The sequence below is a fragment of the Telopea speciosissima genome, chromosome 1, assembly GCF_018873765.1.
Source record: "Telopea speciosissima isolate NSW1024214 ecotype Mountain lineage chromosome 1, Tspe_v1, whole genome shotgun sequence".
NCBI classification, from domain to species: domain Eukaryota; kingdom Viridiplantae; phylum Streptophyta; class Magnoliopsida; order Proteales; family Proteaceae; genus Telopea; species Telopea speciosissima.
In genome coordinates, this window is record NC_057916.1 from 7,035,975 (window position 1) to 7,097,013 (window position 61,039).

At 38.2% G+C, this 61,039-nt stretch overlaps 6 protein-coding genes across 10 annotated transcripts; all 6 read left to right on the forward strand.

Moving 5' to 3' along the window:
* Positions 1-814: 814 nt before the first annotated feature.
* LOC122645111 (tRNA (carboxymethyluridine(34)-5-O)-methyltransferase-like) lies at positions 815-7,623 on the forward strand. Its single transcript, XM_043838460.1, has 3 exons — positions 815-932; positions 3,954-5,053; positions 7,493-7,623. The coding sequence occupies exons 2-3, from the start codon at positions 3,981-3,983 to the stop codon at positions 7,575-7,577; spliced, it is 1,158 nt and encodes a 385-aa protein (XP_043694395.1). The 5' UTR covers positions 815-932; positions 3,954-3,980; the 3' UTR covers positions 7,578-7,623.
* A 3,191-nt stretch (positions 7,624-10,814) lies between these two features.
* Positions 10,815-13,324, forward strand: LOC122648661 (pentatricopeptide repeat-containing protein At2g22070). The gene has a single exon (XM_043841879.1). It carries the CDS (start codon positions 10,815-10,817, stop codon positions 13,191-13,193), a length of 2,379 nt encoding a protein of 792 aa, XP_043697814.1. The 3' UTR covers positions 13,194-13,324.
* A 1,280-nt stretch (positions 13,325-14,604) lies between these two features.
* LOC122667405 (protein ACTIVITY OF BC1 COMPLEX KINASE 8, chloroplastic-like) lies at positions 14,605-15,830 on the forward strand. The gene is made up of 5 exons (XM_043863675.1): positions 14,605-14,753; positions 14,873-14,997; positions 15,398-15,478; positions 15,568-15,628; positions 15,737-15,830. Exons 1-5 carry the CDS (start codon positions 14,677-14,679, stop codon positions 15,813-15,815), a joined length of 423 nt encoding a protein of 140 aa, XP_043719610.1. The 5' UTR covers positions 14,605-14,676; the 3' UTR covers positions 15,816-15,830.
* A 7,618-nt stretch (positions 15,831-23,448) lies between these two features.
* Positions 23,449-23,994, forward strand: LOC122667396 (E3 ubiquitin-protein ligase RNF181 homolog). Its single transcript, XM_043863664.1, has one exon. It carries the CDS (start codon positions 23,498-23,500, stop codon positions 23,990-23,992), a length of 495 nt encoding a protein of 164 aa, XP_043719599.1. The 5' UTR covers positions 23,449-23,497; the 3' UTR covers positions 23,993-23,994.
* A 10,139-nt stretch (positions 23,995-34,133) lies between these two features.
* LOC122667387 (uncharacterized protein At4g37920) lies at positions 34,134-45,978 on the forward strand. The gene is made up of 6 exons (XM_043863653.1): positions 34,134-34,357; positions 37,368-37,783; positions 38,441-38,609; positions 39,966-40,210; positions 45,090-45,277; positions 45,767-45,978. The coding sequence occupies exons 1-6, from the start codon at positions 34,210-34,212 to the stop codon at positions 45,924-45,926; spliced, it is 1,326 nt and encodes a 441-aa protein (XP_043719588.1). The 5' UTR covers positions 34,134-34,209; the 3' UTR covers positions 45,927-45,978.
* Positions 45,979-48,183: 2,205 nt separating this feature from the next.
* Positions 48,184-60,740, forward strand: LOC122665522. Of its 5 annotated transcripts, none has more exons than XM_043861681.1 (14): positions 48,184-48,256; positions 51,882-52,002; positions 52,369-52,456; positions 52,623-52,722; positions 52,818-52,891; positions 53,015-53,086; positions 53,255-53,332; positions 54,701-54,825; positions 56,162-56,234; positions 56,394-56,455; positions 56,541-56,921; positions 58,835-58,937; positions 59,384-59,608; positions 60,578-60,740. In XM_043861681.1, exons 2-13 carry the CDS (start codon positions 51,923-51,925, stop codon positions 59,582-59,584), a joined length of 1,437 nt encoding a protein of 478 aa, XP_043717616.1. In that variant the 5' UTR covers positions 48,184-48,256; positions 51,882-51,922; the 3' UTR covers positions 59,585-59,608; positions 60,578-60,740. The 5 variants fall into 5 exon arrangements, with proteins under 5 accessions (XP_043717616.1, XP_043717633.1, XP_043717610.1 ...); XM_043861675.1 differs by lacking the exon at positions 48,184-48,256 and adding an exon at positions 51,690-51,831 and having other exon boundaries at positions 51,920-52,002; XM_043861691.1 differs by lacking the exon at positions 48,184-48,256 and adding an exon at positions 51,690-51,787 and having other exon boundaries at positions 51,917-52,002.
* Positions 60,741-61,039: the final 299 nt, after the last annotated feature.

Sequence of the window (61,039 nt, forward strand, 5' to 3'; positions counted from 1 at the left end):
ATTTACAAATTACAATTAATTCGTGGAATCCAAAATTTTAATACAATTCTGGGAAAAATTGCATGTTCGAGAGCGTGGTTCTTGTGCTCAGACACAAGATGGAACAAAATGAACACCCCATGAAAGGGAAAATCTCATTCTTGATGATGCTTCTGCCTTTTATGCATGCTTCCATTGGCCCAATGCTCCAGTAGAGGCCACACTCTCTGACAAATAATGTTTTCAAATAAAATTGCATTTTATATTACAAAGGGCGAGAGAATGCTATCTGGCTGCATGTGGTGTGCAACTCCAGCGCCTAGAAACAGGGCTGCACAAAATGATCATTGTGCCCTCAAGTATTTCTATCTTTCAATGAGGGCATGACGTTCATTTTGCACAGCCTTGTGTCTAGGCATAGGAGCCGTACACCACATGCGATTAGGTAGCATTCTTTTCCGCTATTATTATTATTATCTGATGGAAGACAGAATGCCACCCAGTCGTGCATTGTGGCAGGTAGGCACACCCCTACTTTTCTATGGGGTGAGTGGTCATTTCGTGTCCGGTTATGTTTAGGCACAGGTACATGCCACACGCGGGACTGGGTGGCATTCATTTTCCTTTATTTTAATAAACTAAATGACAAAAAAATCCCTGCCAAGTCGCGTGACCTGGCAGCAAAAATTAGAACGCTACCTGACCGTGTTCCCTGTACAGGTGAAATGACTGCCCAACCCTCATTGCCCTAGCGTTGGTGCAGAGCCTCCCGACCGGGCAGCAAACAATTCCCCATTAATTAAACACTTTTATTCCTTAGCGTACGGTGTTAGGGCCGTCGCACTCTTCACCTTCGTAACCACCGGCCGCCGCTGGTAGCGTCTCTTGTCTCCCTCGGCAGTTCAGCGCTCTAGCCGTTCAGAGAAGATTATCTCCGGAGTCTGGCGACTTAAGTAAGTCCCTGCCCCGTATTCTCTCTTTTTATTTCTCGCGGCTTGTCTTGGCAGAGCTCTGCAACTCCCTCTTCCCTGTTCGTAGAGAAGGCAAGGAAAGAGAGGATGGAATTGTTCTTACTAAGACTCGTCTCTGGATTTAGAAGTTTTTTTTTTTTTGTGTGGATGATTAACAAAGATGTTGCCCCCGATGGGGTGAAAAGCAAGAACTATGTTGATAAATCTAAGGAGAACAATGAGTTGAATGCAAATAATGTTGTCGAAAAGTCGGATTTGAACTCGTTGCCACTGGGTTTGTTGGTAAAGATCACAACAATGATGGAAAGCTTAGTTCTGGGGGAGTGTCGATGCAGCTAAAGGTGAATGAATCCCTCTGATATGCTTGATGTGGCGTCTCAGAATCATGATGGTTTCATAGTTAGAAAACCAGAATTTTCAACTCCACTCCTCCTTCTCCAAAACTGGTGAGTCCGCGAGTCAAACCTGGTCTGGGCGAGTCATTTTTTTCAAATATCTTCCTTCCTCTCCGGGTGAGGAAGGACTGAGGGTATGGTTGTAATGTAGTCCTAGGTAGAAGTAGTCCCACTAGGAACCAGGGGAATAGGATCACCAAACAAGGCTGGCCGATTGGGACAGCTTAGGCTAATCAGGGCAGAATTAGGGTTAGGGTTAGGGTTTCGAGCTAGGGTTTTATTTGGTAATGATGTGCAGGTTTTTAGGAGTCTATTGGTGTAGGTTTGGATTGATTTGGATGAAGTTGAAAATCTAGGGTTTCGGGTTAGAGGCCTTGTAAAAATGGAGTGTTTTCAGGATCTAGGGTTTAGGGGTGGATTTTGGGAAAGGGGTTTATAGGGTATTAATGGGCAGGTCTAGGGGGTTATTTTGGTATAAAGAAGTTAGGATTTGGATGAGTTACAAAATTCTGCAATTTAGGGCAGAATTGGATTTAGGGTTTTGATGGACAGTTTGGGTTGCAACTAAGATCGAGTGGAGGGATAAGGCTAGACAGATTTTAGAGCAAGGCTAGGGTTATGGGAATCAATTAGGGTTAAGTGGAGGATTAAGAAGATGAATTAAATTGCAGAATTATAAAACTACTTACTTGAATTAACACTGATCTCCAACAGTAGTAGATTGAAGAAAAGCTAAGAGAGGACCCCCCAATCTACAAGATGCAATGAGTCACTGGGGATTCCAGTCCTTCAACCTTGATATTACTCACAAGGAGGGGTCTTGATATGACACACAAGACAGTCTCTGAAGAGAGAAGCAACAACAGCAAAGACAGCAGCAAAACAATATTTTTTCTTACTCAAATTCGTATGTAATGCTGGCCTCCCATACAAACTTATATAGAAGACTCAAAAATAAACTTAGACACTAAAGAAGAATGGCCTAACCATATCCCTAACCTATTAGGTAACTTAAACTGACTAGGAAACTAGAATACTAAAGGAATAGACTCAAAACATGGCTGGACTTATAGAGTCCTAATCCAGTCCAACTTACATCACATGACCACTTAAGTTGTCACATAACCACTTAACCAAGTCACATGATCACTTAAATTGAATCAATTGAATTCAACCAATTTGAACCGGTTCAATTAAAAAACATAAAAATAAACTAAGTATTGGGCTAATCCCGTATGCAACCTATGTATCCCTAGTTTAGGCTCATTAAAGTGATCTAATACATAGAAAACCCTTGGGAACAAAGGCCCAACATGTATATAACCCAACCCTAGGCCTATTTCTAAAGAAATAAACCAATTTCTATGATGAACCTGCATCAGGTTGCTTCACTGGGAGAAGGAAAAAATAGGCTAATATTGAAGACAAGAAACAAAAATTCAAAGGTTATGTTTAGTTGTAAACCAAACTTATGGTCTATAACCAGTGTCTGGCTCCTCTCTCTCTCTCTCTCTCTCTCTCTCTCTGTGTTGGGTATGATGGATTGATGGTTCTGAATGAAGCTTATTTTTAATATCTTTACCAAAAAAAAAAAAGAATGAAGCTTTTGATGGATAATATAAATACTTACACTTCTGTTATATATATAATTTATGAAACTCAACTCAACTCAACTCAGCCTTATCCCAACTTGCACCACTAACTCATCAAATGTTGCATTTACACTCTCTCCGGTTTCTAGCCTCTCTGACCCCCTCCCTCTCTTGGGGACTCCCATCTCCCCTATCAAGCAAGAAACCCTAGCATTTGTTATTTTATCCTCTCCTGTTACAGCACGGTGCTGTAATGCATCGTGCGGCAGCTGGACAGGCCATGTGCACCATGTGGGGCCCGCTGTGCCACATGGCCTGTGCAGTGCCACACGATGCGTTACAGCACCCTGCTGTAACAGGGGACGATAACGATTCTACTAGTTATTCCCCCCCCCCCCTCTTTTTCCTTTTTTTTACACTCCTTTCTAAACTCTATAATTGTCAGTGAAATCTAGGCATTACGATATGAAGTGAACTTTCCATCAGGCACCAGCCACTGGATCTCTGCTTGTGAACCAATAACTGGGGATATGTGCCTCCCTTCTACAACTTAACAATGGGGAAATTTTATCTGAAAGAAAATTTGAGGGCACACATTCCTTATGTATATATTTTGAAACTCCTTTCAATATTTGATCTCTGATATCCCACATTAGAGTTATTATTCTTTTGAATGCGCCCTGACCAGGTTTTGAGTCTAATGTGTGTTTAGATGTTGCCCATTTTAGACCTCATATGTGATGCCACCTCTCCAAAATCTTACTTTCTCCATTTGTTTAATTGGTACTCAATTTTAAAAAAAAAAAATTTGTTTGTAACAGCCACTCCTGTGCCTGGCAAAATGGTCCTTAAAAATGGTTCATATCAAAACATCCTGGGGAGTTTGATACTTGCATTCTTTCTACCTATGCTGTTACTCTATATGCTTGGGGTGAACATATTCAGTTGTTCAACCCTTCTGTTTCTAAATTTATTATAGATAGATTAACTAATTCATGGATGTGGTACTTTTGCAGCTTAGAATTTATGGTGACTTGTGATTGATGGTCATTAGTGTTGCCAGAGTTCAGAAGTTCTTGAATGTATCTCTGGATTTCATTACTTCTTCTATTGGTATAGTTTGTACGGTTGGCAATCAGAGAGCCTTTAATTCAATGACAGATTCCCAAGTAGATGGTGCGTCCAGTTTGCTTCCTCTTGATGGAGAATTTCGTTTTCAGCATCCTATTGCAGTGAGCGGGGACAAGTCATCAAGTGTTCAATCCACCCCAGATATTGAAAAGAAGTATGTCCATCACGTATATGATGCCATTGCTCCTCATTTCAGCTCCACACGATTTGCAAAGTGGCCAAAAGTTGCTACTTTTCTCAATTCCTTGCCACTGGGATCCCTTATTTTGGATGCAGGCTGTGGAAATGGAAAGTACTTGGGTTTAAATCTTGATTGCTTTTACATAGGCTGTGATATTAGTGCTCCTCTTATCACTATATGTGCAGGAAGAGGGCATGAAGTCATTGTTGCAGATGCTGTAAATCTCCCCTACCGAGCCGAATTTGGTGATGCAGCATTCTCTATTGCTGTATTGCATCACTTAAGCACAGAAAGCAGAAGGAAGAAAGCTATAGCTGAATTAGTTCGAGCTGTTAGGAAGGGTGGCATGGTCCTAATAACAGTTTGGGCAGTAGAACAAGAGGATAGGTCATTGGTTACCAAGTGGACTCCTCTTACCCAGAAGTACACAGAGGAGTGGATAGGTCCTGGTAGTCCTCGTGTCCGTAATTCTTCAATCCTGACACTAGAAAGCATCCCAGAAACTGAGAAAAATGGTGCCCGAGATCAATTAAGAGATTCTGAGCAGTTATCTAAGGACACAACAAGGGAAACTACACATTTATCCTTGAAAAATGATGATAGTTCAGTTGCTCTCCAAAATGGGAAGAATATTGAAAATCAGCAGGAATATTTCATCCCTTGGCACTTGCCTTATCATCGTGCTGAAGTTAGTGGTGCCTCTGCTTGTGCTCTTGCAAATGGACTGGCTAAGAAAGATGATAAAAAAGGTGCTGTAGTGTACAATAGATATTACCATGTCTTCATTGAAGGCGAGCTTGAAAGGTAAGAGCTTATTTATCTCTACGGATTGCATTCCTTTTAAAGTCCTATGCATGTTTTAAATTGATATTCATTCTTCCGACTTCTTTGGGCTCTTATTAGTTATTATTTAATATTCAGCATCCTTTGCTAGAACTTTATCACCAATACCGATACAGCGAGGAGACATCCCAAAACCTATTCTTTGTGACACTCACCAGCTGTGGCATATCTTCTTTTCATTATTTGCAAAGATATGGAGAAAAGGATAAGATGGCTCTAATGATCTGATGGGGTTGGTTTTAAATTATGGCAATAGTGAACTTACATATCCTTCCCCTCCCTACCCTACCTTGCACATTCCCCTGCCCTTTTCCCTTTTGATATTTATTTGTTTTGATTATTTTGTACATTGTGTGGTTTGTTACTTTTTTTAGCTGTAGGTACTACTACAGATTTAAGAAAATATATCTTCTTTGTTATACTTTTATAATTTATGAATATGTCCTCTTTTACTGAACCCTGAATTTCCAAGTATATGCTTGATATTGATGAACATATTAGTATAGCATTCAATAATTATTTGAAAGGTTCGAGTCTGAGCTTTACAAGAACCTCATATTGAGTCTTTGTCGACTCAAAATTACTCGTTTGATAGGAATAGTAACTTCTTTTTGTTTTGGGTGAACAATACAATTTCATTCAGAGTAAATCAGACTTCACAGGAGATTGTTCGCCCACACAAATATGACCAGCCCAATGCCAAACCCAACAAAGACAACAGATTAGATGACATCCTAAATTCAGGATGTCTTTCCACCCTGACTTGGCTGACTCGTCAACCATGATATTAGCAAATTGTTAGAAACACTAAGAGATCTAGCGCTTATAATGAGGTTAATATCTCTCCAAGGTTATCCACTTCTGAACTTCATCTTCGTTGTTGATTGATGCATCATCACCTTCAATGAACAAATCATTGCATTCTTAGTCAAGGATTGAGATCTCGGTTCCGTACCAGGTTTTGGTCAGGCCTGAAACCAAGATGTGCCAGTTCTCGTTTCAAGTTTTCTACTCTAGGTTTCGACCCTGGGCCTCTTTGGGTTGAAACCAAGGGTTGAAACTTGAGTTTTGTTTTGTCCAGGCCCAAAACCGAGATGACTCGGAGTTCGGTCAGTTTTGACCGAGATTTTGTTCCATGTTCTTAGTACTTGGACCTGCAAGCGGCAAGCCCATGATATGGCCTTATCTCTAGAATTACAAATGCCAATTGGACCTGAACACTTAACAGTCCAGTCCTTTCATGATCCAAGAATACCCAGATTGCCCCACTATCAAAGTTGATCTGGATAATCGTGTGTGGAGTAAAAGACAAAAAAAAAAACTGAAAAGCGACAGAATATGTTAGAAGTGCTTTTGAAGTGTGTACAAAACATATAAATACATTGTTCAATGTTCACACAAAAAAAATGTTAAATGCACTTCTAGCTTTCAAAAGGGAAGACTCCCACCATCATGGACTATATCTCTATGAATCCTCTTGACTGAACCTTTTTCCTTCAGGGGTTTGTTGGTTTCTTTCTTTCCAAATACCCCAATATATATCAAAATGGTAAGTAGTTCTAGTTCCGATAGAATTCTCTCTCTCTCTCTCACACACACACACACACACACACACACATGGAAACACATGTTTATGTTGTTCTATTGGGACAATACCCAAGCTAACCTAATCCAACCCTAATAAATAGTATCAGACGTTCTAGCAATAGAGCATGAGATAGAAAAGTGGTTAACCAACTGTTGTTCTCTTCTGCGTATGATGCATTCATTGGCCAAATGAATGATATGGCTTTATTGATAAATCTATGGTAAGGAGCTCTTCAGGTACTAAGAATAGCCAATGAACCTTAAGGCTGTGTAGATAATTTATGGAGTCTCGTCAGGTACTAGGATTATCTGAAAGCAAGAAATAAGAGCCAGCATATGCAAGGAAAAGGTACTTTCTGTACTGGTGTTTCTCTTTTCTGTGAGTGCTCTTGGTTCAGTTTTTTGAGGTTTTAGGTTCAATCTTTGACAACCCATTAAATGGGAAGAAGTTCTTGGAGTGATACTCTGTCAGATTCCCCACTCCAGTACATCCATCTCCACACCCCCCCCCCCAAAAAAAAGAGAGGGGGACAAGCTGTTCAATACAGACAGTCCACCTAATAGTGTTTTTTCAATGAATACTACTTTGATATTTGGAAATAGTGAATCAATTAACAAGTAAGCTTTTGGGTTAGCTGCATTTGCATATTAGATAATCAGCACAAATGAAATTTCTTAGGGCATCACTCTTGTCAAAAAGAAAGAGAGAGGAACACAATCTGTACCCTTAAAATTTCTCCATGCTATTTGTATCTTGTTCTGGTAGTATTTTGTTATCAACACAAGAGGTAACATCTTTAAATCCCTTTGCAGGTTAGTCTCCGGAATAGACAATACTGTCATCATTGATCGATTTTATGACAAGTCCAACTGGTGTATTATTCTCAAGAAGACATAAGCTTGTACATGCCTTGAGTGTATGCAAATTGTAAAAAATTCTCCATACTATTTGTATCTTGTTCTGGTAGTATTTGTTATCAACACAAGAGCTTACATCTTTAAATCCCTTTGCAGGTTAGTTTTCGGAATAGACAATACTGTCATCATTGATCGATTTTATGATAAGTCCAACTGGTGTATTATTCTCAAGAAGACATAAGCTTGTTGTACACGCCTTGAGTGTGTGCAAACAATCAGCAATGAATTTCGTTCACCATTTTGCTGCATCTCATGGAAGAAAATTGAACACTCACACTTGAGTTTCTAGTGGAGATCTCATAGGCAAGTGTGCTCCTCCTCAAACTTCTCCTCTTCCTCCTTTTCTCTGTAACCTTGATTTTATCTATTCTATGTGGTTTTATATAAAAGATCGTGGTTGCCTTTTGCTCTGGCTGATTTCTCCTCCTCCATCTTCTTCTTTCTTCCTCTCTAAACATTGATTTTTCTCTATTCTAGGTAGTTTTATATAAGAGATTGTGGTTGCCCTAATGCTCTGGCTGATTTATGTGAGATGAAGCAATTGCTATTTAAATGTTGCTTTCAAAGAAAATGGGGAGGCATTATTACAACCTTTTCACCAAGAAATTGGACATGGGGAGGTTACAAAAAATAAAAAGAGTTGTACCATTCCATCAGATCTTGGAAGAAGTCGTCTCTCTTGCGACAAGAGGCCTTGGTATTCTCTCATGCTTGCAGCAACTATACACCTAATGGAGCTTCCAATTCCCTTTACCTATGGCATTAACATTTATATACCATTATATGCAGTTATCATCCATATTTCTACATTAACTCTCTCTCTCTCTCTCTCTCAGCCCTCGCTCTCGTAACTTGTTGCCATTGTGTTTCCATCGAAGTTGATGGACTTCCATTCTTGCAATGCGAAAAATTTCAGATTTTTCAGCATGTGTGTGTGTGTGTGTGTGTGTGTGTGTGTGTGTGGAGGGGAGGGATGTCATGGAATGGTTCTGCAACTCCAGTGGAAAGATGCTGTATAGGGGAAATCAATTAAGCAGACCTGATTATTAATTGGTTTTGATTTATGAAATTGAAATTGATTAATCGGTTTATGTTTCGTTACATCTCGAACTGTTGCCAGTACCTAGTAGGAAGTCAAGCTCTCCAATTCATTAGGAAAAGGTTTGTGTTACACATAATTTTTTGGGCAGGAGTTGTCTGTGCGGGCAAGTGTGGCCCTATGCGTATGGGACTAATGGGAGTGCATGTAGCAGCATCAACAGGGCAGGCATAACCACCTTTCGTGGGGGTGTGGTAGTTATTTTGCCCCAATGTTTGTGGATGTAGGGGTATAAAATCAGCCAGATTCTGCCCTATGTTTCTGGGCATGGCGGTCAATCTGTACTACATTTTGAGGGTTAGGGCAAAATCTGGTTGATTTTGGTTGATTCTTAGCTGATTTTGACTGATTGAAATCAGAATTGAATTGGAATCAGCCGAGACCAGACCCAACTCTGGTGCTTGTAGGGTCGATTGAACTGCTCTCTCTAGCGAGGCTTTAATGCTTTATACTTGGATTAATACAGTCGGATCAATTGGAGTGGAAATCCGAAACTCGCCGCACAAGTTCATTGAAGTCTTTATCCTTAGGTACGGAATGAGACATGGGATCAGAATCAGTAAGACTAGTCGCCACCTTAAAAATTGGAATAGAAAAGAAGAAGCAAAATTTTCCCAAAATCTATAATATGTTTGAAGTTTTTGATTCAATAAACTCGGAGATCTTGCTAGAACAGTTAAGTTTAATTGATTTCTAATATTTTACTGATTAAACAGAAGAAAACAATGGCAAAATAAACATCTAACATGAATAATAGGCAAATTCAAAAAGGGATTGCAATGTGATTCTTATCAATTTATCTGACTTGGTTTCAGGAATTAGTTGGAAAACCAGATTTTGATTGAGGTGAGTTTTCCAAGTCCACCAAGTCAAAATTTTGGAAAATTTGATCAAGAGTCACGTAGCGTAGACTAAGTAGGATAAAAAAAATAATGAGATTGGATCATAAATTGTCCGAATCAAATAAGACTCGGTATTGTCACCCGAGTTATGACAAAAACCATAAATTTGATTCACTTCTATGCATTGATACGTGATTCCCTATTTTTTTTCCAGGTTTTCCCCTATTGTTTTCTGTAATTTTCTGACTTTTACTGATTATAAATATTTATTGCAATAAAAAAATTAAAAAAAAATGTGACTCACTTTGACCTTGATAAAGTTGAGTCAACGAATTTTTCTGAAAAACAAGTCAAATCATAAAACCTGATTTTTCAACTATGCCCTGGATTAATCCCGATGACCCGAAATCTATATATTCCAGACATCTAAGGATATTTCGGGGTACAGAATTGATCAGTGATTCCTATTCAAATTAACCGATTCCAATCTCTAAAACCTTGGGTTCAGATTTCAGAAGAAGACGAGATGAATTAAAACTCTCCCATGATGAGTTTATTTCCTATTTTACCTGACCTAAAACCCACGAATCTAAGATTCATTGTTTCACGGGAATATGAATTTGATGCTCCCTGAACCTGTGTTGAGTCTTTCTTGCTCTCTTTTCTCGTCACCCCCGCCTTTCCCTTGGTCCTTTGTCACAGTTCTCCCCTCGCCTACCTTAGTTTATCTTTATAGCTTGAAGCTTGAGACTTGACAGAGAGCCTCCACTGCCAAAATTGGATTTGCAATTCAGATCGTCTGCCGCGCTACTGTCCGTAGCGGCCTATGCGACGCAGACTGAACCGCATGCGTAATGATCACCTTACCCCTGCTTGGGCAAGGCGTTTGGGCAGGGGTAAGGCGAAATGGAAGCGGTAGGGAGCTGAAGTTTACATGCTGACAAAGCAATTTTTCTTTCTCTTTTCTGATTTTCTAGAGCATACCTAATGAAGACAGATAAATTAGTTCTTCAAATGCGACTCAGAAAGCTCTTTCAACTGCAAAAGAAAGCAAAGAGAGTCGAAAGGCGAATAGCGGAATATGTACTTGCTCTTTCCTGCTTGTGAATCACAAATCCGATTTAGATTGCTCTGCGGCTGGTTCTATTCCCTCCAATTCAATTTTTTAAAGTTTCAAGTGGTGCCTGTTTAGTCTCATTTGTTCAAGCTGGGACGAAACAGTTTTATTTGTATCAAAACCCCTTAATGGGTCTTCTTCTGCTTCTTCTTCTTAGAAATGTTTCGCAGGGACCTTTCTCCTTCTCCTCCTTCTCTTCCTCCTCCCCTTTCTCTTGCAGATTTCTACGCCTCTCTCCTCCAGACAAGTCTGAAAAACAAAGACCCTGTTTCTGGAAAATCAGTTCATGCTCTAGTAGTCAAAACTAGTCTTCACCTCGGTGTGTTCTTGATGAACAATCTGATCAATTTCTATGCAAAATCCGGATTAATATCTGATGCCCACCGTCTATTCCATGAAATGCCTGTCAAGAATAACTTTTCATGGAACATTTTACTTTCAGCATATGCGAAACAAGGTAGGATTAACACAGCGCGTCAAGTATTTGAGGAAATGCCTTACCGTGACTCGGTGTCATGGTCTGTGTTGATCGTGGGTCATAATCAAATGGGCTTCTTTGAAGATGCAATTCGGATTTTTCTAGACATGATTTCTTCTAGAGTTACACCCACACAGTTTACATTTACTAATATTCTGGCCTCTTGTGCTGCCATGGAAGCTTTGGATATAGGCAAGAAGGTTCATTCCTTTATTGTTAAACTTGGGTTGAGTAGCTACATTCCAGTGGCGAATTCCCTCCTTAACATGTATGGAAAATCTGGGGATCAAACAATGGCAAAGATTGTTTTTGATAGGATGAGATTGAGGAGCACATCAAGTTGGAATGCTATGATTTCGTTGCACACTCAATCTGACCGTATCGATCTTGCTCTTGCCCTATTTGAGCAAATGACAGAACGAGATATTGTTTCTTGGAACTCGATAATTGCAGGCTACAATCAACACGGATATGATCGGGATGCTTTGACTTTCTTCACAAGAATGCTAAAAGAATACTTTGTAAATCCTGATACCTTCACATTTGTTAGTTCTCTGTCAGCTTGTGGGAATCTGGAGATGTTGAAACATGGGAAACAAATTCATGCTCAAATTATTAGATCTAGAACTGATACTTATGGCCCAGTTGGAAATGCTCTGATTTCAATGTACTCCAAGTCTGGTGGAGTTGAAATTGCCCAGAAGATATTCAGCAGAAGTGCAACTACCGATCTCAATGTAATCTCATTTACAGCTCTAATTGATGGCTACATCAAGCTTGGGGACATCAGCCCTGCCAGACAGATTTTTGACTCGATGAAATATCGTGATGTGGTTGCATGGACTGCCATGATTGTAGGTTATGTGCAAAATGGATTTAATAATGATGCAATTGAGCTCTTTAGATCCATGCTGAAGGAAGGCCCCAAGCCTAACAACTTCACCCTGGCAGCAATGCTAAGTGTTTGTTCTAGTTTGGCTTCTCTGGAACATGGGAAGCAAATTCATGCTAGTGCTATAAGGTCAGGAGAAGAATTATCAGTTTCTGTAGGCAATGCCCTCATTACCATGTATGCCAAAGCTGGGACCATTGAAGGGGCCAGACGTGTGTTTAATCAAGTCCATTGGAACAGAGATACTGTCTCTTGGACCTCTATGATCGTAGCTTTAGCTCAACATGGTCTGGGAGAAGAAGCCATAGCGTTGTTTGAAAAGATGCTTACGTTTGGAGTCCAACCTGATCATATAACATATGTTGGAGTGATCTCTGCATGTACCCATGCAGGGTTGGTAGAAAAAGGTCAGAATTACTTTAATTTAATGCAGAATGTACACATGATTGAACCCACCCAAAGCCATTATGCCTGCATGATTGACTTGTTTGGACGTGCTGGATTATTCCAAGAAGCCCAAGATGTCATAGAGAAGATGCCAATCAAACCAGATGTTATAGGTTGGGGTTCACTTTTAGCATCTTGCAAGGTTCATAAAAATGTGGAGTTGGCAAGAACTGCTGCAGAGAATTTGCTAAGTATTGACCCAGAACACAGTGGGGCCTATTCTGCTCTTGCCAATGTATATTCTGCGTGTGGAAGATGGAACGATGCTGCTAAGATCCGAAAGTTAATGAAGGATAGAGGTGTAAAGAAAGATCAAGGATTTAGTTGGATTCAGATCAAGAATAAAGTTCATGTTTTTGGGGTTGAAGATGGTAGTCACCCACAGAAAGATGCAATCTATCAGGCAATTGCAAAGCTGTGGGAGGAGATTAAAAAGATGGGTTTCATCCCCGACACTGAAGCAGTATTACATGATCTTGAAGAAGAGTTGAAGGAACAGATATTGAGCCATCACAGTGAGAAGCTTGCACTTGCATTTGGGCTTATAAGTACTCCTGAGAAAACAACATTAAGGATCATGAAGAACCTCAGAGTATGTAGTGACTGCCACTTGGCCTTTAAGTTCATCTCTAAGCTTGTGGGAAGAGAAATCATATTGAGGGATGTCACCCGTTTTCACCATTTCAAGGATGGATCATGTTCTTGTCAGGATTATTGGTAAATTCAAGAGTTAATTATCATGTTATGTATGGCAACCTTGACATTATGTATTTAATCCCAGCTTACTGGAATACCCTGGGGGAAAAGTTTCCAAGCACCTATTATTATATTTTTCAAAGATCCTTATCCAGTTACTTAAAGTTTCCTGTTAGTTTGCAATCCAAGCTTTATCTAAAATGTAAGTAGCAGATTGAGAAGGGTTACAAGATCTTGTTAGGATATGGGGTGGCGTTTGGGACTGGTCAATGGTTGCAGAACTAAGTTCCCCTCTCTCTCTCTCTCTCTCCAAGCACCCATAATTATATTTTTCAAAGATCCTTATCCAGTTACTTAAAAGTTTCCTGTTAGTTTGCAAACCAAACTTTATCTAAAATGTAAATACCAGATTAAGAAGGGTTACAAGATCTTGTTAGGATATGAGGTGGCATTTGGGACTGGTCAATGGTTGCAGAACTTAGTTCCTTTCTCTGTGTGTGTGTGTGTGTGTGTGTGTTGACCGTTTGGGACTGATCAATGGTTGCAGAACTATGTTCCTGTGTGTGTGTATGTTGACCATTTGGGACTGGTCAATGGTTGTAAAACTATGTTTGTGTGTGGACCATTTGGGACTGGTCAATGGTAGCAGAACTATCTTCCTTTCTGTGTGTGTGTGCCAGGTCTTTTACTGCAGACAACAAGGAAGTTATTCAAGGGGTTATGCTAAGAGGGGTTTTGGATCCAGACATGACATAACTTCATTCACTTCAATTTAATTAGCATGATAACCATGATTAGATGACTTTTACCATTTGAACTAAGCTCCCTCCTTGAAAGTTGAAACCCGGTCTTTTACTGCAGAGAACAAGGAAGTTATTCAAGGGGTTGTGCTGAGAGGGGTTTTGGATCCAGATATGACATAACTTCATTCACTTCAATTTAATTTGCATGATGACCATGATTAGATGACTTTTACCATTTGAACTAAGCTCCCTCCTTGAAAGTTGAAACCCTGTAATGAAATTGGCATTGAAATTGCTAGGATAACCTCTTCTCCCACAATGACCAACACCATTGGTCATTAGCTGAAGACTATTAAAGATGGAGAATGAAGAAGTTAACCGTAACAACGGTTAAAGGGTTTTATATGTTTCACTTGTAACTTAAGGGACCCTTTTTTTTTGGGTCTATCAACAGAAGAGTCGAACTTATGACCTCCTGGGAATGAACCAGGAGGTCAACAATTTTATTCGCGACGGAAGTTGAGTGGTTGCAATCAGCTTGCATGAATTGAATATTCGTTTCTACTAATTGCAAGGGAAAATGTCAATCCCTTATTGGGTATTTCATTCATGAGTGCATCTTATTGTAACCAAATTGAATACTCCTGTTGATTGCTAGGATGTTCAAGATTGAGGCTTTTGTGGTTCTTAATTAATTGACTTTTGACTGTTTATCAGGGTTATAACTTGATTGAAAATTTTCACTTCATACAGGTGCTTCAAACCATGATTCAGATGGGTGTTCTCGTGCCTACTGGAGATATGACAGCTGCTAGAAGAACGGCGCAGTTCTTTCTGAATAGGTGCTTTCAGTAAAGATGGGGAAGAAGCTTTTGTTTTGGAGGGAGCAAGTAGAACTGTTTGATTTTAACATCTCCGTTTGGCGGGTTTGCTTATCCATGGAGGTAAACATCATTTGCAGCTTTGAGGAACGACTTGCAGAACAAAGGAAAGAGAGAGAGATGGCCACAACAGAGCTTGGGTTCAAAAAATCATCGAGCAAAGAGGAAAGAACAGAGAAAAAGAAGCAGCGCCTGGCTACAATTGGTAATGAACTCAGTAATTTATTATTCATAAGAATTTAGGTCCTAATGTCAAATTGACGTTGTCCAAATGGATTTGATCTTGTTGAGAAATAGCTTGATTTCTACCAAGGATTAATTAGAGTCAATTCTTCGTATATTTAGATATTTTTGTTAATATATTAGATATCAAGACTCATTTTAGCTTGTCCTGATGATTATAGGGTTGGGTTGAGTTGAGTTTTTCGGTTTCTAAATCTTAAGTTTCATAGGTACAGAAGTATAACTAGGTCTTGCCAGATTTTGATTTTACCATCCTTTCCATCAATTGTGCAATTCAGCTCCTATGTAGTTCTTGATGGAACTTATTAGAGTCAATATTGGATGTACACTTCTTTCTACTGAATGTTGGGTTCTGTTTACAGGAGAAGACCTACTTGCCATTGCTGCAGACCAACCTTTCCGTTTTCCTGCCACTTTTACATTTGTTGTTAGAGCATTTTCAGGTGTAGTAGCCAATGACCTTCCCATTCTTGGCTATTTATTGCTACTTGACTAATTTTTTTCTGAGAATAGTGAGTCTTAATCTGTGCAGTGCTAGACGGCATTGGGAAGGCCCTTGACCCTCGATTTGACATTGCAGAGATTGCTAAACTGTGAGTGTGGCTTTAGTAGTCAGATCTCTTTCTTATTGGTTGATGAAAGTTCTCTGAGATCTGTGGCTCTGTATTTTGTCTTCCTCACATGTCTTGCATGCCTTATAGCTATGCGACGGAATTACTAAGGTTTCGTGGGGCAGATGTTGAGGTCATCATAAAGGCAAGCTTCTTGAATTTTTGTTAAGTGTACCGTGATCCCACAGAGTACAAATTATAACTGGTGTACATATATTTACGGTCATAAACATTTCAGGACTTCAAGAAGAGATGAGACCAACAATCCCGTGCATTCTACAACATATGTAGACAAGCAGATAGGGTTGAAAAGCTTGCTAAAGTCATCCAACGCTTGGTAGTGATTAAACAACCTGTTTTATGCAGTTGTACTACATCTAGGTGGTTTTAATGGTTTAAACTATTCTTGTTTCTCTGTCAATCTCTGGTCCTGGAATGACTTCCATAATTGCCCTTGCATCTCTCTTACAGGAGCAAGGTGATCTGAAACTTCGAGTTAGAACTTTAGAGTCTGAGAGGGCTTTCCAGTGTATTGCAGGTGTTCAAAAGGCAGTCGGAACTGTAAGTGTAGCTGCACTCAACTTTGAACAATACCATGAATCATGGTAAAGAATCATATCTTAATTTACTGTGAGATTTTTTTTATGGGGAGAAAGAAGCTATTGCTCACAAGGAATCTAATCTCTCGATAGAATTTAGATCTTCCCCAGTTTTTTAATCTTTGAAAATTTGCAGGATTTTCAAAAAACAAAATAGATATACATATTGTTGTCTAGTATCACTTGGAGATTTTCTTGAATAATTGGAGAAGTTTTCCATTAGTTTTGTATGTATGTATGTACGGTGAGGTATCACTGATCGGGCAGACCATGATGAGGGGGGCATTTTGGAGACAAAATCATGAGTCTAGGTTACACTTTGTATACTGGGGGGAAGAAGTAATGATTCCATCTCCGTGGTTTATTGCTCCAGACCACTAATTCCCTTAGCTGCACCACCGATAGCAAACTCTTCCCCATATGCATATATTCAGTGAATCTTCTGTCCTGTGTTTTTTATTCGTTGTTTCTAATAAAATGGTTTGTATGCTTAGGTGCCTGCAATGACTGCATATCTGCTGTCTGCATTTTTACCATTCAAGTTCTGTTTAGTATTCTCATGGTTAAAAAATTAATCCAACGGGGGAGGCTGATAACAGGAACTGCTTGAACCACTGGTGAGTGAATTTTTGTCAGTTTTATCTTTTGAATCACATTATTTTATCTGTGTATGCCCACTTCTCCTTACTGAACCATAAATTCTATCATTAGATTTGTTAATGGTTCATTCTCTGGCAGATTGCATCTGTGATATACTGGCATATATTTGTGTATGGCCCTATATTATAGTGACTTTCTGTTGTGTTACTTGTAAATTCATGTTTGGATGATAACTCCTACATAGTATGTATCCGACTTTGAAATTAACAAAGTCACCATCCAACTTCTATTTTACTTAGTGATTATGTGGACCATGTTGATATTGAGAGGAGGAACATCAAGCATTTTCCAGGTTTCAACTTCATGCGGTGATACATCCACCACAAACTAGGTCTATAATTTCAGTTTTCATATCAATGGATTTAGAAGAAAAAATTTAAATATCTTTTTCTTTGTAGGCCTTACCCCTCCCCGCTCCACCTACCCCCCAAAAAAAAAATCTATTTGCCAACCCCTGACATTGGGTGTATGACAGATAGGTTGCAGATTGACCTAATGTGAAGTTAGTTGTGAAGCAACTTAACCGTTGATACGGAAGGACATGGGCTGAAGAATCACAAATCAAGTGAGTATGAACATTCCAACATTCATCTTGGCTGGTGAAGTTGTGATAAGTTACGACGTCGGCCACTAGGAGTTAGTCTTGTTGAAGTGGGTTTATGGTCTTAGGTTGGTGGCATGCTAATCTTGGTCTTTTCATTTGAAGATAATCACCCAGACCATTTTTTATTGGAACTTGTGGATCATCCCATTATGTAGTTTGCAAAAAAGAATTAAACCCTCTTACACTTACATGTATCTGAACAGGTTGATGCTATTAATGACAGCTTTGAGTCCAGGTATAGGTTTAATCTTCTGAGAGCCTTCATGTTCAGAAGCTTCATTCTTTCTTTGAGTAAGGGAACATGCTTACCAGTTCAGGCTACTGATAAAAACTTCAGCTGCCAATGGATCGGATTTTGATCTGGTTAAGTGCTTATTGTTAAGGGTTTGATCCGATCTGTTAGGGAGTGATTTGATTAGTAAACAGATTGAATTGGCGGATTGAATATAGATATATCTTGATTCAATCCGAAATGATCCAATCCAACTAGTTCAGAGACATTTCTTAATTGTTTTCCCTTCTATTTTTGTTAAGATTGTGCAATTATGGGGTTGGGGAAGGCTTTCTTTCTGTGCATCTGACTTCAGTCATCTAGCAAAGGGCTGACACAGTAACAGACATGAAATTGGAGATTTGATTATGAAAATTGGAGGCTAAAAACATGAATGGAGGGCAGCAGAACTCCGCGGGGGGCTCCGAACGAGTTAGTTATGATCATAATGTTTTTTTTTTTTTTTTTAGGTGAATAATGATCATAAGGTTATGTACATGTAGTACCTGAATCTCTGTTTCTATGTAATGTCTGTCTTTTGTCAGGTAAAAATGCACTGCAATCACAGTTTTAGCTATTTTTCTGGCAGAAATCATGGAGATGTAGGAAGCAGTTCCCGCCAATGGTATGTACCATGTTTTCAACCTCTGTGTACTTATATTGTTAGATCTGTCTTCTTTAACCCCCACCAGGATTTGTCAATACTGCAAATTGAATCAACTAGAAAGATTTACATTAGCTAGGAAAGAAGGGTATAAACCTGGGAGGGGGGATTAGTGAAAACAAAGTTCGAGTAACAGATTTCCCAAGGTGGAGTTTGAATAAGATCTGTTTAAACATGAGATGATTGATGAAGAGTCCCCTTCAATGATCAATGAATTCACAGTCCCATTTGGAGAGCAGAGATAATGGCTTTCCTTGCCCCTAGGGCCTCTGCAAGCAGAGAGATGCGGCTATTTCAATTTAACTGCAAGACTACATGAGTACATGTGTTAGTCATGCTGTGATATGACTAAAAATTGAACTCTGCCTCTGATTCCATACTAGAAAGTCAGTGACTCCAAGATGCTTGAAGTTGTCAAGTTACTTCTGGTAGGCAGATTGTCATTACAGCATTTAAATAACAGAAAGATTAGATTCTGTTTTTTTTGGTTTATCCTACTCAAGGGCCCACAGGCCAACTACAAGCTAAGGGGGAAGGCTAAGACAAGCCCACAATCTACAACTAGGGGGGGAGAGGAGTGCCTTTTTGGCACAATATGCAATCTAGGAAAGTCGATCCCTTGACCTCCTGGGGGGCATGCACTCAACTTGCAATGCCTCCAACCAACCGAACTAGCGGTTGTTTGGAGAAAGATTAGATTCAGAACATGGAAATAAATGATAAAATTAAACTTTCCTTACTACAACTGACCGGCCCGAAGTCATGGTTCAAGGAAGCGGGACCGGCCTCCACTGATTCCGATTCTGATCCAGTCGGGATCTGCCAAAATCGATCTAAACACTTTAGAATTGAAAACCCATTTCAAATTGGCTAGAATCAAGATTGGCCTCGGCCGATTCATTGTATGGGCCAAAATGTGGATTTTTTTTTTCTTCTTCTTGAATTGGTATGATACATTCAATCTATACCGTTATCGATATATCGATAGTGATAATGACTGATACGGTTTCTAATACTGTGTTTTATTATTTACCTTTTGACCAATGTTTCAAGAATTGGGGAGTAAAATCAACTCATCTGATCCCGATTTTGGACGATCCAACTTGTCTGTTTTTATATGGGAAAAATAAAATCCCTAGAGGGCATTAAAACAATGATTCTAAAGTCAATCCAAGTTGAGACTAATCCAAATCCCGACTCAAACTCTTCCGAGATTTTCTTCACCCACGATCAAAAGAGATCGAGAGATTTGGATGGTGTCTAAAAGATATCGAGGAACAATGGGGAATAAAACTATAGGAAAAATGTTTTTTGCATTAGGGCATAGGATGCGCTGAACCCTCCTTGAATGATTGAAATGGCTGTCCCATCCCACCCCATGTTCAAGGGTAAAGACTAAAGAATATCATCGACTTCGTATATTAGTGGGGTGAGAGTTACGGTGGATTTTCTACATCGTATCTAATAAATTGGGATTTTATTGGGACAGAAATGAAAAGTCTTTGTTTTGTACAACAAGTCGATAATATCGATATAGATTTTCTTGGGACGGTGAATAGTCCTGCCTAGAATCTTCTATTATTTATTAATTTAAAAAGTCAAACATTCTAATTAAACTAAGAAGTCAACATTTTAAACCAATCACGTCACTAGGAAAGAGCTAAGTCACGTCAATCGAGACAGGACAGGATGCGGAGACTGTTAACTTTGTCTATGATTCCAAATGACTTTCTCCGTTGCCAACCTTAACTTTATTTTCCCGTGTGTTTCGCACTCAGCCCCCAGCTTTTCCAACACTGATTCCATGAGTTTGCCTCTCTTCACACCACAGGACTTTTTTCGCTCAACCAAAACGAAGCCCGCTTTCCTCTTTTCTAAGTTGAAATTTCTAAACATACCATCATAACTTAGCTCATAGAATTGGGAAAACCAAAGCTCTACACATGGAAGATGTGACATCTAATGATGCCGAGTTTAAGGAAAAAAAAAAAAAAAAAACTATGTCAATCGAGTTCACACCGTTAGATGAAGTATTTTTCATGTGTCGAGTTCCAACACCCATATTGACAGATGTGGGCATTGAAGAGGATTTTAATCCATAGAATTGAGTTTCGTGCCTCACATGCAAATATCAAACTAACTAGAGTTGGATAGTTGGTGATCATGGTCTTAAAATATAGATACGGTACTTGGCTGATCCTGTATCAATGTAACGGTTCAGGGTAAATTTGTTAAAAAAATATAAATTTTTTTTAATAAAAATAAAGGCAAAACCGTCCATACGAAACCATGGGCTGAATAACCCATGGTTCAAGGAATTGGGAGTGGTTTGAGCGAACTGGCCGATTTCGATATGAATCAACCTATTTTGAACCTAATCGGCAGAGTCCAATTCCAATTCCGTTAGATCCGAGTTGACTACTCCAATGTTCTTTTCTAGGGTTGTGGCCGATTCCAATTTGGTCAGAATTGATCAAGATGGAAAAAGACGATTTGAACAGTTAATACACCTCCGGCTGATTTGAACAATTCAATTTTCATTTGAATAGTTCAACTTGAGGCCTAATCACTTGTTCAGCTTAGTCAGCAGATAGACTCTATGTGTATGTCCTGAAATGTTATTTATGAAATATGAATACCTAGTTTGTAATTCATAGCTATATTATAATCCTTTTGGAAATACAACTAATTTTCTCTTAGTCATTTACCTATTATTCCTCATTAAATATAAACTTGTATGGGAATTGTTTATGGATGGTATTTTATATGAAATCTCCAAGGGATCGTTTTCCTTATATTTTTGTAATCTTTTGATAAAGGAAAAAAAAATTACTAGGTGTAAGATATTATGGAATTGAATCAAGCACCATTTGGATATTCAAATCCTTATTAATGGATTCAAAACTTGGAACAATGTGTGAGTGATATGTTGGATTATTGATTAAGTCTCGTTTTAATTATCAGTTATGAACTGGATTAGGTGTGATCTAATTCATATCCAACCAGTTGATTACTCATGTGAATGGAGGTAGTGTTGCCAAATTTTGTCTGGACCATTAGATTTTGAGTTTGGGCTTGAAGAAAGAAAATATAGAAAATTTTGGATTGAAATCATGTTCCTGCCAAGGTAATAGGTATCGATACCGGTGTTTGTATTAGTCTTGGCCAGAGTTGTTAAAATACGGATATAGATTGTGCCATATCGAATTGGTGTTGGGCATAAATTCAAAAATGGATCACTTTTTCACCTATACAACTGATTCGTAGCTTTACAGTATTGGTATCGGTCTCTAGGGCTGATATGTTGATTCGTCATTGATACCTTAAACTACGGTTTCAGTGGGGGGGAGGAAGACATGGCATTTTGTATGACCCAAATACCAGAGATTTAGTTCCTGGTATTGACATGGCCAAATTGATCCATTTTGTCCCTCAAAATATTGATACATAGATTTTTTTGGGGACAATTTTACCCTCCCCTATTTTGATACCATCGATACAGTATCAAATATGTATCGATAAACGACCACGGATTGGCCGATGTCAGAACTCTATACCTAAAATCATGGCTGATCTAGAATTGTGTAGAATCTTTTTGCCACCATGAGCCAGGGGGGACGAAACCTGCTCCAATAAAATTCATATTATTGTTGTGGAGAAGGTGAAGCACAAGGAATGAAGAACATACATAGTGATTGGAAAAAGGGAATCATACCTAACTTCACCACCAAAAAAGAAAAAGGGATACCTAACATGGTGACCATTCAAAATATGAAAATTACCAGTAAAACCTATATTTTAAAAGAGGCTCATAAAAATTAATGCCCACTTAAATATAAACTAGTGTTAAATGAATCCCCAGTATCGCCGCAGCATCACAAGGGATCCGTGAATCTATTTCCTTGAGACTCGAGATATGCCACACGAATCACACGGTAAGGATCAGAATAAATTCCTAATATTTGAAAGGTCAATGTCAACTCCACGTGAACAGTAGAACCTTTTTTTTTTTTGGTGGAACATGAACAATAGAACCTGAAGAGAAGAAAAGAGAAAGAGAAACTAGGTTCCCACTTTCCCACACATTATTGCCACTTTTCTCCAACTCTCTCTATATAATGCAACCTTATTAAACTCCGAATCAAGATCCGGTTTACCCAAAAAAAAGATCTGGTTCGGGTCCAGCCAAATTGGGTTAGATCGGCTAGAAATCAGTCCGAATCAGCCATAATCTAACTTGACCATGGTTCATAATCTCGGTATCAAGATCAGATTGATTGTTTTGAATCAATATCGCCCAGAATCAGGTCAAATAGCCCCTTTATTTTTATTTTTTTTCATATAAAAACAGTTTTTTGACCTTTTTACCTTTGTTCATACAAGTGAATCGGATTGGTCTCATCTGATACCTATCCGAACCGAAAAATATCGATCGATCTGATCAGAGATTACAAACCATCACCCTAACCCTAGATTTCATACATGGATTGGTTGAAATTTTTAATTTGTGATATAATCATAGGTATTGATATATGCACTCATACAATACCAGTCTGTATTGGTATTGTATCAGGATTGGGCTAAGCCAATTCCTCTATGGATCGGATGACACTACAATTTGATACCAATACCTATAACCATCATCGATTTATGTATTAGTATAGTATCTATACTGATATTGATATGATATCAATACGAATCGGTGGTATCGATATCGTCATAGGGTAAAATGGTCCAAAAATCTATGGTATTAATGGTTTTGAGGGTAAACTGGTCCAATCAAAGTTGGCCAATACGGCCACCGGATACAGTAGTAGTATACCTTTGATGACCATTGATTGATATAACGGAATCCCAAAATCCAAAATTACAAACAAAGCACCTCTGTTTTGACCCTTTTAGTCATCAAAAGAAAATGGAAATGGAAATGGAAAAAAAGGAACAACTCATGAGAAAGCGTGTAACTATCTCTTCAAAAAGTACCAAATCTCAAAAGCCCTATAAATCTCTCAACCCCACTTATCACCGAATCAAACAAGCAGAGGAAACAACAATGGGAAGCGTTTCAGATTTCTTGTCTAAGCTCTACACCATTGCCATCTGCTTGTTCTCCATCTTCGTCATCGAAGTAACCATCCTCATCCATTCCCTCGCACGTTACCCTTGGCGGCGCGTCCAGAGACTCGCCTCCGGAATCACCGCAAGCACCACCTTATTGGCTCTCATCGACGCCCAGCATCCGGCGATCCGTTACTCCGGCGGCGGTGAATCGAAGGAATGCGCCGTGTGTTTGACGAGATTGGAGGACGGAGATCAAGTCAGGGAGCTGCAATGTAAGCACGAATTTCATAAAGATTGTTTGGATCAGTGGTTGAAGAGAGAACAGGTGACTTGTCCGCTGTGCAGAAGGTATGTGTTGCCTGAGGAAGTTGTGTTCGAACACAAACAATTGAGAAGCGAAGAAGAGTTATACAGGGAAGAGGCGCAGCTTGCGTTCATGATCTATTCTATGTATGGTGGTGGCTTACATATAACGCCTTCTGGATGAAACTTTGATCTTGAAGGTTAAAAAAAAAAAAGACGAAATCGAATTTGTTGTCGTTCTTTTCTTTCCTTCTGATTCTACTCAATTTTGTACATAAATTGTTTTTGCTGCAAAATTCTATGTGCAGTTTTTCAGTGTTTGATCTTTCTCAAATTGAAATAGCAAATCCAAGGTTTTGGCTTTCGTTGATTCGATCTCAGATCAGAATTGTAGAATCCCCAAAAAATAGAAATGGAAAGAATAATCAAAGATTTCCATATCTTTTAAGGGAAAATGAAATCTGTCCGGGAGCGAGCGCCGGCATCAACCACGAAGGGCGCGGTGGAATTTGAGTCATGGTTCAAAAACCCAGAATTCAGATCCAAATCTGGTTCAACCATGGTTTTATGGCTTTTAAAGTAAATCGGTTCAGTGAATCGGTAGATTTGGATCAAAATCATTCTGACCTTTCCAATTGATTCCAACTGATTCGGATGGATTAGACACTGGCCGCCGATTCAATTCCAACTCCTTTTTTGAACCATAGGATCAGAATCATATGGAAGTTGATCGGAGTTAGAGATTGTTTATATGTGTGTTTTGTTCTTTGAAGGAGCATTAGACCAGGGATTTAAATTACTTTATCGGGTCAGATCAGATCATTTTGGCCTAAAATTTGAATAAAAAATGAGAATCAAATCATGTTACCCTCAAAAGAAACTGACACCACCAATCCATATTGATTTCGATCTCTGGCGATATGTGAATGCAATACCGATACTTAATATCATGCATCAGGCCTATGGTGGGATTAGATCTGACCGTTCAGACCATCGACGGAAGTGATGAACGGTCAACGGTTTTCGGGGATATTTCTTAGTCTAAACTGGCTGTTAAGATGTGCGATTCAGAAAGAAAAACTATCTAAGCATGTAGATTCCAAACCGAAAAATTATCTCTTTCAGTTCCTTTCCCGACCTAGTTCCCCAATCCCTCTAATAAGGGAGAATAAACTTGTTATGTGTCTAATGGGGTCCACTCTAGTGTATGGACACTAGATTGGACTAGCCTAGTATGGGATAGATTAAAGGGTTTGATTTAACGCATTCTATCAGCTTCGAAGCTTTTGGTGTATCAGTCAAATACCTAACATTTGGTATCAGAGTCAGGCATCACGTCACGGGTTCGAGTCACGAAAAGGATTACTTGAAGTAGAGTGAAAGTCGTCAAGAAATGACTACATGTCACCAGGAAAAAATCCTAGAGCAGAGTGAAACCACTAGAAAAGGACTACCTATCACTAGAGTGAGAGCCGCCGAAGATGACGATTGTAGAAACGTGATGGTTTGTTATGTGCCTAATGGGACCTACTCTAATGTACGGGTGCTAGATTAGGTCAGCCTAGTATGAGATAGGTTAGAAGGCTTAATTTAGCGCGTTACATCAGATTCAAAATTTTTAACATATCAATCAAATACCTAACATTCTTCAACTAGGTGAGTGTTTAGGCAAAGGTAGGATGATCATTGTCCCCCTAACAAGGGGAGCTGGGAACTGGACGGGATAAAGATCCACTCCAAAGTCCAAACCATCAACTTTGGTTGTATTAGGATTGTTGTTTCTGTTTTTTTATTCAGCTTCTAGGGGCGGTAGTGCTCCAATGCATTGTATCCATCTTTGTTTTTTTCTTTTGTCTTTTGTCTCTTCTATTTTATAAAGCTTTCCCTGTTCAAAAAAACAAAAAAAAAAAACAAAAAAAACAACAGAAAGGGCTTAGATTAAGGCAAATTCACTTTTGTTTTATATCCAGGTTTCATAGTGTACTGCCATCCATATCAATCATGATTCAAGGTCGGTGGAAGAGCATTTTCACAAAAATACTTTGAAAGGAATTTTCCTCCCATCTTTTATTCATGGGATTCCCACATTTTTTTTTTTTTTTGGTTGAATAGGATTCCCACATAATGAGTCAATATAGTGCCACTCTCTCTCCTTAAAACAAAATGTGAACTCGTTATTAAACACAACCGACACATTGTCCCCCACCCCCGTTGTTGGTGTTTCCCACTTTGTATTGTGGGAAATGTTCGATGCATCCTTAGAGGTCGACACATGGACGAGGTGCATACATTTGAGCATGGCACACATGCGATGGAAAGAAGGATTTTCAGCTCGGTGGTGCACATCCATCCATGTCATTCGAACAACACTTTAGTTATGTGTCGAGCTCTGGTGATGCGCCGTAGAGTAGCCACTAATATATTTTGTTCATGTATGATCGTGTTGTGCATTCAACAGTTGGATGGGTATGAGAAGGGTTATATGATTAAACTTTTGTCACCCAACCTTGTATATACACAGTCGTGCATAAAATCTGAGTCCATAATTTATATTAGGCATGTTTAAAATTCCTTAATTTTCATTCAGTAATAATGTTAATAAGACATTCTAGCCAATAGGGAAAAATTTTAAAGGAAAAAAATTATTTAAAAATAAAACTTAGAATAATAAAAATGAAAGAGGTGTTTTATGTATTGGACTATTGGTTGTCCTAGAATGTTTTTTTGGCAAAGTAATTATCTGTGCCTTGTGGATTGTGGAGCGATCTCTTGCCCTTAAGATAAACTGTATCAAAGAAGCAAATCCCATGGTGAAAACGTTGGACCACAGTTTTAGAAATCAATATTGGATTGGTTGTATCGGTAGTACCTGACTGTTATGGATCAGCTGATACGGTAAATATTGATTTTTTTTTTCTCTAGTTTATGAAATAAAGAAATATAGTGTTTTGATTTGACATCGAGCCGATATGGCTGATATCAGTATCTATAATTGTCGATAATTTCTGCAGGGAGATTGGTACCATTACTGATACCGTGAACTAAATCCTTGGGTTGGATCAATATTTAAATATAATAAATTGGAAAAAAATTCTCTTCAACGTGGAACTTAATCTTAATAATTTTAGGGAAAAGATCTTTTGCTAGGTTGTCTGGAGTCTGCGCCAAGACATAGGGGAGTGTGAAATTACTCTTTTTACGTAAAATAACAAATTTCATCCATGTTGATACTTCTACGAACATTCTCATTGGTCACATGCTGATGCAGGGCCAACGCAACCTGACAGCGATCTCTTGCCCTTTTATCAATTTATACAACAATGAAGACTCTAAGAGTGCGTTTGGTAACGTTCAGAACAGCTCTGAACAGTTCTTTTGTTCAAAAAGAACAAAAAAACATGAAAAAGTGTTTGGCTTTGCGGTTCATTTTTTCATTCTTTTAGAACGAACCGGAGGTCTTGAGCACCAAAAGAACAAAGAACGAAGACCGACGGACAAAAGTCACAAAACTAGTGATTTTTTTAGAGAAATCACGAAACTCATTTATCGCTCTGCTAGCACCAATTTGGGAGACGACAAAGGAAGGACTCGCTCTGCAACCCTAGGTGAGATCTCTCACTCTCTCTCTCGCTCTCTCTCTCCCTCTTTATCTCTTGCATGCTCCGGTAACGTTCGCTCGCTGTTTCCCTCTCTCTGTTACTCTCTCTCCCTCTCTATCTCTCGCACTCTCTGCGCCTCTCTCTCGCTCTTTCCCTTTCTCTGTCTCTCTCTGTCCTTCTCATACTCTCTGTGTCGTTTTTTGGCTCTTTCCCTCTCTCTGTCTCTCTCTCTCTCCCTCTCACCGTCTCTATGTGAAGATTATGGAAGATTGATCCAATTTGTTTTCGATTTTGTCTCAGGAAGTGGATCAGCACCCCTAATCAGCAGCCTACAACCGAAAAAGGTATGGAGAACAACCCCTTTGTTTCCCATTTTGTCTCTGCAGAAATCGATCCTCTATTGGTGTCTCTCCTAAGTTCTCTGTTCTGTATAGGATTTTGGGGTTTTATTCCACCCTCTAAGAGGGCTGCTCGAACTCAGTCTTGGCTCCTTTTGCTCACTGCTGCTGCTACTTCTATTATTCCCCTGTGGTTATCAAACGTTTTCTCTATTCAGCCCTAATGTTCAGATTTTGGTTGATTACTTCTTCTAATTAAATCTTAGTCTGTTATTCCTAAGTTTCCTAATAATGTTGGACTCTTTCCAACTTTGTATTTCCTCAGATTGAGAAACAGAAGCTTTATCCTACATAGTTTTTTTGTTTTACACAACCTCCCAAGTCTCACTGATTCATAAATCATGGTTACATCCAATATTGGTCCAGATATACTTCTTTCAGATGTAATTTCTAATTGCCTCACATCTATATAGTGTAGAAACAAAGGAATTCGTCTTTTGATCAAAATTCAAATACAAGGCAGTTGTAAATCATTTCCATACTTAAGGTAATGGGGTTTCAGCACTTGAAATTATTTATTCTCCATAAACCACCGAATACTCAACACAACTCAACTAATCTTTGACCCAACTACAACTACTTTTTCCTACATGAGTATTGTTGTGTTGGTCCTCTATTTAGCACTTGAAATCATAAGTACACATTGTCCTTTCTTACTCCTGCAGCCCAAATCATTTTTTCCCCTGTACCCATATTAATATAAGAAATTCCAATTTGCATTGTAGCATAAATCTACTAATAATACTTTCAATTTATCCTTTTGAGATGACTGCAGCCAAGTAATTTTCGATTATCCCCTTATCCTTTTCACACTTTCAACCTTCCTCTTCTCCTAATGGTTACAATGGGGTTCAAAGTCACCTGAGGATTAGGGATCAGAATTAGGGATTAGAATTCCCAATAAAATTCCAGAATCTTTGAGATAGGAACAATCAGATTTCAGGAAAAATTAAGCATCAGAAAATCAAAGGGTCTGATCTGGATGATAAGCTGTTCAAATTCTGAGATATGAAAGAACCGTACTAAGGTTAGGTCTGTTGGATATTCAAGAACAGAATTCCAGAACCAGAAATCGATAACAGGAAATAAGGAAATCAAAACTGAATTATTAGGAATATCGTAAATTGAAGCATGAACAAATAGCAGAAGTCATATTTTAGTAAACAAACCCAAAAACCTAAGAATTATACTAGAATTAGGATAATTTGGAATTCGATGGATGTGCAGGCCTAAGAACAGATCAGAACTGATATTCAGATGCAGCAGGAATAGCAGAACAATATTATGCTATTGTTCAACATAGAAAGACATGTCTGAACAATATTATACTATTGCCCAGTTAGAGCTGTCCAAGTGGCATAACATAACTTTATAAGTCCACGTGTGCAAAAACTGATTTGCAGTCTAAATTAGGGACTTCTTTTGATAAATTTATATATTCTATATGCTATTAATCTGTTTGATAAATGATGTACATGGTTGCTACATAATGAATGTATATGTCTCTCCTGAATTTTTGCAAATGAACACCAAAAAGAGTGGTTTAGTGCTCATGTAGTCAATTTAACATCTGAAAATGCTTATTATGTATCAATAGTTTCCTTTTGGTTTCACCCATTTCCTTTTTAAACATCCAATCTTATTCAAGTCATGCTTCTCATGCAGCACTTGGACTTTCCTTACACAGCACTGAGCCATCTCAGTCAACTTCCTTCATCTTACCAATTGGTGTTAACACTAGGTTCCAGGTAATGCATTCAGTGTCAGTTCTATGCTTTATAGTTTCACCCTTGATCTGTTTAGTCTTTTTCAGCCTTGGGATGGGTTTGCATTTTGAGTGAAAGTGAGTGAAAGAGTGAGAGAGTAAAAGAGAGTTTTTTTCTTAGTAAATATTGCCATAGTCCATGGCATGAACTATTTTCAAGTTGGCAAGGCAGTCTTGAACAGATGTGTTTTTATAAGCAGTGGTTTTCAACACATCAAGCCAAGAAGCTGGTGGGCCCATGATCGGAAAGGCACAGTGTGGACCACCAATGTGAATTGCTGGTCTACTTTTCCTTCCATTCCAGCATCTCTCTCTCTCTCTCTCTCTTTGGGGGGGGGGGAGGGGGGGGAGGGTTGCAGGGAAGTGGAAGGAAAAGTTAGGGAAGGTGGTCATCCTAGTCAAGTCATTTTCTTCTTTTTGGTTTCTGCTAACTCTCTCTCTCTCCCCTGCCGTGTGTATGTGTGTGTGTCTGTGTGCATGGTTGAATGATGTAACTTGGAATCTACAGTCTCAGAGGAGTTTGGTGTCATTCATCCACAAGTTTTGATACTTGGGTTCAGCTGGATTGATAAACTCTTTTTTTTTTTTGGAGGGGGGGGGGGGGGGGGGAGAAGGGTTTCTTATTTTACTATCGATTGATTTCAGGTTGTTATAGTTAGTAGATTGTGTTGCAGAAAAACATGATTTAGGATTACCTTATATCAGTATGTAGATAGACAAACAAAATACAAAGGAAAGAAAACTGGGCTGGTGGAGTTGGAGTATAATAATGATGGAAGAAAGAAGAAGAAGAAAGGGGTTGCACTCAATTTTGATGGGTCTTTAGCTCAAATTGGTAGAGCACTTGGAACATGAGTATGTTCCAAGAGGATGGTGGTTCGAGTCCACCAAGGCCCTCTGTATTCAAGTTATGCCACTAATCCACACAAGAACCCAATTTTAATGGCATCTTTGAAATTTGACATATTTTTATACTTACTTTGGGTCTGTTAATGAGATATTTTAATTTTATGCTAAGGTTGGTAAGAGAGAAGGATTTTACAAGTCTTTTTTTTGGTATAATTGACAAAGAAATGGCATTATTGTAATTAATATCAAATATGAAAGAACAGGTTTTACCAAACACCATTTTCGTTCTGAACGGCGTTCTTGAGACCATTACCAAACGGTCATTTTCTGTCTTAGAACGCCGTTCTAGACTAAGAACCCAAAAGAACGTTTCTAGTCAAGAACGAGTGTTCTTTGTTCAGACCATTACCAAACGTAGCCCAAATCATTTTTTCCATTGTTTTACATGGTGAGGACTCTTTGAACAAAAATGAGGACTGTTAGGGCCATGGGTGCACCTCAGTTGCCCAACTTGATACAAAGAGTCCTCACCATGTAAAACAGTGAAATCCCAGTGCATCTGGTGGCTAAGATGTACCTTGAAGCTATAAACTCATACCATTAGCATTTCTCTTATGAGAGTTCCACTGGAACGACCATGAAGTCAACCTTTACTTGGTCATCTTTTAAGAGGGATTACATATAGTGTGACTTAAGATGATGGGGATGTTTACCAAATCAATATTGGGATAATGTTAATCTTTCATTACTTAATTAATTAAAAATACATAAAAATCATTTAATTAATTATTCAATCACCATTCAATAATTATCACTTATTAAGCCTCTGATACAGAAATATATACCTTCCTTAGGTTTTTTTTTTTTTTTGTTTAATAGAGGTGAGAAGAAAAAGGTCATCTTTTTATACACAGTCATGTATGAAATACGTATGATCAACACTTCAGTCATTGAGATAGATACGTGAGAATTGAATGGTCATATCTGATGGCTAAACTGTTGATTGTCTTCATACATGATCGTGTATTTTACTTGTAGTAATTCTTCGTCAATGGGGCTACCTATCGTGATTTAGTTTATTTGTACAATCCAAATTTTCTTCTACTAGATTGCTCATTCAAACTATTGACTACCCTAGTTTTTTTTTCTAATCTTTTAATATTTTCATAAATAAGGAAAGCTTAATTTGCGGTTGACCACTTAATCTTTTGTTTTTTCCTCTTTTGTCTTGTGTAAGGCTTTGTGGTGCTTCTTATTTTCTCGCTAATTTGGCTTGTATCATGCCTTTTGGTTTTGTTTTCCTTGTTCTTTTAATAAATTAAATTATTCATTAAAAAAAAACATCATGTACAAATAAAAAAAAATTGTCTTCTCCCTTACTTTATTTGAATAATTGGACTTTCAAAGTGACCATAAAATTTAAGAACTAACAAAATCTACAAAGGGGGATAATAACTGCCAATCGCAGTTGATGAAGTGTGGTGCAGTAAGCCGATGAAGTGCGGTTCAGTAACCCCATGCTCCCAAGGAAGTCTCGGGCTTGAACCTCCTGGCCATCGCCACCCCCTCTACAACTTCCATACTTCCCATCAATGACATGATATTGTTCATTTTGGCAAGTGGATAGGGTGCAAAAATCCAATCATCTTGACCCGACCTTAATCTGTCCTGAGCTCAAACAAGGTTGGACTAGGCCTGGGGATAAGGAAGGGTCATGTTGGGTTTCACAATTACTAGGACCTTGTATTAATGTGTTATCTAATATATAATAATATATAGATATGTATATATATATATATATATATATATAATATTAATATATTATATAATACCTCAAAAAGTGGGTTGGAGCTTTGTTAAGTGCGTTGTGATGTCATGATGGAATTTGTTAATTTCACTATTCAATGGGTCATCAGGGCCAATCAGGATTAGGCTGGGTTGAAGGTATACTTGGCCTTCGCAGTGTCGGGCTGGGCTTGGGTTTAAGTTAAGGCTCTTAGCGTTAAGCCCGGCCCAGCCCGGCCCGTTAACACCTCTACATGTGGACCTCAAGGCTTTAAATCGCGTCATACCAAGTAAGGGAGATCATAACATATATGCGCATTCCATGACACATCTCCAGATGATGTGAGATTTTTCGTAGTTCTATATCCACACTTCCACTGTGACTATATTCAAAATAGTCAAACCCATCATTGGTTCATATATCAATGAAGTACTACAATGAGGCCCCATCGATGGCACGATATTGTACATCTTGAGGCAATGTGGGATTTTTTGTTGTCCAACACTTTCTTACCCAAAAATAAAAAAAGATGATACCATTCAAATACTTCACAACAGGCCTTTGACCTTCTGATGGAAATGCGACGAAGAAGAATGTGTAAATCATCCATAACTCCCATTGTAAGGGTGACATTGATCCTAGCAGTTTTTCTCCCTGTGCATCCCCGTCTATAAGCTGACCAACATTATTAGAAGAGAAGTGAAATTAATCTCCCAACAAGTTCATTACTAATTTTTCTTCTTCTTAATTTCACTAACCTGCAAATGGATTTTCATAATTTTGTTAGCTATTATCATTTTTTCCCCAAGTAAATGGCTTCTGTAGACATCTCTTGTACTCCTAACAATCTAACTAAGGACCTCTTAACCTCTAATGGAATATTCCTAATAAAGCCTAGAGGAGACGTGATGGGCTTCCACATTAATAATGAAAATGTACAGATTCGTCATATACCCGAGAAGGATCAATAGAACAAAAACAACTTCCTTCCAACTTAATGGAATAAGACACTGGGAGTGGAGCTTTACGAGCAGAGAAATACAAAAAAAGGCGGATCCTCAGACCCACCACATTGTAACATATAGGGATACAAGTTTGGCCCTGTTGGCCCAAACCTGCCATAGCCCACCCTGAGCTCGAACAGGGCCTGAGTTGAGATACCTGGCCTTGAGGGTGGGTCAAGGTTAGAAATTACTGGACCTAAGGTAGGGTCGGGTCGGGCCAGGGTTGAGCCCGGTCTGGCCTAGTCCGACCCTGTTTTAAGTTATATAAAATATATATTGATATATTATATATATTATAAATTTTAAATGTCACGCATATTTGTTATATAATATATTATATATAAAGATAATATATTTTATTATAATATTATTTTATGTAAAATTGATAATTTTCTCCTCGACCTAGCCCAACTTATTCCAGTCCAGGCATTTCTCCCTTCCCCCAATCCATGATCAAGGCCAATCAAGATCAGCCCGGCCCAACCCTAAGGGCAAGTTAGGATTGGATTCTCTTGACCCTGACTCAGGGTCAGGCTGGGCCTTGGCCCAGCTAAGGGGACTCAGGGTTGGGCTAGGGTTTCAAAAAGCCCGGCCCAATCCAACCTTGTTGCAGCCTTAATAACTTATAAGCAGGGTTATGAAAATCGAAATCAGGATCGAAGCGGTTAGTTCTGATCCCAATCAGAATCAATCGGATTGGTCACACCGATTCCATCGATCCGATTCCCATTTTTTAGAGAGTACGTGTAGAGCTAAATTCTCAAGGCCAAGCCGCCAAGGTCGAGAATTTTTTTTTTTGCAAGGACCAGAGATTAATACCGCAGATCAGATAAGGGATTTACGAGAAAAAATAACTGCAGGAGGGGGTTAAAACTTAATAAGGAAAACAAAAAAGATCCTCCCATCTCTCTTGCAAACCGTAATCGTTAAAATGGTATTGAAACCCTCGCGGTTTCTGATTTCTGAGTACTGACCTGCATCTTGTTCGTGTTGTCCATCAATGGTGATTGCTTCTGCGACTATCCAGTCATCATGTCTTCCCTCAAACCGTGGTTGCCTGATCAAAGGACCTTCTAGTTCACGAAACGCTTCCTTATCTTTGTCTTTCGGCAGAAATTCCAGAACTCCTTGTGCATGCAGAACCAAAGGTTTGTTTCTGTACCATTAGAAGGGTTAATTTTGGTTGATTATTTGAAATATTGTTTGGTTCATGTTTGCAGAATACAGAAGTGTAACCTCGATTTAGCTTCGGCTAAGTGTTACCTGAAACTTTGAGCACTGAAAAATTAGTCTTTCTATTACTGTCATTCCATATTAACCTTTTGGGGTCTCTGCAGCTTAAATTCGAAATTCATTAGCTAAGAGGGTGTACCTTTTTTGTGGGTATATTTGATATCACTTCTACGACTTTGGATTTCCCAGTCTTTTTTGCGTAGCTCTATAGCAGGACTCCTGTATGCTGAAGGTTATTTCAACTTTGCCATTTGACCGCCAATTCTCGTCATTACTTCTCCAAAGTTTGCTTTCAGTTTATCTTCCTTTTGCTAGTTTGATGAAAATTTTTAAGGTCCTCAACTTAAGAAACATAATGAAAACTAACAAATATATAATTAAATTGAAGAACTTTTGATGGAGACCTAGAAGTACCATTGCTAAAAACTTCAAAACAAGAGGTAGTCTATCCAAGGCTATGTTATGGGAATGATGTTCCTTTGACACAGTTCAGTATTTTATCCAGTTGTAGGGGGGTTAGTTTTGTATTGGGATTTGTATCAACCCTAGGTGCTGAACCTTCTGTTTTGAGGGTCTAATGTTGTTGCTGTACTACTATTTCACATATCAATAAAATTCTTACTTATCAAAAGAAAATGAAAAAAGAACTTGTTTCATGAATCTATTAATACAAGAGACCATGTAGTGAAGAACTCATTCACAAAAACAGAAAAGAAAAGTACATAACTAAAGAAAATAAACGAAAATAAGAAATATAGAACTAAAACCTAGACAACTTGTTTCATAAATCCACCACCATAAGAGGCCATAGAATGAAGTTAAAAAGAGCATCCCAGTGCACAAGGTGTAAGGTTTGGTGGCTTTTATCTAGACCGGTTGATGGGTTTGTTCAATGTTTTAGATGGAGATAATGGAGAAGAAAAAGAGTGAGTTGAGTCTTCAGCAAGGATGGGTCTTCCAAGTAAGTGGAAGAGGTGAAGTCTTCAAGTGGAGGAGTTGAGTCTTCAACAATGTTGGAACTTCCAAGAGAGTGGAAGTGGGTTGTTGGTTGAAGACATTAAGCATTGAGGAGAGTGAGTGCGTAGGATTTATCTAAGGAGAAAGAAAGTCAAATCTTGTTGAACAAACATTGAGGTGAGAGAGTTAATGGGTTCTCTCTAAGGAGAGAGAAAATCATAGTCTTGCTCAACAAGGTAGAAGAGGAGAGAGAGTTAGTGGGTTTTCTCTAAGGAGAGGGAAAACCACTAAGTTGTGATGAGCCTTATAAAAGAGAGAGGTGTCTTCCAAAGTGAGGCTAGTGTTGATCCAAGTGAGGAGCCAAGATGTGAAAATCCAAGTGAGAGTCCAAGAGGTACAATGTGGGAACAACATGTATACAAGGACTAAGCAAGGAGCCAAGGTGGGTATGTAGAGTGAATGGGAGAAGAGAAGGGTGTACATGGGTGCTTGGGTTTGGGCGTCAAATTGCTAGGGTGGTACTATTTCTCTTCTCTTGATTCATAGTGGAAATTGGATCACACTTTGTGGATGTAGGCAGTTTTGCCGAACCACGTAAATCTCTTGCCTCTTCTTTGTGTATGTGCTTGTTTTTGTGTGTTTTTGTTGATCTTTCACAAACTGTTTTGTGCGTTTCTCACATTGCAAAGAGAAAGTTGGAAATTTTATTTTTCCAACCCCAACACAAGGCTCCCACTACTGCAGGGTGTGGGAGGGGCAAATGTATGCAGCCTTACTCCCACTTCATGGATAGGCTGTTTCCATCTCTCAAACACGCAACTTGATGGTTGAAATAGCGCAACTTAACCGTTGCGTCAAGGCTGGCCCACTAGGCCACAGAATGAAGTTACTTATCATTAAATTCAAAACAGGGGAGAGGAAAATGCATCTAACTCCTTGAGATGAGATTCTTGAAATGGCAATGGAAGAAAGTGTTATTGGTGAAGCCTGATTTCGGTCCAGAAAGTGCGGTTGGGATCTTCGGAGGGCCATTTCAGCCTTGAAATGAGCTCGGATGGCCTGCTGGTCCTTTTCTTCTTGCAGGAGTATGTCAAATACTCCCTCTTCTCTGCATGAGATGCTTCCCTTGTTCAAAAATTAATATATAGATGCACTTATGGAGAATCAAACCTCGTACCTATTATTAGGCTGTGTAAAATGAACCACTAGGCTAGCCCATGGTGTTGCTATAAAGGACCTTAACTCATCCTTGTCTGTGTGTCTCCCAGTGGGTGTGCGTATGATGGTTAAAAATGAATTGACAATAAAATGATGCATTTTAGACAGAGTAGGATAATAGTATCTTTACTTCGGAAGTTCTTCAAAGCTTAACTCACATTGTTAGGTTCTTCAGATTAGTACATACATATATTTTACAGTCTTTGATCCTTGTTTTATTTTTGGTAGAAGAGAAGTCTTTGATGGTTGTTGTCCACTTGTTTCGTACCCCCTCCCCACCCCCAGGCCCTCGTCCCCTTAAAAAAAGAAAGAAAAAGGTTGGTTTTTGGCAGGGGGTTGCGAACTTTATATTCTGAAGTGAAGTTTTGCTCCAAATATCGTCTGAGGCAAAAGCAGAATCTTTCTACCTCCATGGAGCACCTCTAGAAGTTTAAGAGAGCACAAAATCCCAGTATCCCCACTGATCCTAACCATTCAAAACATTGCTTTGTCGTGGAAGGACAATCAGTCGATTCACAGTTTACCTCACTATGTAGATGGTAAGAATTGCATTGCAGATTTCTTAGACTGAGCCCCTCCATGACTGGTGAATAATTGGCAATCACTACTGATTGGCATTTTTTGTTGTATCGCCACCTGCACAGCATGCCACATGGCCCACACTGTGTTCTGCTCAGTGGTTCTGACTTCTAACATGTTGGGTGTTTCCAATGTCTTGAAACTAATTTACATGGTGGTGTTGAATGCCAGGCCTTAATTTGCTGCCTGACCCTCTCAGGCTGCAGTGGTCCTCTCTTGCAGCAGTAGAAAATGACACAAGTGCAGTATTGGATGGTAGTACCAAGGACCAGATATCAGTCTTTCATCCATCTGATCAGTCTGATATTCATGAAGATTGTACAGAAGTATCTGGTGAAAGTGCAGAAAGAAAAGAAGGTCCAGAATGCTTAGATGATGGCAGGATGATCAGGGTTTGTGACAAGCTTATTGAGGTGTTTGTGGTTGACAAACCCAATCCAACTGATTGGAGAAGGTTATTAGCTTTCAGCAAAGAATGGAGCAATATCCGCCCTCATTTCTATAGACGGTGTCAGGAGCGAGCAGATAATGAAAGTGATCCTGGTATGCAGCACAAGCTACTTCGGCTTCAAAGGAAGCTGAAAGAGGTAATCTCTACATCCATTTTGATGCAGCAAATTTATCAGTAGAAGCTAATGATCCTGAGTCGTTGGGATCAATATTTGTCTGCATGACTCAGTGCAGCACATTGAGGGGATTACTTACCTTTTCCTTTCTTTTCTTTACTTTTTTAATATTCTTGAATATTCATAAAAAAACAGAAGGCTGGGAAAAAGTTGTACTCCCTCGCTGTGATGCAATTGGCTCACAGAGGGTTGTGTCCTCCCTTGGATAAGCCCACCAAAGGGATTACTAGGTCAATAACATTCTTATTTGGATGGTCTGGATTTGTGTTTTCATGGATGTTGTCCTTTCTTTCTTTGCTGGACAACTTAGTAGTCATCCAAAAGATTATGATTGATCAATGGCTATGGTCATCTCAATGCACTGCCTTGTTTACTTAGAGATTGTTGTTGGATACCAGTGAGTATTAATGGCTTTGAAATGGAGGGGGATTAAAGCACTGATCCAAAAATACCTAAACAGTGGATGTGTGCTAGTAACAATGGGGGAGCTTGACCGTGCCCTTCTCCATATTCCTGTGGTAGTTTGGTTTTTTAGTGCTGACTGTGAAAGGCATACTACTATACTTAATATTTTTTCTCCTTTTTTTTAATATCTAACTTGAAGATTCTTTGGTCCAGATTGATGATGATGTGCAAAGACATAATGAACTTATTGAAGTTGTTAGGTCAGCACCATCTGAGATCAGTGAAGTTGTCGCCAAACGGCGTAAAGATTTTACCAAGGAGTTCTTTGTCCATCTTCACACTGTAGCAGAATCATATTATGATGATCCAGCAGAGCAAAATGGTGAGACTACACTTTCTTGTTTGTAAGCATAGTTTGTCTTTGTGAAACTCTCTTAATTTCCTTTCTAGGTGGATACAACACCATTCAGACGTCAGATAGAAACCGATGAAGGATTGTTTGCTATAACTCTGCTTTTTTCTGCATTCCTTCCTATTTATCACCTTAACCATAAATTGTCTCCCCTTGCAATATTTTGGAATTTATATGTGATTTTTGTATGAGTTGAAGGAAACTACTACTGTCTTCTTTTCGCAAAGTTCTACACGGTGGCTGCTTCAAAGTTTGAAAATGACTTCCAGTTTTCATTTCAAGTTTCTGTAACGAATAACAAGCTGATTTGCTTTTAGTTCTTAAACTATTTTCAATGTAGAGAAAATTGGGAATTAATTCTTGCGCATTTTGCTTTTATCAGAAAAAATTTTAAATGAAGCTGTGACAAGTTAATTTTCTGACTTTGAGGTACTTTAAAGTAATGCAGGATTGGTTTGGTTCAGTTCATATGGCTCAAACCAGTTCTTGTGGTTCAAGACTTGGTTCAGATCTGATTTTTCTAGATACCAGATTTCTAGATTTATTTGGAGAAGTTTTTATGGCAAACCAGTTCTTGTGGTTCAAGACTTGGTTCAGATCTGATTTTTCTAGATACCAGATTTCTAGATTTATTTGGAGAAGTTTTTATGGCCTCCCATAGTAGGTTTTCTGAATTTCAGGAACCTTATCTTGTGGGGCCCATTTTGAACAGCTTGCGGCTTCAAGATCATCTCCATATGGGATATCTTATTTCAGTTTAGAACTTTCCTTTTTTTAGCAAGAGGTTGCCTTATTTATTAGGTGGTTGAATGAAGATAAAATACCTTCCAAAGCAAGGGTCGGTTTTTCAGTCAATAAAGGATTGCCAACTCAGCCAATTAGTTTTACCCTTTTTTTCTTCTCTTTTTATTTAATGCCTTATAAATATAATGTAAAGGCTCACAAGCCCCCACGATTTGATTGAATAGAAAAAAGTTTGTTTTGAGAATTGAGGTTGTTACCTCTATTTTCTTCTCCCTTCTCCCCCCCCCCCCCAAAAAAAAAAAATCTCTCTTCACTACTCTCTTTTCTCTAAAATTACTGTTCACAGCCCCGGAACAGCCTCTTAACTTCTTCCTTCTTCTTCTCTAGTTCTCCCTCTTATGATCTGCATCATAAGGTCAGCGTCTTTCTTACAATCAACCAGGAAGCTTTTTCTTTACCTATATGCGTATTAATATCAATTCTCTGACTGTATAGCCTTAACAGCATTCATATAGTTAGCGCATGTATCTTTTATGTTATGGATAAAAATGACATTATCCTTCTCTGTCCTTCTGTGACCAGCTTTGGCAAAGCTCGGGAACACATGCTTGGCTGTGGTACAAGCCTATGATACTGCATCCGAAAGTATTGAAGCCTTGAATGCTGCTGAGCTGAAGTTCAATGATATAATCAATTCGCCTAGTTTAGATGTTGCTTGCCAAAAGATAGACCATTTGGCTGAGAAAAACCAACTTGATTCTGCATTGGTACTAATGATCACCAAAGCCTGGTCTGCTTCCAAGGAGTCAAACATGATGAAAGACGAGGTATATTAAGTTTTATCCCTTTCTGTTGATTTAACTGGGTTTTTGTTTATCGGTAAGGGAGCATATAAGACTAAAGAATTTTAATATATTTTCATTAACTTGCTTTAGCTCTTCATACTACTGTTCTTTGGATACAACGAAGTTTTACTAATAAATATGCATGGTTTTGGTGATGCTCAGGCACAACAATCCATTAGTCTTTCTTAAAAAAGGAAACCATAGCATCATCAAAGGGGAGAGGTTTTGCAAATTAGGCCAGCACCAACTAGAACCCTGCTGATCCAACCCTACTTTTGGTTCATGATGTTGGGTTGGATTGCCCTTCTTAAATGTTGTGTTAGGGATTGGAATCCACATCAAGACTGATTGTTGGGTTCAGCTGGGGATGAGGGATTTGGATGTTGGAGCAAAATAACATAATTTTTTACTAGTCTTTCATATGTTTTGTAGAACTTAAAGATGCAACTATGCATACTAGGTAACTGAAGGACCTTTGTGCAATTGACCAATTGTTATATAAACAAAGGTGTTTTCCATTACGAGACAAGAGACCAAGTTAGTGAAGGAGCTGTCTGCAATTGTGATGTACACCTGCTTGATTTTCACCTCTTGCAGTTCTTCTACTTCTTCTTAGTTTTCAATGTTTCGCTAATTTTCATATTTTTGGTTCTGCTCTCATCTTTAAAGTTTGCTGGCATGCAAGGAGGACGGTGAAAAGTAATCATTTACAAATCACAAAACAGGACATAGGAACATAGGATTTTGAAAAGAATTTTGAAAATGGTTGCAGAGATCCTTAGTTCCTGTACTGAGCTCCTATGCAATAAAATAACTGACTCTTAGAAAGATTTTTATAATGTTTTAAAAGAATCTACACATTGAAGAAGCCTTTCTTTTTGCCCTTCTTTTCTTTAGTTTTTTTTTTTTTTTTTTTTTGGAGGGGGGGTTGGGGTTGCGACTCTCTTGTTCAGATGCTAGAATCCTGTATAAGAAGCTTACTATTGTTGACTATTTCACTAACACTAGATGCAAAAACCTATAATACCTTACATTTGAACGGCTGTTTCAGTACGTGCAACAGGAAGAAAAAAAAGGAGAAGAAAACAGAGTATCAAAGAGAGGGAGAAAGAGAAATAAGGAGAGAAAATAGGACAGAACTAGGTTGCCGCAAGGGAGAAGGAGAGTGTGTAGATTGAGAGAGAGAGAGAGAGAAAGTTACTCATACTCACACACAAACTGTTTCAAATAATTCAATTCCATTCCAATCGATTGGGGATGTGGGATTGTGGGTTACAGCTCTTTAAATAAAAAAAGAACTATACTTCTACCTAAAGTGGACTTCCTAACTAGTAATAAGACTAAAGACTTTTAATAGTAATAAAAGACTCCCTAAACCTCAAATAATCTACTAATGATCCATTGCTTATTCTCATGTACCCTTCTCAATCCCTTTTAGGCTTATAAAAGAGGCCGATTACAATAAAAAAAGGGACGAAGTTTCTGTCCACCCATAGAGGATGGTTCACCCACCATCCTAGGGTTCACAAACCCCTCTTAGGGTTTTAGTATGTTCCAAAATACCCTCCCGATACTCTCGCCCACACTCTCCCGCCCTGTGGTGAATGGGATCCCATTCACCATGGATGGAGGGAAACTCGATCCATAAAAATTAAAAAAACCCCTCAAAATTAACAAGCCCAAGGCCCATAGAACTCAACCATGGAATAAAATTAAGTATTTTAAGGCCCACTTGGCCTGATTGGACACCCTTAACTGCATCAATTTCCCCTGGTGTTTGCTTGTTTGCGAGTTTTATAGAAGAGGAGAATCAACACCACTCGATCAGCATCCACAATCATTAGCTTAGGAGGTACGATGATCCAGCGCACCTCACGACCAATTTGGGATTCTTTGTAATTTTTTAATTATCTTTGTTATTAGAGTTTTAGTTAGAGTTAGATACATAGGAGATAGTTTCCCTATTTCAAGTTTTTTAGTTGCTTAGTTTCCTTGTTGAGTTAGTTTCCTAGCTTTTTAGTAGTTTCTATTTGTAGGAATATTTATTTTCTTTAAATATGCTTTGCAACCCAACACATTGGACAGATTTGAAGAATGGAGATATAAGTTTGAGATTATCTCAAGGTTGTGAATCTGGTGCGAGGCTGGTGACCTTCTCATCCTTTTCTTCTCTTCTTTTTCTTCCTTTCGCCCTTCCTTTCTCTCTGCCACTGTACTTCTCATTACCCATCCATCACTTCCCCTTCCCTAGGTGCTGTGCTTCTATTCTCTTTTATTGTTTTTTGTTTACCTACCTCTTCTCCCTTACCCTTGGTATACCTCTGTTTTCGGGCAATATTTACAGCCCTCAACGATTGGATTGAACTCCCTCAATCTTCAATCTTCTTTCCTGAAATCTGGAAGACAAGTTCCTTACCTTAGGCAACCCTAGCCTCTGAATCTCAGACGGAAAAGCCTTCCCAATCCTGAGAACCAAGTGGGAGACAAACCTGCAACTCTCTTTGTCCGGCAGGTTTGATTTCAGTAGTTCGTTCTCTTCTTCTTAATTGCTATTTGGGTTGATATTTGCGTGCATTCAAGAGAGCTCTTCAAGACTGACCTCCCTTAGAAATTTCAGGACCATCAGAGGCCTACAGAAGGAGTTCTCTCCTTCGAAAGGTGTACTGGTTTTCAGTCATTGCAGGTCATCCAAGGAAGAAGACAACCACCCTTCTCCTTTTACGATATCTCTTCCTTATTTCTTACATCCAAATTCCCCATATTACTCCTCCTTTTTTTCCTTAGTCCCTTTAGTCCCTTATTTTAATTTTGTTCCAATTTAGCCCCCCCCCCCCCCACTTTTAACTATAATCCCTATTCTGTCCTTTCTTCTATTTTACCTTAATGACCCTTTAAGATTCTCTTTATTAACCAAACTGCCATTTTTCCTGTATAAGCTTTGATATATTTACAAGTTTGCCATTACCTTTAATTGTTGAGTCATTTAGTACTTGGGTTGGCCTATAGCGAATCCAACAGGGTATTTTGACCCGGGATCGCATCACATGCCCAACACTTTCTCACTGAGGTGGATAGTATTATTGGCAACCTCTCGAAAGCTTATTTGGAGATCATGAAGTCCATCCACAAATTTCTTCATGCTTCTCTCCATGTGAAATTGAAGCACAAGATTTTGAGTTCAAAGTTTCAAACAAATCAAAATCAATCGCCATAGGATTTTTTACTCTGATACCAAATAATGCAGATCAAATGAAGGATCTGCTGGTGTGCAGCTGTATAAATCGGATATTGAAATCTCTTTGTTTCAGTACCTGCGACAGCCAAAAAAAAGGAGAAAAAGAACTAAGTCGCCGCAAGAGAGAGAGAGAGAGATGCTCACACTCACACAAACTCTTTCAAATAATTCAGTTCCATTCTAATCGATTGGGGGGAGGGGGATTAGAGCTCTTTAAATTAAAAAAAAAAGGAACTAGACTTCTACCTAATGTGGACTTCCTAACCCCACATAATCTTATCCATTACTTATTCTCGTGTACCCTCTTATATTCTTTTGGGCTTGTAAAATATGCCCATTGCCATTAATAAAAAAAACTCAAAAATAGCAAGCCCAAGGCCCATAGAACCCAACCATGGGCTAAAATAAAGTATTTTAAGGTCCAATTGGCCCGATTGAACACCCTTAACTGCATCACCAGTGGTCTTTGTAAATCACATTTGGGAAGATTCCACGTACCCAGTGTCTGACCTTTGGTCCATGTCCATGTAAGACTTATCCTCTCCATCTAGTTCAACTCTACTCACTCAGCCCTATCCCATTGTGCCATACCACTCTGGGAATTCTGTAGCATCATCCCACTTTATTTTTTCTATTAACTCGTGAGGAGTAACCACTTCAACCTAGGTGTTTTGTGGCTTCTACTGATCCTTTTAATACCTCAAGTTGCACTAAACCATCTTGGTCTCCAAAGTCAAAAAATACAATATAAAATTCTCTATTCTCCTAAAAGTTTCCATTATTTACCCAAGTAATGAAAGTAGCTTTAGCCATCAGTCTTCCTAGCTTAAATTGAAAACATTTGCTGATTTTGTACTCTCTTTCAAAGTTTAGTAGTATGGCTTGGCTGATAAATTTGATCTCATGATGATGCAATTCTAGCTCTTCAGTATCTCCTGTGATCTTGTGGATAGGCTTGACATTGCTCTTCCTTCATTGGTCCGGCATTTGCTTGATGATTATGATCTTATGGAATAATTAGCTAACCAACACAATGCACCATCTCTTACTCGATCCAAACCTCAGTTAGGTACCATGTGGTCCTGAAGCTTCCTCTGTCTTCATATTTCTCTTCGATTTCGAACAACCTAATTACACAATAGTACAAATGGTAGATTGTTTCTTGAGTGCTTTTATTGATTCTTCCCAAATCATTATTCCCTCTATGGGCCTATTCAAAATGGTCCCGTTTTAAATCCAAAGGGATATTGATCTGACCAACTCTGTCATGCCGTATATGTGAAGATTCAAATAAATTCTCGTCTGTTAAACTTGTCAGTTAGTCGTGCTGCCATATTTTGAATCTAATGGGTACTTATGCTCAATCTAGATATCGATTTGTCAGAACACTTTCAAAGTACAATGCACTCACCGTGTGCTCATGTCTCTCTGACCTTATTTGTCTCGAGTTTTTAACACTTTAGATAACAATAAATGTGCATGCGACAAGATATTAATACGGTCCTCTTGACTTCATTTGGAGAATTGCTTGACCTAATTCACCAGCTTGTTTATTTCATTCTTTTATGATTCTTATTGACATATTAGTTTTCATGAGTATTATAATGGTTACAAATTCTTTTGCAGGTCAAAGATATATTATATCACTTGTATATGACCGCTCGAGGCAATCTTCAGAGGCTCATGCCAAAAGAGATTAGGATACTTAAGTATCTTCTCACAATTAAGGATCGTGAGGAGCAGCTATGTGCCTTAAAAGATGCATTCACACCTGGAGATGAACTTGAAGGGAAGGATGTAGACTGCCTTTACACGTATGTTTCAAAGCATAGTTTATCTAATTATCTTTTGATGATGTTATGGCACTTATCTTTTAGATTGTGGCCATTCTACAGCGTAGATGGATATAAATGTTTGCATATGCAGGGGGACTTGAGGTCCACCTTTTTCTGTTTCAAAATAAATATAAAAAAACTATCCGTTTTAGTTGTCCTATTAATCCCACCTTTGGCTCAGCTGCCCAGGATGGTCCAGCAAAGAGTTTTCCAGTGCATGTGTAGTTTTGTCCAGTCATGTTACTGTTTTGCCTTTTGTGTCCTGTTTTGTGGCTGTTGAAATATGGAGTGGTGCCTTCTTTTTCACCTGCATGTGCCCTGATGTTACCACAAGCCCCATTAAATAGACTGTTACCACTGTCTATAGGGCTATGTTCTCAGATTTGATGCATTTTCATCACTTTGTTTTCTTATTCGTCATTGTATCTGATATGGTGTGTTTGTCATTTTCCCTTTTTTCCTCTGTAGAACCCCAGAGAAGTTGTTTACCTGGATTAGAACAGTGTTGGATGCATTCCATTTCAGCAGAGAAGGAACTCTTATCCAGGAAGCTAAGGATCTGATGAATCCGCAGATCATTCAGAGAATGAAGGAGCTGAAGAAACTAGTTCAGAATAACTTCATGTGAGGAACTAACTTATCTCAATTAAAACACAATAACCCAAGTCCAAGCTCAAGGATTTTGATCTTTTTGGGTCTTTAAACATCAACAGAACCTAGTGCACTTAGTACGTTAGTAAATTAGTGAAAACTGGTGATCAACATGATTTTTTCAATCTTATTGTGAGGATCTTCTTAAGAGTTTGTGTTATATGCTTGTCAGACCAGTCTTTTAGCCACGGCTGAGCATTGATTTTAAATTATATCATTGTATTTTGCAAATTTAAGAAGTCTGTTCTGTAACCATTAGTAGATAACAGGTCATGAACTTGTGTACAATCATCCAATTGAGTTGATTTATTTGTGAAGTCCCTTGGCTGGTGAGTACAAATTGTATATTGGAATTTGTCATGTGTACTGTAAATTTCAAAGTCTATTGTAATGGTTCATCATGGCAGCTCCATTTTTGAGAAATGGATGTACTTAGGCTGTGTTTGTCTGTCAAGAGATGGGTTGAAAAGAAATTAAAAAAAAAAAAAAGAAGTATGAGAAGAATGGAATAGAAAAGAAAAAAATCTGGGTGTTTTGATTGGTATAGAAAAGAATCTTTATGCTCCTACTGTCCAACTGTAGATTATGTACAAGAGGAGTAACAAGTGCTGAATGCTTGAATCTCTGCCCCTGAACCCAAGATGTTGATTGTTCAATCAATCTTTGCTTTCAAACCCAGGATTTAAATCACAGTTCTAGGGTTTGGATTGGGATCAACTGTCGACACTGATATGGATTGGCCGATATGCCTGATCGAAAGTGTTGCATATGAATCAGTTTCTTTTAAGAAAACCCTGGAGCAATAGAAAAAAGAATAAGAAGAATAAATAGGAGGGAGTCATTCCCATGTTAATTTGACTAAAAAACTAGTGGAGAAACTTTTACTTCCCTGTACTGGAACGTTCACTGCACCCGCTACCGCGGTGAATGGATTCACATTCACTGTAGCAGTAGAAGGAAAACTTGGTATAAAACTAATTTAGTCATTTTAACAAGTGAAAAGGCCTCCCACATAGCTTCTCACAGGTTTTAATTATATCATTTCCTCTCTTCTCCTTGATCATATGTTTCCATGTGGATGATAAATTTTCCTGCACCTATTGGTGAAGAGTGGGAGATGGGATTTCTAACAATTTAGACTCTATTTGTTTGTTGAGGTTTTGCGGAGTGGGAGTAAATGGGTGAAAAAAACATAGATCCGCATTTATAGGGAACAGTTTATTCTATGCTTGTTTGGGGGCACTGGGATGGGGGGAAAATGCCAAAATGGTTATAAATGGTCAGAGGTCATTAAGATTCATTAAGCTCTCTCTCTCTCTCTCTCTCTCTCTCTCTCTCTGTGTTTTCTCATCAACGTTTGGTAATTTCTTGTGGGCGTAACCGGTCCAGCACTGCAGCAGCTACAGACCCTTGTTTTATATTTATTTTAAAAAAATAAGCGGAAGTCTTTTTCACCCAGATATGTTTTTCGGGTGGGCCATTGGAGAAATCCGCGGTTAGCGCGATTCCAAGGCTGAGACCAAACTGAAATACCACTCAATAACTAACCAGTGGGCGGCATATACCACCTCCACCACCGCCCATTCCACGAGTCCCGAGTCTCCCTCGACATGGGTGATGGGACATTGGGACATGAACGAACCCACGTCACCCTGATCGTAGCATATCGGAATTGCCCTCTTCGTTCATAGGACGGTTTTCTCTGTTCTTCTATAGGGATAAAAATGGTATTAACCGAATGCGTTCTTTGTTCTGGAGATTGGTCTCTGCACCAACCAAATAACCAATGGAAATATACACAGGAAGCTCGTTTCAGGGGTAGGATGGTCATTTCATATCTCATCAATACTATTTATCTTATTTAATTCACATCATAATCATATGTTTTAAATAAATCGGGATCAGTCGCGCGACCCACACAGCATAATCATGACTCAGTGACATAGAACATTCCCCAAAAAAAATTAATTTTAACAAAATTAATCCTATATACTACCAAGTGCTCTGCAGATCATCACCCACAATCTATCTAAAAGAAAGAAAAAAAGAGTTTAATAAATCTGTCAGCCTTATCCAAAAACCAGAAACCCAACCACCCCCCTCTTCTCCTCCAAATCTTATTATATATAAAGACAAGAGAGAGCAACGATGTTCAACATTCACAATCCAGTACTCAGAAATTTCACTTCTCTTTCTTTCTTTTTGTTGCTTTGAAGCATTTTATACTTTTACAGAGAAAAAAAATGGCGGATATCGCTCTCTTGATTGTGGAGGATTACGAGAGTAGGAGGAGCATTAAAAAAGCAGGTGGGAACCAAAGTGACGATCTCGATTTGGTCTCTAATTGCGTCTCTCTTCTTTCTCATCGGAGCCTCGATGTGTTCTCTTGGATTAGGAAATCTCAAGAGAAATTCGATTTCGCCAAGAGTACTCTCCATCCTAAATCTGAACTTGGTCTCGCTGCCGTCAACGGCTTCTTCTCAGCTTGATTTTCTTTCACTTTCACCAATCACCGCTGTCGATGATTTCTCTCTCTTTTATTTTTTTTTGGGTATAAATTTTTCGCCTTCTTATGTAACCTGTAACTATGTACATAATGCACGTTAATTTCTTTTGTAAAATGAATTAGCGGCTAAGAAACGCAGAGAGACATTTCATCCTTTTCTTGCTTCGAAAATCCAGAGAGTTGGAAAGAATTCAAAAGAGAAACCCCGCTACTGATCAGTTTTGTTCATGATGATCTGCTACATACAATAATAATAACCAGAAGCTGGGTTGGGTTTATAGCAAGAGAAGATCTAGACCAGTGTGAACTATTGAGAATTTAGGTACACCTCTTTTTTTTCTTGTTGGTCTTGTTTTAGTGTTTATCCAAGCTATAAATATAATAATAATGATGAGGTTTCATTGACCCACATTCATTATTTATCTTGGATAGGAAACCATGAAGGGTATTTTTGACCTTCAATATATAAGGGGAGTAATGATAACTGGGATGTAAACGGATCGGATTCGATTCGGATAGTGTTATATCTGCATCCGATTAGTTTTTGGTTTGTTTACATGTAAATATAGTTTTTCGGATAGCTATAGCCTATCCGAATTTGTATCTGTTTAGTTTTCGGATGGATTTGGATAGTACTAAATAGATATAGATACGAAAATGGATTTCGACTATTCATTTACATTCCTAATGATAACGATAGATTTGTGGATGAATCTTTTAAAGTGGGCATAAGATGGCAAGAACTAAAGAAGATAGAGAGGTTTGTTTTGGAGGCATTTATAGTTTTGAGGGTGTGTCAAGTAGATTTTGATCAAGTATCTTGGATTTGTATTGGTGCTTGGAAGCCAAAGATTCTGTATTTTTTTGTTTAAAGTTGAACAATGGGATTGCCTAACCCTCTCACGATAAGGATCCGGATCCTCGCCAATTACTTGTGCGTCCAACTTTTTTTCAATCATCCATCCAACGGTTGAGAAGATTTAGACATGCATCCCAACACCTGTCAACAGTTGGAGATACATGTCTAAGTTCTACTTGCTGTTGGATGGATGGTTGGAGAGGATCTTTTTCCACCACCACCTCACACTATTAACATTGAGAAAATTAGGGAGAGTTTTTCATGATGGATTTTCCCATTAACTCCACATATAGATTAATTTGAAAATTCAAAATCTAAAACTTGACAAAATAAAGAAATGAATGATAGATCTTTGGATTGTTGACGTCGCAGTTGAGCGTTGGTCTAAGTCTTGGGAAAAGTCATTGTAATTCAACTTTTCTTCCCCCCTTCTGGGGACCTCACCTTTGGTGAAGGTTGGACCTGACAAAAAAATGACAGATCTTCTATTGCCCTAAAATGTTTTGATGAAGTTGAATACAAATTTATATATTTACTAGTAACCGGTCTAACAGCATCAAAGGCTTGGAAATTTAACAGTTTGAGTAGCAAAAAATTGTCTCCCTTATCAAACTATTCCTTTGAAAGTTTGACGACCATGTTCTATGGACTATAGCCTTATGTTAGGTTTGGATATCAAGAAAATAAATTTTTCAAAAAATTTTAGAATTGAAGAAAGAGATAGACACATAAATCAATCATTGCATCATCATGATTTTTTTTTTCATTATGTTTTTTCTTTTATTTTCTTGGCATTCAAACATAACCTAAACATCCAAAATGAAGAGCAAGATTCAAGTAAGCGGAATGTGTAATGGCATTGGCTGATCCGATTCCAACTCTTAAAACCCTGGTGAAGAGAATATCTCTTCATCCAAGGTGATTTGATGATACAATTAGACTCTTGGAACAATGAGTCCTCATCATTAATTCCTACCTCGTATTAATAAATGTCCAAAATATTATTGTTTGATTCAATCAAAAGGGTTAGATCCCATGGATTTAGTTCTCTTTACACCATGAGTGAAGAAAAATTAGTCATATAAAATTAACTATTCAATATATATTCTATAACCATATTATTCAAAGGTCTACACATGGTGAAGAGATTTTCTCTTCACCATGAAGATCTTGACCCTTTGATATGCATGAGGAAATGTATTTTTCGACTTTATACAATAGAAAATGAGTTAGTGATAGAGTCTAATAACGCGATCAGGTTGTCAATGGAGAAACAAATATCCACATAGGTAAAGGAAAACTTAATCATTATTCTAAATAAAGACGTATATATAGAAAGGACTAAGTTTTCTTTCATTCGTAGGAGAGAAACCGCTAGTAATATAATCCATAACTAGGGTCTTGTATCATCATTACACTCTCATAGAATAAGAATTCCACCTTCACGAGTGATGTGACCCCATGATTAGAGTCTTATGTTGTATTCTTATTGTGTCAAACTCATGGCTCTATCTACAAAGTTGAAATTACCCCTCCCTTTTCCTAATGTAATAATAAACGGCATTAATGATCATGGATGAAGGAATTCTTTTTTCGGCAAAAGTTTTCCTTTCTTATAGGTAAAGTGACCTTATGATTGGACTCTTGCCATTATACTATTCTCTCACCTCCTCCTATCGACAAAGTCGAAACTACCCTCCCATGTCCATTAGACGATATCGATGCTCATAGTGGAAGAGGGAGTAGGGATCTTCATCCTCTTAGGTTTCCAGGGGGTGAAAATGACCACCTTATCCCCTGTCCCACACTGCCCAGGTGGGGTCCATCCCCCTCTTATTAGAGGTACTAGGAAATTGTACCGAATAGGGAACCTCAGAGTATAATTTTCCAAAAATGGGTCCCTGAAATATTCTAGCCTTCTCCGCCACACTCCGTGTTTGCATTCAATTTACAAGTTACAACATGGTGGTGGGTCACAGAGGATCCAAGATCCGAATACTGACCCGCCCCAGACAGTGCTCGTAGTTTGGCGTATGGAAGTGGATTACAGGACGGAAACCACGCTAGAGAGCGAGATGCTTTCGTTTCCGTATCGTCTAATGTCTATTGTATGACGAACAAGGTCTATTGTATTTTGTATTTCTCTGCAAGTAAGCTCCCCTCCACCCCTCTATTTCTTTCTCTCTCTCTCGCGTATCTTTTTCTTCTTGATCGGAAATTTTCCTTCTCGTTAGGAAGATATGGATTTTGAATATGTTGAATAATACGTTTGGGAAATCAGCTGGTTTGGAGTTTTGTTGTGGTTGATCGTTTTGCCTATTCGTGTTGCTTTCGGTTTTTTGGAGCCCTAAATTGAGTATCCAACAAAACTGGAAATTCATTGTTTGGATTTTTGAAAATTGAATTAGAGTTTGATGTTTCTCAGGGAGGAAACGTTAATTGATTTAAGGCAGATCTCGCTTTTGTTCTTCAGGGAAGTGATTAATCAAGTAGTTCATTTGATTTCTTAGTTACAAGGTCTGTGAATTTCCTCAATTTTCTGAGGTTTGTGTTATTTTGTCTTTTAGGACTTTGTGTAAATTGCGTCGTGGCTCTTTGGTAGCAGACAATGACGAGAAAAACCAGTAGCTGTGCTATATGCGAGAACTCAAATCTCGCTTCTATATGTACTCTCTGCGTCAATTACAGGTAAGATTTATTTCTAAATTGTAGTTGGACAATGTTTGAGGGTTTAGTTTGTTTCTTGATGAAGCTTAATGGTTTGAAAACTGAGTTAACAAGAAGTGAAAGGATACGTTACTCCTTGGTTATCACTTATCAGGCTTGAAACATGGATCTAATAGTGAACACCGAGCATTTGACTAATATCTTTCTATCTTTGATTTGTTAAATTATTTCATCACTTCTGTGATAATGGGAAACGATTACAGTATTGGACTCCTTAACAGTTTGTTGATTTGTTCCATGTAAAAAGAAAGTTGTTTTTGGCTTCCACAATACCAATGAGCTATGCACCATTAAGTTTATCTGCAATGATGATAACTTATTTTGCAGATTAAATGAGTACAACACTTCCTTGAGATCACTGAAGAGTGTTCGGGATTCCCTGTATCTGAGATTGAGTGCGGAGCTCATTGCAAAGGTCTGCCATGAACTTATATGGTGCTGTGATATCTTAGAAATTTCTTATACAGTGGTGAAACTAAGCACACACAGAATTTATTTGTTCGTTCATTTTAACTTCTCTAAAACCTAGATCTGGATTTTCTTAGAGGTGTTGAGACAATTGTTTACATATCACTTACCAGGGAAAAGCTGATGATCAGCGCAGCTGGAGAGTGCTTCAGGAAGAGAAACTTTCAAGGTTGAGGGAGAAGCTCCATCTTACAGAGAAACAACTCATGCAAGGTTGGTCCTCTCATAGGTAATGTCATTTGCAATCTAAGTTATATATTTGTGTAAATTTCTAATTCTACATTTTTGACTGTTGATATTTCCTCTAGGGAAAGCTAAGCTTGAAAAGATGTCTAATGATTTGAAAGTTAGATATGAGATGGTTGAATCAGCTCTCAGTACGGTAGTACATTTCTCCTTAATACTTTAATTTTCATGTGCTCTAGTGGCCACCTACATCTAAAGCTCAAATTAACTCTTTTTCACATCTTCAGCATTAATTTAAAGTCTTTCATTTTCTTTCTAGTTGGAGAAGAACCGTACAGAGCAGCTGGAAAAGTTTTACCCAAATCTTATTTGCACTCAAAGCTTGGGACATGTAAGATACTCTCTTTAAGCTTCGATGTAATTACATTTCATCCATGACTCAATAATAACTCATTTTCTTAGTACTATATGCCTGCATGAATGTGTCTATTTTCATTTAAGTTCTTTGAAACTGCAGTTGGTCGATCTTATTAAAGTTTAACTATTCTGTGGACTGCAGATGGCCATTACTTCTGAACGTCTTCACAAACAATCAGTGGTTATAAAACAGATTTGCAAATTGTTCCCACAACGCCGGGTAAGTGCTTAATCAAGTTTTTGATATATCTGAACTTGCACAAGAAACCAAGTTGTTGTCATTTCTTTACTACCAATATACCTTTGATATAGACTTTCCATTAAGTATTTTCATTTCTTAGTATAATTCTTGGGTAAGTTATTTAATTTTCATTCAGTTAAGGTATTTGTTTGGACTTTCTGTGTGATAGAACACTTGTGACAAGAATACTGCCCCCACACATATCACTATGTCCCTGTTTGGTTGGCAAGGAGGGTGGGGTAAGAAAGTTAGGAGGTGAGGCCCATTTTTTTTTTTTGGGGGGGGGGGGGGAGCCGGTGCCTTAAGCCTTAAGATACAAACTGAAGACTGGCGAATCGAACCCGTGACCTTCTGGGAGCTTGTGCTGTACTGGCAAAGCACCAACTACAGTAGCAGTTGTCTTTGCCCCACATGTTTTTGGGTTTTAAGTCAGGGATAATAAAATGTACAAAGGTGGCACTTTTCCTTTCTTTGGCCTGTTTGGTTGGCCTTTTAATAAAATTTGGTAAGGCAAAAATGCTCCCTATCTTTAAACAAATTTCCAAAACTATGCTTTATTTTCCTCAAATTTACAAATTTTGCCATTTTCTTTCTCAACAAAGAAGAAAGGAACTAGGTACCTTTTAGTTGCCGGGGCAGCCATGGTGGAGGCTGGTGCCAGAATGGAAATTGCACCACTTGCAGACGACAACTCCGGAGAGAACAAGGGGATCTGAGGGTGAAAACAAGAATGGATAGAGGAGATCGGAAAGGGGATTTGAGGGAGACAGAGAGATCAGAGGGGGGGGAGATTTATCAGCAAAGGGGACTTGAGGGAAATAGACAGAGGAGATTGGAGGGGTTTTAAAGGAGAAAGAGAGACTGGAGAGAGAGAGAGAGAGAATGCTGGAGAGTGAGATCAGAGAGGGTATTGAGGGAGACCAGAAGTGGGTCCTGCAACGGCAACATGCTTCTTTCTTTCTCTCTCTCTCTCTCCCATACTTCTATATGGTGTCACTCTCCCTCTCTTGCAGCTGCGGGTCTCCAAAAATATAGAAATTAGGTTCTAGTACTTCTGAATGTATTATCCTATGCTCTACTTCATTTTAGGAGGAATATGCTAGAGGATTTTTTTTCAAATGATAAAAGCTCTCATCAGTGCGGTAATATTACTGATGATGATCTTTCCTATGCTTTTCTAGAATTAGATGCTTTTTGCACATTTTCTGTTTAAGGTAAGGTATTTTCTCACCCAATACAAGGAAATGTTACTGGTAGTTGGCGTTGGGCTTCTAAAACATGAACTAGATTTTACAAGGAGTTTTCCACAGTCATTGCTGATCATTTGGTTGTGAATGAAATTTCCAGGTGAATATAGATGGAGAGAGAAAAGATGGATCCAGTGGTCAGTATGATCAAATATGTCATGCACGATTACCACGTGGGCTAGATCCACATTCTGTTCCATCGGAAGAGCTTGCCGCCTCTATGGGGTAATTGTCTCTTACTTTGAAGCTGGTTCTTTCCGTTTTTGTAAAGATATGCCTTATGTTAGTGGAAAACTGGAAAAACCAGGAAACCTTTACTTTTCCTATATCCAAAACTGGGGACAATCTCTAGTAAATCACATGTGCTAAAGCAAATTGGTTGTCCGCAATAGTATTTCTTGTCTCAGCTAAGTTTCAATGGCCCTCTCCCATAATGTCATCGTATGACTCATTAGTTTTATGCCTCTATAGTTATTGCAGCTCTTAACATCACCTAAATCATAACCACAATTCTTCTCCATTTATCTAGCATTTTCCTTGTTCTCATAATCTTATTAAACAACTTGGTTAGCGCAGATAAACCGCAGATTTCTAAGCTCTTCCACACTTTTATTGGAACCTCATCTGGGCCTGATGCCTTGCCTACTTTCATCCTCTTTAAAGCTACTTTTACTTCAAATACCCTAATTTTTCATATATATTTATGACATGTGGTGTCTTGATGGGTAATGCAGTCTTCTGGGACAATATTACTCGGAATGTCTTCATTTAGTAGGCTGTAGAAATAATCTCTCTTTCTCTCCTTAATGTCTTCATCCTTTATTAGTATTTTACCATCTTCATTTTTAATACATCCAACATGGTTGAGATCTCTACTCTTCCTTTCCCTCAATGTAGCTATCTTATAGATATAGATAGCTTATTCCCCTTCCTTGTGCTCAGATTGTTATAAAGGTCTTCATATTTCTTCTCCCTTGCTTTTCCCACATTCTTCTTATCTTCATTTCTTGCAAATTTATACATTTTTAAATCCTCTACATCCCTAGTCCTTTGTCGCATCATAGTCTTCTTAGTTTTAATGTCCGCTTAATCTTGTTGGTCTGTTATATAGCTCTTTTGCTACTTCTACTGTATGGTTGGGCCTTTGTTGACTGTTACACTTAATATATTCTTTATTTATTAAAAAAAGGTAGTATTTTGTAGTTTAGTAATTTTTATGCAGTAAACTATTGGAGACCAATTTGATGTCGGTAGCCATCCTAAAGTTAATACAGGCAGAATCATTACTTCTTGAATATTCTGAAAATTTGTTTAAGAAGCAACCTAAGAAGAGAAATCTGAAAATCACCAATTAACGACCATGAATTTGTAGTTTTGTACTTTCCTTGATTGAAGAGAGTTCTATTACATAGCTTCCATCCTTTCTTTGCCTCTCATCCACATGAAATTACATTTTCTTGCTAGACTTGAATAATGTAATACTGTCTGGTTAATTTTTTCATTCAAATAAATTAGTCTTTGGGAGTCAAGTTTATACTGATGATTATCAGTTGGAAAACAGATATATGATGCAGCTTCTAAATCTTGTTGTCCATAACCTCGCTGCTCCTGCACTTCATAACTCGGGTTTTGCGGTAAGCTTTGATGCATATTCTTTGTAGACTACTTTAGAACTGCCTCGAAGACTGATGCATTGAGCTTATCATGTTCTCTACAAACATTCATTTCTTGTCCCAAATAAATATGTATTCACATTATTGTTCTTAGTATGATTCATTCTGAAATGTGCTCAGGGATCATGCTCACGTATTTGGCAACGAAATTCATACTGGGATGCCCGGCCATCTTCTCGGAGGTATTTTTGGATGAAAATTTTATCCTCTGTATCTAATCTTAAGTTTATCCGCGCAGTCACAATGATATAAGTGTGTTTTATGCAGCAATGAGTATCCGCTTTTTATCCCACGTCAGAATTGTTGCTCCACTAGTGGAGAAAATTCATGGTCGGATAGAAGCTCAAGTAACTTCGGTGTTGCTTCACTTGAGTCGGAAAAAAAATCCCATCTGGATGCTGCTGGAAGTAGTAGTTTTAATTATTCATCTGCCTCCTCACATTCAATTGAAACTCACAAAGACTTGCAGAAAGGGATATCACTTCTCAAGAAAAGTGTGGCATGCATTACAGCATACTGTTACAATTCATTGTGTTTAGATGTCCCCTCTGAGGCATCCACTTTTGAAGCATTTGCAAAGTTGTTGGCCACACTATCTTCTTCTAAGGAAGTTCGATCTGTTTTTTCCTTGAAAATGGCATGTTCAAGGTATATGTCCCTCTTTCCTTTTATATTTGATGGTCCCCCATGAGTGACCATTCAATTTTATGGCAGTGTAACTCTATAGCAATTTCTGGTTTGTTTGGTAATTTATTGTGCCTTCTTTACTTGTTTAACAAGTATCTGAAGTTTGAACTGATTTCAATTCAGATATCATGTAGCTTCTAGAACATTTTGCCTAAGGAAGGGCTTATGAACAGGAGTTGGAATATTGGAAAGATTAAACCTTACTGAAATAGATATTGACAGATAAATGCAGAATACACTTTGGAAAAAATTAATACCATTAGAGTATCCTAATATCCTATAATAAAAGATTGAACTCAAAGTGCACTCCCATCCAAATCTCTTTGTAGCCAATTAGATTATTAAGGCGTTGCCTTTGCTCTGGCAGTGCTACAATTGAACTATCGTTAAAAAAAATCCAAGTGTATGCTGCAAAAATCTTCGTAGAAAAAATTGGTCTTATTTTGATAGTACTTGGTTTTAGGTATCTGTTTTAAATGTTCTTATTTTTAATAGGCTCAATTCTAAGGCCTAAATTTTAGGTCCAAAGAGGGTACACGAATTTAGTCTTTTAATTCAGTATTCTAGCATGTGGGGACCCTCTTAGTCTTGGGGATTAAGTAGTTTTAGACTTTTAGTCTAGTAGTTTAGTTATAATTAGTCTCATTAATGCTAATCTAGTTAGTGTTAGTGTTTTACTCCATTAGGCTACTTGTTAGTTGTTTAAGTCTGTCAGACTATATCTAGGTGTTAAAGTGTTTGAAAGTTATTCATACTATACTTTTGAGTTTTTATATAAGGATGTAACCCCCTATCAGATTACACAGTTGAATAATAGTTTAGCTGTGAAAGTGTGTGTGCTGTGAGCTCTCTCTCTTTTGTTTAAGTTACTATTAGTTTGACATGCTATCCAGATCACATGGATCACTGGATGCTAATATCCTTAATGCTGTGGCGTCTAGCAATCCTCAATTTCTTTAGAACTGTATTCAATTCCACCAAGAAATGGTGTATTTTATAGGCACTGTGTGAAAGAGATTAAGAGTACAATTTAAGCACTCTATAAAACCATAGGAGGATTATTGTAGTTTGTTTTGGTAGCAATAGCTTTCTTTCTTTTAATTGGTTGCAGTTGCATACATACAGTTCCTATCAAGGTTCAAGAACTCAGTTTCAACCAGCCGGAATCCCAGATATGGTCGAAACCAGGGATTTTTTTCCCAACCAACTTGATGAACTAGTTTTGAGGGCCAGAAACGGTTTTTTTTTAATCTGATTTGTGCTATACAGCCTATTTTTTACATTTTAAACACAATGCATGAACTATTTTCACCCCAAAAAAAAATGTTTAAAATGATACTTGTGATTTTGACCCAAATTTTATAGTGTATATTGTTATTGGACATTGGCTGGAAACCAGGTCAGACACTTATTTATGCCAAATATCATTGAAGTAAATGCTTTTACTTAATGATATTTGGCATATTTCTCAAGTTTCGATGGGGATAAGTGACACTTATATAGGTGTTCAGGTCGAGACTTGCGAAATGTGGTTGAAATTAGTCAAAACAGGTCGAAACTGGTCGAGTTGGGTCGAAACATGGGATTTTTTAAAGTCGCATGACATCTCGTCTCGGTTTCTTGTGATACTGAGATTTAGTTCCATGTTCCTATGTCATATCTTTGAGCCATTCAAGTATGATTTTCTTTAAACAATTGAAAGCTACTGTGGCTGAATATGGTGTAAAAGTATATTACATGGGAAATTTCTGAGTAGGATCCTTCTATAAGAATTTCTTGGAGATGTCCTAGAATTATTTTGACTTCCTGGAGTTTCTAAATTCTCGAATTTTTCTCTCTTCTTGTCTTACATGGCACTTACACTTCTCCTGCAGATCATCCAAGCAAATTCAACAGCTAAACAAATCTGTATGGAATGTAAATTCAGCCATTTCATCGAGCAGTTTATTGGACAGTGCTCATACAACACCTATAATGGTATAATCCTAGTTCCTTGACCCTTGACTGCATGTTGGGAATGCTTTGAATTTGTGGAGATTTAAGCTTGTATATTTTGAGTTTGCTTCCATAATGGCACGGGTATTATTGATCATCAACTAGATCATAACCAACATACAACTTTGCTTTCTTTTGGGCCCCGGCTATTCCTATAGGAAATGTAAAGGGAAGGGGAGGGTGTGAAACTAATGTTTAGGCAGCTTCTTTCTTCTTTTTTTTTTTTTGGTAGAAGTAGGCAGCTTCTTTCATTACATACTGAAGTTTGATTTTATTTATTTTATTCATATATTGACTGTTCCGTCCATGTTCATTCCTTCGTCCTCAATGTTACTTTATAAAATGCAGAATTTCAATTGAAAAGAAAGGCATATTCTTATCTGGACCTCCATTCTTACCTCTTTCTCATTTATAATGTTATATTGCAGCGGAACAATTTTGAGAATAACCTTTCCAATTCTGCTTCTAGTTTTCTTTTTACCACTGAGATGTCTGATGCTGGAAAGACAGAAAGCCTTGCTGAAGGGTGGGATATTGTGGAGTATCCCCATTTTCCTCCTCCGCCATCACATACAGAGGACATAGAGCATTGGACTCGAGCCATGTTTACTGATGCTACAAAGAGATGATGGTGCTATGGTACATTGAATTGTGTAAGTTTCAAGTACTTGCTTGGACAAAATTTGTTTGGATATACAATGTGCTCTACATAGTGCCTGTTATGACCTAGAATATCATTTGTGTTACTGTCGCTGGGTTGCTGTGAAGTTGTATCCTTTGGTCTTTGAAATTAATTCCTGGATTTGGATATTCTCTCCATCTTTTTATATTTTCCTGCATTGATTTTCTTCTAAATTCAAGGAACATGGTTGTCAAGGCCTCCAGGCGCCTTGGTCACTTGCATGTGGACCCCCTCCAACGCCTTGGTTCGCCTAGACGTGGTGACAACTATGCCAAAGACCATATAGTTTCCAAATAAAAGCACTACTAAGAGGAGCAATGCTTTCTTTTGCTGGACTTTACAAAATAATGATACTCTTCAGAATTGAATTCTGTAGATGATCACTATCGATTGGCTATTAGTTGTTTTCTAATGGTCAAGTGCTAGCTTACATTGGATACAATTGCAATTTAAGTTGGTTGGTTCTTACTTGATTAAAAAGTTTAGGTTTCTGTTTGATACAACCAATAATTAGTGGGTGTAATGAACAATAGCATTGTAAAACTCCTGGAATTTTTTAAGTATTGCCTTTTTCATGTTGATCAGGCAAACAAAACTAAATCATGGGAAGTGCAAAGATCTGAGTTGAAATTTTCAAATTAAGGCTACATGGTGAAAGAGGAAAGAAGGAATTGATACTTCTCATTCATTCGTTAGATATTGACAATTAGTTCCCTCTTGCAAGTGACAAGGCATGGGATTCTTGGTTTTTGTAAATGGTTAGGAGTTGTTCGAACTTTGTGTTTTCTTCCCTTTTTACCCCCCTCTAATCTTGGCCTGGCGTCTCCTGAAGACTAGTTATCTTTTTTGCATTAGGAATTGTATCTGATTCTGTTACCTCTGACTAGTTTAAGACTTTCCCATCTATTATCTATTTATTTGTTTTTGCCATATTGTTTAGGTACGTTGAAGACTGGAAAGCCGAAGATTACTTACTCCGGATATCTGATGTATCTGTGAGTAAATTGTGGTCCTGATCATTATTGGCTGGAAATGTTCCTTACATGTAAATAGATGATGGCAGAAATGTTCATAGATGTGAATAGAGATAGGCTTTTGGTTTATCAATTTCCATACAATTTCATCTCCTCTGAGGTTGAATGGTTGATCGTTGAGAGGAGTTACCCTGTATATATTCTTAGTTCTCCTTGATAGAGAAGTTAGTCACTAAAATGTGATGGAGATCCATTGGACGATTACCATGTGTTTGCAAGTGATGTTTCTGGAGAACTCTGCGTGTAAGAGCTGCAGAGTTGCAAAATCAGAGGATCCACCCAGTCGACCACTTTAGAGCTGAACTGTTATTATATTTTGTTACTTGAAAATTTTGGCTGGAATTTCTATGGTTATGGAATATTTTGTT

Excerpts from the sequence above, each read along its gene's own strand:
- LOC122667387 (XM_043863653.1), top strand. The coding sequence starts at position 34,210 with ATGGTGATTGCTTCTGCGACTATCCAGTCATCATGTCTTCCCTCAAAC. Across the intron at positions 34,358-37,367 it reads TTGTGCATGCAGAACCAAAG|GCCTTAATTTGCTGCCTGAC; the intron begins GTTTGTTTCTGT and ends GTTGAATGCCAG. Across the intron at positions 38,610-39,965 it reads TGATCCAGCAGAGCAAAATG|CTTTGGCAAAGCTCGGGAAC; the intron begins GTGAGACTACAC and ends TTCTGTGACCAG.
- LOC122667405 (XM_043863675.1), top strand. The coding sequence starts at position 14,677 with ATGATTCAGATGGGTGTTCTCGTGCCTACTGGAGATATGACAGCTGCT. Across the intron at positions 14,754-14,872 it reads GCGCAGTTCTTTCTGAATAG|CTTTGAGGAACGACTTGCAG; the intron begins GTGCTTTCAGTA and ends CATCATTTGCAG. Across the intron at positions 15,479-15,567 it reads TGTTGTTAGAGCATTTTCAG|TGCTAGACGGCATTGGGAAG; the intron begins GTGTAGTAGCCA and ends TAATCTGTGCAG.
- LOC122648661 (XM_043841879.1), top strand. The coding sequence starts at position 10,815 with ATGTTTCGCAGGGACCTTTCTCCTTCTCCTCCTTCTCTTCCTCCTCCC.
- LOC122645111 (XM_043838460.1), top strand. The coding sequence starts at position 3,981 with ATGGTCATTAGTGTTGCCAGAGTTCAGAAGTTCTTGAATGTATCTCTG. Across the intron at positions 5,054-7,492 it reads ATTGAAGGCGAGCTTGAAAG|GTTAGTCTCCGGAATAGACA; the intron begins GTAAGAGCTTAT and ends ATCCCTTTGCAG.
- LOC122667396 (XM_043863664.1), top strand. The coding sequence starts at position 23,498 with ATGGGAAGCGTTTCAGATTTCTTGTCTAAGCTCTACACCATTGCCATC.
- LOC122665522 (XM_043861681.1), top strand. The coding sequence starts at position 51,923 with ATGACGAGAAAAACCAGTAGCTGTGCTATATGCGAGAACTCAAATCTC. Across the intron at positions 53,087-53,254 it reads GCACTCAAAGCTTGGGACAT|ATGGCCATTACTTCTGAACG; the intron begins GTAAGATACTCT and ends TGTGGACTGCAG. Across the intron at positions 56,456-56,540 it reads GCCCGGCCATCTTCTCGGAG|CAATGAGTATCCGCTTTTTA; the intron begins GTATTTTTGGAT and ends TGTTTTATGCAG.